Source organism: Haliotis rubra, unplaced genomic scaffold (genome assembly GCF_003918875.1).
Source record: "Haliotis rubra isolate DU_JTF1 unplaced genomic scaffold, ASM391887v1 Scf779, whole genome shotgun sequence".
Taxonomy (NCBI): Eukaryota; Metazoa; Mollusca; class Gastropoda; order Lepetellida; family Haliotidae; genus Haliotis; species Haliotis rubra.
The window spans coordinates 45,073-117,161 of NW_025767500.1; the positions used below are offsets into that span (position 1 = coordinate 45,073).

The 72,089-nt window shown below is 41.5% G+C and overlaps 1 protein-coding gene across 1 annotated transcript; it reads right to left on the reverse strand.

Moving 5' to 3' along the window:
* Positions 1 to 8,604: 8,604 nt before the first annotated feature.
* LOC124260830 (major facilitator superfamily domain-containing protein 4B-like) lies at positions 8,605 to 45,804 on the reverse strand. The gene is made up of 4 exons (XM_046695151.1): positions 45,729 to 45,804; positions 44,721 to 44,803; positions 10,333 to 10,618; positions 8,605 to 9,482 (listed from the first exon to the last, which is right to left on the reverse strand). Exons 2-4 carry the CDS (start codon positions 44,790 to 44,792, stop codon positions 8,605 to 8,607), a joined length of 1,236 nt encoding a protein of 411 aa, XP_046551107.1. The 5' UTR covers positions 44,793 to 44,803; positions 45,729 to 45,804.
* Between the last annotated feature and the right edge of the window lie 26,285 nt (positions 45,805 to 72,089).

Below are 72,089 nucleotides of genomic sequence, written 5' to 3' on the forward strand. Positions count from 1 at the left end.
TGTCACGCATTATTATACTACGTTTTGGTGGCTACACTATGAGTGTCACGCATTATTATACTGGAGACGTTTTGGTGGCTACACTATGAGTCACGTTATACTGGAGGAGGTTTTGGTGCTGCTACACTATGAGTGTCACGCATTATTATACTGGAGTGTCAGACGAGACGTTTTGGTGGCTACACTATGAGTGTCACGCATTATATATACTGGAGGAGACGTTTTGGTGGCTACACTATGAGCGTCACGCATTATTATACTTGAGGAGACGTTTGGAGAAGAGGCTACACTATGAGCGGCTAAACTATGAGTGTCACGCATTATTATACTGGAGGAGACGTTTGGTGGCTACACTATGAGTGTCACGCATTATTATACTGGAGGAGGCGTTTTGGTGGCTACACTATGAGCGTCACGCATTATTATACTGGAGGAGACGTTTTGGTGGCTACAGCATTATGAGTGTACACGCATTATTATACTGGAGGAGACGTTTTGGTGGCTACACTATGAGTGTCACGCGTTTTTATATGAGTGTAGGCTGGAGGAGAGGCGTTTTGGTGGCTACACTATGAGTGTCACGCATTATTATACTGGAGGAGGCGTTTTGGTGGCTACACTATGAGTGTCACGCATTATTATACTGGAGGAGGCGTTTTGGTGGCTACACTATATGAGCATTGTCACGCACTTTGATGTCACGCATACTGGAAGAGACGTTTTGGTGGCTACACTATGAGTGTCACGCATTATTATACTGGAGAAGAGGCGTTTTGACGCTACACTTTGAGTGTCACGCATTATTATACATTGGCGGCTACACTAAAGTCACGCATTATCATACTGGAAGGGACGTTTTGGTGGCTACACACTATGAGTGTCACGCATTATTATACTGGAGAAGAGGCGTTTTGGCGGCTACACTATGAGCGTCACGCATTATTATACTGGAGGAGGCGTTTTGGTTGCTACACTATGAGGCGTCACGCATGTATCATACTGGAGAAGGCGTTTTGGCTATACTATGATTGCTACACTACACTATGAGTGTCACGCATTTATTATACTGCAGAAGAGACGTTTTGCTGCTACACCATGAGTGTCAAGGCTACAGACGTTTATGGAGTGTCACGCATTATTATACTGGAGGAGACGTTTTGGCAGCTACACTATGAGTGTCACGCATTATCATACTGGAGGAGACGTTTTGGTGGCTACACTATGAGTGTCAGGCATTATTATACGGGAGGAGGCGTTTTGGTGTCTACACTATGAGTGTCACGCATTATTATACTGGAGGAGGCGTTTTGGTGGCTACACTATGAGTGTCACGCATTATCATACTGGAAAAGGCGTATTGTTGGCTACACTATGATTGTCACGCATTATTATACTGGAGAAGAGGCGTTTTGACGGCTACACTTTGAGTGTCACGCATTATTATACTGGAAGAGACGTTTTGGTGGCTACACTATGAGTGTCACGCATTATTATACTGGAGAAGAGGCGTTTTGACGGCTACACTTTGAGTGTCACGCATTATTATACTGGAAGAGACGTTTGGTGGCTACACTATGAGCGTCACGCATTATCAAACTGGAAAAGGCGTTTTGGTAACTACACTATGAGTGTCATGCATTATTATACTGGAGAAGAGGCGTTTTGGCTGCTACACTATGAGTGTCACGCATTATTATACTGGAGGAGGCGTTTTGGTTGCTACACTATGAGTGTCACGCATTATCATACTGGAAAAGGCGTATTTTTGGCTATACTATGATTGTCACGCATTATTATACTGGAGAAGAGGCGTTTTGGCGGCTACACTATGAGTGTCACGCATTATTATACTGGAAGAGACGTTTTGGTGGCTACACTATGAGTGTCACGCATTATTATACTGGAGAAGAGGCGTTTTGGTGGCTACACTTTGAGTGTCACGCATTATCATACTGGAAAAGGCGTTTTGGTGGCTACACTATGATTGTCACGCATTATTATACTGGAGGAGGCGTTTTGGTAACTACACTATGAGTGTCACGCATTATTATACTGGAGAAGAGGCGTTTTGGTGGCTACACTATGAGCGTCACGCATTATTATACTGGAAGAGGCGTTTTGGTGGCTACACTATGAGCGTCACGCCTTATTATACTGGAGGAGACGTTTTGGAGGCTACATTATGAATGTCACGCTTTATTATACTGGAGGAGACGTTTTGGAGGCTACATTATGAATGTCATTCTTTATTATACTGAAGGAGACGTTTTGGCTGCTACGCTATGATCGTCACGCATTATTATACCGGAGAATTCATTTTGATGGCTACACTATGAGCGTCACGCTTTATTGTACTGGAGGAGACGATTTGGCTGCTACCCTATGAGCGTCACGCTTTATTGTACTGGAGAAGTCGTTTTTGCTGCTACCCTATGAGCGTCACGCATTATCATACTGGAGCAGTCGTTTTGGTGGCTACCCTATGAGCGTCACGCATTATTACACTGGAGGAGATGTCATGGCTGCTACACTATGAGTGTAACGCATTATTATACTGGAGGAGGCGTTTTGGCTGCTACACTACGAGTGTCACGCATTATTATACTGGAGGAGACGTTTTGGCTGCTTCACTATAAGAGTCACGCATTATTATACTGGAGGAGACGTTTTGGCTGCTACACTATGAGTGTCACGCATTATTATACTGGAGGAGACGTTTTGGCTGCTACACTATGAGTGTCACTCATTATTATACTGGAGAAGACGTTTTGGTTGCTACGCTCTAAGTGTCACCCATTACTATACTGGAGGAGGCGTTTTGGTGGCTACACTATGAGTGTCACGCATTGTTATACTGGAAGAGCCGTTTTGGTGGCTACACTATGAGTGTCACGCATTATTATACTGGAGGAGGCGTTTTGGTGGCTACACTATGAGTGTCACCCATTATTAAACTGGAGAAGGCGTTTTGGTGGCTACACTATGAGTGTCACGCATTATTATACTGGAAAAGGCGTTTTGGCTACACTCTGGCTACACTATGAGTGTCACGCATTATTATACTGGAGGAGACGTTTTGGCTGCTACCCTCTAAGTGTCACCCATTATTATACTGGAAGAGGCGTTTTGGTGGCTACACTATGAGCGTCACGCCTTATTATACTGGAGGAGACGTTTTGGTGGTTACATTATGAATGTCACGCATTATTATACTGGAAGGGACGTTTTGGTGGCTACACTATGAGTGTCACGCATTGTTATACGGGAGGAGACGTTTTGGTGGCTACGCTATGAGCGTCACGCATTATTATACCGGAGAAGTCGTTTTGTTGGCTACACTATGAGTGTCACGCTTTATTATACTGGAGGAGACGTTTTGGCTGCTACACTATGAGCGTCACAAATTAATCTACTCTAGAAGTCGTTTTCGTGGCTACTCTATGAGCGTCACGCATTATTATACGGGAGGAGATGTCATGGCGGCTACACTATGAGTGTCACACATTATTATACTGGAGGAGGCGTTTTGGCTGCTACACTATGAGTGTCACGCATTATTATACTGGAGATGTCGTTTTGGCTGCTACCCTATGAGCGTCACGCCTTATTTTACTGGAGGAGATGTCATGGCTGCTACACTATGAGTGTCACGCCTTATTATACTGGAGGAGGCGTTTTGGTGGCTACACTATAAGTGTCACGCATTATTATGCTGGAGGAGTCGTTTTGGTGGCTACACTATGAGTGTCACGCATTATTATACTGGAGGAGACGTTTTGGCTGCTACGCTATAAGTGTCACGCAATTATTATACTGGAGGAGGCGTTTTGTTGGCTCACTATGAGTGTCACGCTTAAGTGTACTGGAGGAGACGTTTTGGTGGCTACGCTATGAGCCTCACGCATTATTATCCTGGAGAAGTCGTGTTGGTGGCTACACTATGAGTGTCACGCTTTATTATACTGGAGAAGTCGTTTTGGTGGCTACCCTTTGAGCGTCACGCATTATTATACTGGTGGAGATGACGCTCACGACATCTACGCAATATCATTCCATGTTGTGAGACGAGTCATCTGATGACACCCAGCTGTTGCGTTCCACTAAACCGGACTCACTTCCAGCCGATATGTCTATAATCGAAGACTGTATCCTCGACTCCAAAGCATGGATGATACAAAGGAAGCTGAGATTAAATAACAGTAAGACCGAGGTTTTGCTGTGTGGATCACCAGTAGCACTGCTAAGGTGGATGTGTCTTCGTTGGTAGTGGGTAATGAAAGCAGTGTCGTGAAAGACGCAAATTTATCCATGGAAACACATACTCTGGTAAGGAGAAATATTGATTCATTCTGATATTTGATGCTCACACCAAGACATCTACGCTACGATATGTCCAAGTCCAGAGGATTCATGCATTATTATCCTGGAGCTGAGACGTATTTCGCTTTCAAGTGCTACACTATGAGTGTCACGCATTTATTATACTAAAGAGGACATAGACGTTTTTACACAGGCTGCTTACACTCCGACAAGCCGCGTCCGTGGAATCTTTCCAGCGTCACAACTTATGAACTTTATCCTTTCTTCAAATACTCTACTGGAGAGAAAGACGTTTTTTGGCTGCTACGCTACGATATGAGTGTCAGTCACGCATTAATATACTGGAGAAGACGTTTTGGTGCTGCTACGCTATGAGCGTCACGCATTAATATACTGGAGGAAGCGGTGGTGCATAGAGCGGTGGTGCATAGAGGGTGCATCAACCCATGGGACCCGAGGGGCCAGTGAAAATCGCATTTATCTTACCGAACACCTCAATGTTAATTTTGAACTGTTTGAAGCACGGGTATCGGATCATAATAATGAGTACTAGAGTTAGGCAATTAGCCAATACTAGATTTTCAGATGGCATAGAATCTAACAGGTGGCAAGAAAACACATTTAGATTTATCTCCTTCCAGTGATTTGCATTTACAAAACATCGGTAATTTCCGTACATCATACGTGACTCAATTATTCGAGATGAAAAATAAATAACACGATGTACCAAATGAATTCCCGCAGTTCGGTATTCCCAGAGGGTAACATTAAAAATGTTACATAATAGAAGAGCGCTCCGCCAATTAGAAAACGACATTTAAGTGTGAGGTAAGACAATATGTAAATGCTGCACCTTAATGCGACCTGAGTGTAAAGACAGTTCAGTCACGTCGGCAAGGGCTGGCATAACTCTCCACCAGTACCATTAGGAGACTGCGGCCTGGAGGAATGGCGTCCCGTCAGATCTCCGTTTCTCGAGACGGTTACATGCAGGAACGTCTGGCATGGTGCCGGCTCCAGGAAAACCGCCATCTTAGGACATGGCGTTCGGTCCTTTGTTCTGTGATAGTTTCTATTATCTTCCACACGTTACGGCTGTTGTAGGTTATGGAGACGCCGTAAGGAGGCATATCACCAGGAGGCGACCCCTGCCTCTGAACCTTTTGGTACTGGTTCAGTGATAGTGTGGGTTTTGCGTGTGAGTGAGTGAATGAGTGAGTCTGGTTTTACGCCGCTTTTATATTCAAGCGCAGATGTTCAGTTGTTCGGGGAATAGGGTTTTTGCTTTGAACTTATCGTGTAGGTTAGTGGTGTACAAATTTGAAAATTCAAATGTTTTGCCGGAACAGTACATATACATTTCTGAAATGAGCAATATTTAAGCAGTCCTTTGCGAAGTATAGTATGAATTCGATTTGTCTCAAAAACTACCCGGGAAGGTCCGGGTTAGAATTGATCTTTGGTAACCCATGCTTGTCGTAAGAGGCGACTAACGGGATCGGGTGGTCGCTGACTGGGTTGACACATGTCATCGATTCTCAATTGCGCAGATCGATGCTCATGCTGTTGATAACTGGATTGTCTGGTCCAGACTCGATTATGTATAGACCGCCGCCATGTAGCTGGAATATTGCTGCGTGCTTCGTAAAACTAAACTCTCTCACTCACTCAAATACTCCCCTGCTATATCAGGTCTGTCCTGAACTGAATGTAGGATAAAGTTTGATCTTTGTGCACTTGGTGGTAGATTTCCTCCACCCATACCACTTTCTTTGTAAGGATTCTTATCCTGCTCAACACTGCAACGTTTGCAGAAGATTCAACAGGGCGTGACGACAAACTATGCAAATTTGAGTTGCAATTCATCAGAAGTAAATATGCTAAAAAGAATAGTAGCATTTTTGTACAACGACAAGATAAAAGAGTTTCAATTGTTTGCGATGTTGATTATTAGTTTTATAGGACTGATTCCGCTTTTTTCATTCGTGACTATAGTCCATTTGGCTCAAAAGGGGACAGATGAATTGCAATCTAACTCGAAAACTTATAAACATAAAATACTCAATGAAAAACTGATCATAATGAAAACGTCAGACCAACTCTGAGAGGTGTTTGCAGAATTTATGTCCTAAAAATAAAAAAGTTGTTTAACAAACTATCATTAAAATATTGACACAGTTCACTATTTGTTACGAGGGAGGAGTGCAGAGAAAGGGACAGCCGGGTGTGCGTGAAAGGATGGAGACGTGCACTTTGTCGGCACTCGTGCACGTGCTTCTCTAACACCTGGCTGTCCCTTTCTCTGCACTCCTCCCTCGTAACAAAAATTGAACAAGGTGACGTCACATTTTGTGGGCACATGAATGGGTGATGATTGCAAATGGCTTCCATAAACAAACGTTTCATTCATGCTGAATCAATGAATAAAATAATAAGGGCGTATACAAAATGAAATCATGCATTTAAAACATGAATTCCGCCGCACTTCCCTTATATCCACGAATCAAGGTTACGAGAGTGTGTATATGCATGGGACATATGACATATTGTAATAACACACTTTTAAACATAGGAAACAATGTTTCAAGACTTATTTCAACACGTGAAACAATAACATAATAATATTTGAACACATGATACACTGAACGTGGTTCCAGCACAATATTGTAACATTCAGTACAAATGTTCTAACACTATTTTATCACATGAAACACAACATTCTGGTTTAACATATGAAACGAGATATAACACCCCATTTTACCACATGAAACAATGTTATGATATACCAAAAGACGTTAAAATATGGTACTTGTTGGTCCCTGCCTGGCGCTCGGCATTAATGGGTACAACAAGGACTGGTCGGCTCGGAGTCAGTATAATGTGTCTGAGTGGGGTATTCCTGCTTCACTGCGGCATGGTATCTCAGTGGGCTAGCACTATAAAACCAGCTTAAGTCTGAGCTAGTACAAGCAGCCGCACATACACATACACACGCATGCACGTCGTCATATGAGCGAAATATTCTCGAGCACGACGTAAAACCCAAATTTCACCTCACCTCACCTTAATAGAAGCGAAGAAACCACAGGAAGGGGGCATATATACCAATGACCTATACAAGCCCTCCTCTAAATGAAATCCACTAAACAAGCATTTTAACAATCATTAACGTAAGGGAATTTCGTATACTAACTGCATGGTAAATTGTACATTCGTGAAGATCCGGGTTAGATTTGATCTCTTGTAACCCAAGCTTATCGTAAGAGGCTACTAACGGGATCGGGTTGACAGGCTCTCTGACTTGGTTGACATATGTCATCGTACACCATCGATGTGATCGATGCTCATGACGTTGATCACTGGATTGCCTGGTCCAGACTGGATTATTTACAGACCGCAGCCATATAGCTGGAATACTGCTTAGTGCGGCGTAAAACTAAACTCACTCGCGCACTCATGGTAACTCATGAATATATGGCTCCTAAAAATGATTAAAGGAAAAAGATGACAGTGGCCATTCCAATATTGGTCGAGGGTAACCAACAGCTAAAACACTTTCATTGCCTTCAATCCCACGTCTAATGTCCCTAACTATTACATTTTACGTTTGTCAACCTCTTATGTGGTGGTGAGTGGGCCTATGCATAGAGCGCAGGTCAATATCAGTTGAAGTTAAGCAACGTCGGGAGCGAACCTTGGATGGGTGACCGTGTTTAGCTTGACTCCTGAGAGTTTTTAGGACTTCAGTCCTGCCCACAAAGAAGCACATGTGATACATGTGGTCTCACCTTAGGCAAGTGAGTTTGTTCAAAATTGCCTCTGTTCACCCGGCAGAAAATGGGTACCCGGCAGGATAAGTCATGTGACTGTAACCTTCTAGCGCCTAACAGGCAGCTTGGGTTGTCGGGAGTAATACCGTGGTACAAGCGTCATGAGCATGCTTACGAGGGTGGATGTGCGCGCATTATAAATATGCACTATTATTATTTTTATTATTATTATTATTATATATACTTTCAGACCCTGGTAGTTTACTTTCCGATTGGGATTTGTGATGAAGCATGTGGGGAATCGAACCCGGGCTTTCGACGTGACGAGCGATCGCTTTAACCACTAGGCTACCCAACCGCCTCCTGTCCGGTGTCCGAATAACTGTATACTCAACTACCCCCATTGTGATCCAGAGGCTGGATCTTTAAAACGACGGTCATAGAATAAAACAATAATGCCATTGCTACGATTATACTGAATACTAAATACAAGAAACTCGTGGCACCAAACGCGTCACACAGAAGCCCCCCCGGCAAATGGTGACAACATAATCCCTGCTCCGGAAAACAGGAAACAAAGGGAGGTAACTTTCGAATGCATGGACAAAACATCTGTCACCCACGCAAGAACACCAGCAAAGAAGGGCCCAGAAAGGTAACCCGCGGAAATTGAACAAAGCCATACCACCAGAGTATACCTGTTTCCTAGACTGACGAAGACGATACCCACTATCACTAGACCCGACAGATGAGTTATAAGTACTTGGTAATTGGTGAACACTCGAGTAAGGAAAACACTGATAAATCTAGAGCTTAGTGACCCAATGAAGAATAATGCAGTTATTGTCGTCATAGTTCCCTTGGCAACGTGTAATGGCCCCGTAACACCGTAAATGGTCAAGAGAGAGGCAAAGGTTGCCGGGAGGGAGCTTAAAGAGAAGTACATTAAACAGAGGCTGATGTAGAAGACGACAGAAGCTGGTGTCAACTGTCCGAGGGGGTCCAGCTCCACGTACTCCGACGACTTTGTTTCCTGTTGTGCTTTCTCATCACGGTGAACAAACCAGTAGTAGAGTTGAGACAGGCCAGCGGTAAGCATACAGCAGCCAAGCACAAAGAAGGCCCATTGCACACTGGTGTCATCGGCTGTACACATGGTTTTCTGACTTCTAAGCTGAAGGGGGATAACAGCCTTAAGTACAGAGCCCATTCTGGTTGAGTTGAGTGGCAAGGCGTTGGTCAGGTTCACGTCCTTGAGAACTGTCTTATTCAAACAGAGGAATGGATTGGAAAGTAGTGGAGCTATGATGGCCCCTGTTGACATCCCACAAGCAACAAAGTGGAACGCCGGTCCTCTTCTTTCCCACATCTTTCCACATATAAGCATCACAACTGAAACAGACGGGTTAGATCAATGTTTTGAGGCAACCGTTCATCGTGTGTCTTGTAACATATGTTATATTTGGGATTACACTTTCTTAGTTAACATTCGGGTACTTTTGTTGGGCTGAGTCCCACCCGGGATTCGAACCCACACCCTCAGAGTCAGGAGCTAATCGCCAGCACACAAAGTCAGACGATTAACCCGCTCAGTCACCACAAAAGGTGAACAAATGAAAAGTATTAAAATCTGTACTGTACTAAGAAAGTGTAATCTCAATGTTACATGTTACATTTAACCATTTTCTATATATATTGCACAGTGTATTGATCAGGTGTTTTGCTCTTAATCCTTAAAGACTTACGGTCTTAGTAACGACTTATGACTTACGGACTTATGATGGGGTGAGTGAGTGAGTTTAGTTTTACGCCGCACTCAGCAATATTCCAGTTATATGGCGGCGGGCGGTCTGTAAATAATCGAGTCTGGACCAGACAATCCTGTGATCAACCGCATGAGCATCGATCTGCGCAGTTGGGAACCGATGACATGTGTCAACCAAGCCAGCGAGCCTGACCACCCGATCCTGTCAGTCGACAAGCATGGGTTACTGGAAATCAATATTCTAACCGGGACCTTCACGGGTTACTTATGATGGAAGACAAGAGTCAAGTTAATAGTTTCTAATTGTGAACATTAGGGAACATCAGTGAACACATTCACTAACAGAAAGGTGTTCCTTGTTCTAGCAACTCCTTTTCCATAGCTCTGTTTTATTTCAAGTGGAATTCTGTAAGTTGAAATGCCAACTGTAAGTACGTTCGTGGGGATAGAACAGAAACTCCTAGACTAATATCTCACAAGTGATCACCAGCCCACTGGTGGTGCCTAGTATGAAGACCATGATGTACATGTAGACGATATGATGAACCTGCGGGATGGCCGCCAGTGACACTGATCCGACCATCAGGCTTAGGAACAGCTGGAGACGAAGATTAAACCTCGAGGCCAGGAACCCAGCTGCCAAAGCTCCTAACATCGCGCCCAGACCATTGGCGAAGAACAGATAGGACAGAGCGCTGAGGTCCTTCTTGAGGAGCAGCTGCAGGTCCAGAATGGTAGGGCCAAGAATACTGTTTTGTATACCCTGAAACAGCAATATGTTTTAAAGGTATATTATTACAAATAATAAAGGCGTGTTATGGGTTATTTGTTCTACATGAATGAGAGTCTGAGTTGAGGGCAGTTTCCTCTGGGCATTATGCATGAGGTGAGGTGAGGTGAAATTGGGTTTAACGTCGTGCTTGAGAATATTTCGCTCATATGACGACGTGCATGCATGTGTATGTGCGGCTGCTTGTACTAGCCCAGACTTAAGCTGGTTTTATAGTGCTAGCCCACTGAGATACCATGCCGCAGTGAAGCATGAATACCCTACTCAGACACATTATACTGACTCCGAGCCGACCAGTCCTTGTTGAACCCATTAATGCCGAGCGCCAGGCAGGGACCAACAAGTACCATATTTTAACATCTTTTGGTATGACGTGGCCGGGGATTCATGTTTAGAAATAAATGAAGAGTGAGTGAGTGACTTTAGTTTTACGCCGCACTCAGCAATATTCCAGCTATATGGCGGCGGTCTGTAAATAATCGAGTCTGGACCAGACACTCCAGTTATCAATAGTATGAGCATCGATCTGCGGGAACCGATGACATGTGTCAACCAAGTCAGCGAGCCTGACCACCCGATCCCGTTAGTCGCATCTTACGACAAGCATGGGTTACTGAAGGCTCATTCTAACCCGGACCTTCACGGGTCAGAAATAAATGAAGAAAACGTACAGGAAAATGTATGGGGCAGTGGGGTAGCCTATTGACGCAGAAGTCTCCGGTTCCATTCCTCACATGGGTACAATGTGTATAGTCTCCCTGCCGTGGAATTTCTCGAATATTGTAAAAAGCAGCTAAAACCCTACCCAGGAACTAACTCCCCTAGCAAAACAAATGTGTACATGATATCTGCATTACATAATTCCCCATAACTTTTCAGAGAACTCAGAAGCCTTAAAATGATATACTATTAAAGTCGGGGATTTCCAATAAAAAGGTTTCACAAATATTGATATTGGATAATTGTAATGAGATAAATATTTTAGCAATGTAACACAGGCTTCTGGCTGAGAATTGCATTTGTCGTTGAGCGTCAGATGGCCAAATGTTTTGGCCGACGATTGGCCAAGCGCCCCACTGTCCTTCAAGTCATTTATATGAAAAGTCAAACTCGTTGCTACTTCTTGGACTATACATCCACCTCTTTTCTCAAGACAATCTTGTATTCGACGAGGCATACTCCTAATCAAACATCAATGTCAGCTTGGTTCATTTCATCCCAGTCCATTCCTCCTTCAGGGCAACGCCAAGTTCGTCGGGAGTGAGTGGTTGTTGGCGGTGACGTAAGCGCCGTTCAAATTATATCTAAGATATATTCGATGGGTGACAAGTCCGGACTGTTATGTGACAGTATTATTCATCTTGATCCAATAGACCCGGGAAGGCGTAAAACTAAACTCACTCATTCACTCACTCACTTGATACAATGCTCAAGAGTAACGGGGCGGTGGGGTAGCCTAATGGTTAAAGCGTCGGCTCGTCACGCTGACGATCCGGGTTCGAATCCCCACATGGGCACAATGTGTGAAGCCCATTTATGGTGTCCCCCGCCGTGATATTGCTGGAATATTGCTAAAAGCGGCGTAAAACCCAACTCACTCACTCGCTCACTCAAGAGTAACACATTGTACCTGTTGACATTCAGACAAAGGTGTCTTATATTAAGACTTGTACTAGATTTAGACAGAAAGATCTGGAAAGTGCTGCAAGGAGCTTATTCCAGAATCATCTGTCTTAGTGTAGAATTTTCTGGCATAATTTTCTCAGAATTCTCAGAATTGACATCTGCGTTAGTACAGATCTCAGGAAGACAATTGTGTGAATTGTTTGAAGTCATAGTGCATATATGGCTGCAATTCCATGGAAATATGTTATTTTGAACTTTGGCCACCCCTTGTTCCCTGCCCATTGTTTAATTACATAACCTTGAATGACTGTACTCAGACAGCAAGCTGTATGTGCTGAGTGGGCGCTTGTGTGAGACAATGCAGATTGGCTTGTCACTGTGTTGGTCAATCATGACTCTGCTTACATACTCATCTGAGGAGTGTAAGGCAATAGACAACACAAACGTTTACAAAATTCCCCTGGAAGTGTACAGGGATCTCAGAAGTAACGGGATATGTAGTGCAAGGAGGACAAAACGGGGTTCAAGAGGAAGAAAAGAAAAGTTGAATTTTCCCGTCTATCAGAATATATTCCATAATTTTCAGCCTCTAATGTTCGGTCTACTCAATGCCCGATCTGCTAAAGCGAGAAATGAACATTGTGATAAAGCTCAACAGATTTGCGATCTGATTAATGACAATGACTTGGACATCCTAGCGCTCACAGAAACCTGGTTTCGTGATGGGGATGTTGATCATATTGCAAAAACAAATTCGTCCCAGCCGGTTACAAGCTTGTTCACAAGTGCACACATAACAAACGTCCCAGCCGGTTACAAGCTTGTTCACAAGTGCAGACACAACAAACGTCCTAGCCGGTTACAAGCTTGTTCACAAGTGCAGACACAACAAACGTCCTAGCCGGTTACAAGCTTGTTCACAAGTGCACACACAACAAACGTTCCAGCCGGTTACAAGCTTGTTCACAAGTGCACACACAACAAACGTTCCAGCCGGTTACAAGCTTGTTCACAAGTGCACACACAACAAACGTTCTAGCCGGTTACAAGCTTGTTCACAAGTGCAGACACAACAAACGTTCCAGCCGGTTACAAGCTTGTTCACAAGTGCAGACACAACAAACGTCCCAGCCGGTTACAAGCTTGTTCACAAGTGCAGACACAACAAACATGGCGGCGGATGTGGATGTATACTTCGTGAAACAATAGACTGCAAGCAAGTTAACCTTGTGCAGCCTACATCCTTCAAATTACTCTCTCTTGCTCTGAATGTGTGCAATCAGCAAGTGCATCTTGAGGTTGTGTATAGACCGCCTACATCAAAGCAAATTGACATTTTCTTCTGTGAGTTTGAAGATTTATCAGACTCTTTGAATCACTCAAGTGGTAAACTATTAATCTGTGGTGACTTCAATATACATTTCAATGACAAAAATCACAAACAAATGCTCATCTGTTTGAATCAGTGTTACAATCAAAGAACTTTGTTCAGCACCTTCTGTTTCCAACTCACAGAAATGGTCACATGCTGGATTTAGTCATTTTAAGGTCGGATGAGTTACATCTGAACAAGTTTGGGTATGATCACTCTGTGTCCTCTGATCATTTCGGTATACTATTCTCCCTGAATATTCCCAAACCAGAGGTGTAGAAAGAGGAGGGACATTGATATGAAGGCATTCCGTCAAGATATTAAATCTGCATCTTCAACCATTGATGCTTGCACAGCTGACATCTCTGACAGTGTGAACCTATTTAACACATGATGTTCTTGAGAAACATGCTCTATCTAAGGTTGTTACTGTGACAGTACGACATCAGACTGCCTGGTATTGTGACGAGATTCGGGACGCTAAATAACATCGCCGCAACCTCGAGAGACAAATGATTAAGACTGGTCTGACAATACATCGGCAGTTGCATTCAGATCAACGTGACTGCGTCAATAAACTCATAAGTGAAGCAAAGACATCTCATTTCAAACAAGCCATCGGTGAAGCAAAATCGCAGAAGGACATGTACAGGGTCTGCAACACCTTGCTTTTCAAGAAGAAGAAGAATCATCTGCCTTCACACGATTCACCTGCAAAACTTGCAGAAAGTTTCAATGCATATTTTAGTGATAAAATTATCACCATCAGATCTTCACTTGACACTGCTGTTAATGATGCCCTTCACAGTGGTCCCAGCGTCAATGAATCTCAGATTGTGATACAACCTCTCACAACATTTAACCTAACAAGTGAGGTTGAAATATCCAAAGTTATTCTTAAGTTGCTCACAAAATCCTGTTCCTTGGTCCCACTTCCCACCTGGCTGCTGAAAACCTGTATGGCTCAGGTAGTGCCAGTTATTACCCGGATTGTGAATCAGTCTCTGTCAATGGGTGTCTTTCCTTCGGAATTGAAGCACGCTCTCATCACTCCTTTACTGAAAAAGCCAAACTTGGATCCAGACAATCTAAAACATTACCGCCCAGTGTCCAATCTGCCATTTTTGTCCGAGGTCATTGAAAGAGTTGTCGCATCAAGGCTCAGCGATCACATGGAACACAACACCTTGGTTGAAGCAATGCAATCTGCCTACAAGTGCAGACATAGCACTGAATCGGCGCTTTTACGAGCTCAGAATGACTTACTAAATGCTGTTGATTCACAGGGTGCTGCAATACTGGTTTTATTAGGTTAATCTGCTGATTTTGATACTATCGATCATTCCATTCTGCTTCTATTACTGGAATCAAGGATTGGAATCATCAGCACAGCTTTGGACTGGTTTGAATCCTTTCTCTCTGACCGCTACCAGTCAGTGACAATAGATGGATGCAAATCACAAAGGCATAAACTTACATACGGAGCTCCCTAAGGCTCGGTCCTGGGACCTGTCTTGTTTACTGTATATACACTGCCTGTAGGGGACATTGCTAGACAGCATAACCTATCGTTTCACCTTTATGCAGACGACACACAGTTGTACCTAGGCTTCAAGCCTCTGTAAACATCATCTGCTGAGTCAACATTTGCATTAATGAGTAAAGCTATCGACGACGTAAGATTTTGGATGTCTACCAACTAGCTGAGGTTGAACAATGACAAAACAGAACTTTTGATCCTGAGCCCAAGGTCTCTATCAGGGAAAATGTATTTGCCAACCTTAAAGATAGGAGACAGTACAATATCACCAAGTGATCAAGCTCGAAACCTCGGAGTTATCTTTGACTCCTCCCTGAGTATGGATCGGCATGCAGACACTGTCTGTAAATCCGCCTTTTTCCATCTGAGAAACATCAGCCACATCAAGCACTTCGTTGACAGATCAGCTATCCAGTCATTAGTCCAAGAACTGGTTATCCGGTTATGGACTATTCCAGCTCTCTGGTGTTTGGCATATAGCAGCAAACTATCAACAAACTCACCAGAGTACAAAATGCAGCAGCAAGAGTCATCACTGGTGCAGGCAAATATGAACACATAACGCCAACATTACGTACACTGCATTGGCTGCCAATCAGACAAAGAATTGTCTTCAAGGTGCTGGTGTTTGTGCACAAGGCCCTTCACAACCAAGCTCCAGAATACCTGACTGAACTAGTGTCATGGTATCAGCCATCGCGAACCCTGAGATCAGCCTCTTCAAAACAAACAGTAGTGCCCTCTACCGGCAGAGCGAGTTATGGCGATAGAGCTTTCGTCATAGCAGGTCCTCTGTTATGGAACCAACTACCTGAAAACTTGAAAAACTTGTCAGACATCATTCCATTCAAAAAAGAACTAAGAACAGTTCTTTTCAACAGAGCATTCGACCAAGCGCCTTAGAGCAAACCTTGGATTCAGGCGCTATACAAATTTTAACATTATTATTAATTTTCTTCAGTATATGAGGGGACTTAACTATTGAATCTCATCTCACGTTATTTCCCAAGCTAGGAGGAGACCAGGATTGTGTGTGATCACTCCATACCCTGAATACTCTGCCGTGACCTATTTTCAGAAGTTGGCTAGCTGCAGCTTAGGGATGAATACTGCCATCACTGCCTTATCGCTATAATCGCAGCTCTTGTAATTTGTGTATTAAATATGAATTGGATTGATACTACCAATCTATTTGTCTTGTTATAGTGATACCTTTGTAATGATTTGTAAAATTAGTCAATTTTGGAATACAATTGTTTACTACAGCACATTTCTCTGTTGTTTGGTGGTTTTACTCCTGGTTTGGTTTTGGACTAATTCACTTTTAGCTTTAGTTTCAACTTTGCAAAATCACGTGACAGTACTGATGCTGATCATTTCTTAATTTGGTGGTACTTAATTATTGTCCAGGTGGACTTGTGTATTGTCTGACATATGTGTTCGTTTCCCAGTTGTGTCCCTAGCAATAAAGGTAATACATAGATAGATATTCTTTTTTCCCTCAAGTATACATAGATAGATATTCTTTTTTCCCTCAAATATACATAGATAGATATTCATTTTCCCCTCAAATATACATAGATAGATATTCCTTATTTCCTCAAGTATACATAGATAGATATTCTTTTTTCCCTCAAATATACATAGATATATATTCATTTTCCCCTCAAATATACATAGATAGATATTCCTTATTTCATCAAGTATACATAGATAGATATTCTTTTATTTCCTCAAATATGCATTATAAGTTTTTCACTGGTCTCGAGGGGAACATGGGCTGATGTACCCTCGATGTTTGTTTATGTGGCTCAGGGAACATAAAGAAACATTGAGGGTACATCAACCCATGGGCCCCGAGGGACCAGTAAACAACGTATTTATCTTACCGAACACCTCAATGGTATTTTTGACAAGTAAAACAATTTAGAGTTATCTCCCTTCCATCGATTTGCATTCGCAAAACATCGGTAATTTCCGTACATCATACGTGTTTCAATGTAATTCGAAATAAAGAATTACTACCACGAAGTACCAAATGAGTTGCCATTGACAGCGGGGTACATTGAAATGTTACTCGCTTGTAAGCGGGATACATTGAAAATAATAGAAGAGCACCCAGCCAATCAGAAAGCGACATTTATGTGTGAGGTAAGATAAGATTAAATATATCACCACTTCATGTTAATCATGTGAAGTAACTATCTCTGCATCTTGTATCCTTAATTCGATTTGAGGAAATAATGAATATATATCTATGTATATTTGAGGGAAAGAAAGAATATCTATCTTTATCTTGCCTCACACATGTCGTTTTCTGATTGGCTGAGCGCTCTTCTGTTATTTTCAATGTAATGTTTTGCGAATGCAAATCGATGAAAAGGAGATAACTCTAAATCTGTTTTTCTTGTCAGCAAAACCTAGCGATGGCTACAAAAATATTTGTACCGTGCTTCAAACAATTCAAAATTAACATTAAGGTGTTCGGTAAGATAAATACGTTGTTCACTGGTCCCTCGGGGCCGATGGGTTGATGTACCCTCGATGTTTGTTTATGTTCCCCTCGTCCTTCGGGTCCAGGGAACATAAACAAACATCGAGGGTACATCAATCCATGCCCCCCTCGTGACCAGTGAACAACTTATAATTTTCATAAACATACAAGGTTTTTACAGAGGGTTTCGTCATTTCCTTATAAAAAGGTTTACATCAATGATTACTTCAGCGCACGCATCTCTTTATGGTTCCATAATAATAGAAGCAACAAAACCCTTTCCACATTCATAAGAAATATTCTTCCAGTCGATTGTACAATAGTAATTATATCATGAGCAGATAATGGCTTCACCAGTATTACTGCTGTATGATGTTGTTTGAAAACAAATCGGCTCTGAACCAGACACTCCAGTGATTGTCAAAAGTGATACGATGACAGAGCATGTGTTTATGAATCACTGTGAAATAGTCATGATACCACCGGTGGCACCCGTCATAAACATATGCTAAGTATTGTCATTTGTTCACCTGAAATAATTCGGGAACGTTTGGTATAAGTCAAAATAGGGAATTGCATCGGACATCATTTTTGTCACTGATGTATCAAATTTGGAAATTTCTCCACATGTCTACCATAAAACGTCTTGAAATCTTCACTGAGGCATTGAGTGTTGTAACCTTGATCAAACAACTTCTGGGCAAGAGTGGCATGACGCTCTTGGAAATCCTGATAAAAAGAGTACGCTCGATTGTACCTCAAAATTTCTGAAATGTGCACACCAAAGGCTGGAGCTCTTGGAATATAGCTTGGCATCAAAAGGAAGTTGACTATTGGAAAGTTGAAATCATCCCTTTTGTCATACAGTCTTGTGGTATACAATGTTGAAAAGTCATATGTTTTGACAGAACAGACCTCGGTCTGTTGTCTCTTAACAAAAATATTTACATCCAGAATATCACACTTCGTGTTAAAGACTACATTTCGGTTATTCATATCGATCGAACGAGACATAAACAAGAGCTTTACAATATCATGGGCAACAGTTTTACAACAACATTCTCCAGAAGCAATTTCAGCTGATCCACAGAATGCAAATTTGGCAAAATAAGTTTTAGGTTAACTGGTCATTTTCTACGGGGCTAGCCTCCAGAGATAGCGTTCATTACTTGATCTTATAATGACAAAGCATGACAGAAGTTTTGAATGAAGATGGACATAGAATCTCGAGGAGATTTAATAGCATCATTTACGGCCTTGGACCAGCATTTCTTATGAAAAAAACTGACAATTATTGACATAGTTAACGAGTGTATCGTTTAAGTATACTTCTGTACAAATTGCAGCATATTATATATCAGATACGTATTGTGATACGTTTGTAAACATATTGTCAGGTTCTCGTTACTGTTTGTGATTTGGACAATTGCTGAGAACTCGTTGCACAGAACCGAATTTATAACTGTCGCATTTACGAAATCTTTTGTAACAATACACGCACATAACAATCAGCGGTTTCCTTTCGACGTTTTTCTTCTTTGTGTCATTATTTGTATCAACGATTGGGTTTTATATATGTCGATGAGATCATTGTCGTGTAATTGGGACGAGCACCATCTGACATACACCAGATGTTACCTGCACGTATCATATTATTTGGGGTTCCCTTACCTGCGCTGTGTTACAATGTTATTTCTCCTTCAGTGAGGTGAGGTGAGGTGAGGTGAAATTGGGTTTAACATCGTGCTTGAGAATATTTCGCTCATATGACGACGTGCATGCGTGTGTACAGCTGCTTGTACTCTGGGACGACCAGAATCTGATATACACCAGATGTTACCTGCACGTATCATATTTGGGGTTCCCTTACCTGCACTGTGTTACAATGTTATTTGTCTTTTAGTGAGGTGAGGTGAGGTGAGGTGAAATTGGGTTTAACATCGTGCTTGAGAATATTTCGCACATATGACGACGTGCATGCGTGTGTATGTGTATGTGCGGCTGCTTGTACTAGCCCAGACTTAAGCTGGATTTATAGTGCTAGCCCACTGAGATACCATGCCGCAGTGAAGCATGAATACCCCACTCAGACACATTATACTGACTCCGAGCCGACCAGTCCTTGTTGTTCCCATTAATGCTGAGCGCCAGACAGGGACCAACAAGTACCATATTTTAACGTTATTGGTATGACGTGGTCGGGGATTGTCCTTTAGTAGCACATATAGTGCATAGTTCTACAAACATCACTGTTAGCTTTTTAAGGAAAGTAGCAGCAAGTGGATATCCCATTTCGCTGATTTACTTTCGGTAATGTCAAATTTCTTAAAGTAATTAAGAGGCACATTAAATAACAAATTTATACGAGTGAATAAGTATATAACTCTATATATAAGTATATAATTATATCGGCTCATGTACAAATGTGTGACAATAATATTACATACATGTATATTTATATCTATGTCGGGCAATTATGCTAGCTATGAAGGGCAGATCTACAAATCAGTGCTTCTTTAACGAACTTAAGGGCGGTGGGGTAGCCTAGTGGTTATGGCGTTCGCTCGTCACTCCGAAGACCAGGGTACGATTCCTCGGACGGGTACAATGTTAGAATCCCATTTCTGACAACCCATGAAGATCCGGGTTAGAATTGATCTTCAGTAACACATGCTTGTCGTAAAAGGCGACTAACGGGATCGGATGGTCAGGCTCGCTGACACATGTCATCGGTTCCCAGTTGTGCAGATCGATGCTCGTGCTGTTGATTACTGGATTGTCTGGTCCAGACTCGATTATTTACAGACCGCCGCCATACAGCAGGAATATTGCTAAGTGCGGCGTTAAACAACACACTAACAAACTAGTGGATGTTCATAAGCTAGCTTGAGATTAATGCCACGCCACGCCACGCCACGCCACGCCACGCCACGCCACGCCACGTCACGCCACGACACGCCACGACACGACACGACACGCCACGCCACGCCACGACACGCCACGCCACGCCACGACACGACACGCACCAACACCCACACCCAGAATGATGCGTCAAGCCACCCTGACACCTGCACGAATTTTGTCTCAGTACTGCCGCGTAATTCGTCGTGGCAATGCGTGTAATTCAGAAGGTACGCATGAAAGCGTGAAGCCTAGTTTGCGCACTGTTCGCGTCCTGTTTACGCATAAGTTAAGCACTTGGCACGCAACGCGTGACCGAAAATGGTGCTCATTACCACGCTATCGCACGACTTCTTTACGACTAGGTCAGGTGTTGTTGGCACTTTGTTTACGCCCGGTGTACGGCATGGTACGCACGACGCTCATCGTTCCAGCATGGGCATGCATTGCCACAACCACTTCGCGCATGCGTGAAGCAGTCGTGGTGTTATTTGGTCCCGCTTTGTCCCGCTTGACGCCACGCTATATAAATAGCAGGCATCACCCCCAGCTTCATGCATTGCTGTGGACCTACAAGATGTTGAACACCAGAGAAGAAGCTCTTTGTGCAGAAAAGGAAAGGTGTCTGTATCTCGCAGCGCTATTACTTCCAGTAAATGCAGACCGCCTCCGTGGTGTAGTGGTTAGAGCGTCCGCCCGGAGTGCGGAAGGTCGCGGGTTCGATCCCCGACCGCGTCATACCAAAAGATGTTAAAATATGGTACTTGTTGGTCCCTGCCTGGCGCTCGGCATTAATGGGTACTGGTCAGCTCGGTGTCGGCTCGGTGTCTGAGTGGGGTATTCATTCTTCACTGCGGCATGTTATCTCAGTGGGCTAGCACTATAAAACCAGCTTCAGTTTGGGCTAGTACAAGCAGCCGCACATACACATACACACGCATGCACGTCGTCATATGAGGGAAATATTCTCAAGCACGACCTTAAACCCAATTCCACCACCACCTCCAGCAAATGCAGCAAGAGCAGGCCAAAGAAGAAGACGTAACCCCAACTAGAAAAAGGAAATCAAGGACAGTGTGAGTGAGGGAATGGTTGACTAGAAGACATCATGTCGGACATTATGATCAGTTATTTACAGAACTCAACAAGGAAGATCCAAGAGGCTACAGAAATTATCTGAAAATTTGCCCCTGACGTGTTCCAAGTAGGGTTGTAACGATGCATCGAACTATCGATGGATTGCAATTGTTGAGTCTCCGATAGCAATTAATCGATGGCTGAAACGAAAATCTATCGATGCATCGATAGTATGTGTGACTATCGATGGTTTAGTAATTGACTTCCGTTGATAAATGCACAACGCAAAATACAGGATGTTTGGGTGCAGACTTGCAGCTTCATTGCGTTTATGTTTTAACTGTTTACTTGATCTGGGTTTCAAGCTACTTTGTCAGTTATTAAAAAGAGACTGAAACTACTTCAGCTTGTTTTTATTTCATATACACTATACATTCATTTGGGAAATGACTTCAAATGAGACAATAGTATTGCAATAGTTGGTCGCAATAGTATGTTCCAATAGACTATCGCTATCGCAATAGTATGCTCCAATAGACTATCGCTATCGCAATAGTATGCTCCAATAGACTATCGCTATCGCAATAGTATTCTCCAATAGACTATCGCTAGCGCAATAGTATGCTCCAATAGACTATCGCTATCGCAATAGTATGCTCCAATAGACTATCGCTATCGCAATAGTATGCTCCAATAGACTATCGCTATCGCAATAGTATGCTCCAATAGACTATCGCTATCGCAATAGTATGCTCCAATAGACTATCGCTATCGCAATAGTATGCTCCAATAGACTATCGCTATCGCAATAGTATGTTCCAATAGACTATCGCTATCGCAATAGTATGCTCCAATAGACTATCGCTATCGCAATAGTATGCTCCAATAGACTATCGCTATCGCAATAGTATGCTCCAATAGACTATCGCTATCGCAATAGTTGTTTTCCCTCAATAGTCACCCCTAGTTCAAGACATAGTGGAGAAGTTAACTACTCATCTTGAGAAGAAGACTACATTCATGACAGAACCGCTGGAGGTGGGACTCAAGCTGGCAACCACTCTTCGTTTCTTAGCCACTGGTAATTCCTATACAAGTCTACAGTGCAGCATCAGAGTTGAAGCCACAACAATTGGCAAGTTCAAACCAGAGCTTTGCAAAGCCATCATTGAGGTTTACAAGGACGAAGAACTCAGGTGCCCCAAAACTGAAGAGGAGTGGAAGGAGGTTGCTGAAGGTTCTAGTTCCAGATGGAACTACCACAACTGTCTGGGGGCTGTCGACGGCAAGCACGTTGCTATGAAGAAACCACCGAAAGCTTGATCATTCTACTGCAATGATAAGGGCTTCCCCAGCATTGTACTCATAGCCCATGTAGTTGTTTGATACAAGTTCTTGAATGATGATGTTGGGGCAGAGGATGGTGCTTCAGCTGGAGGAACATGGAAGAACTGTACTTTGCTTGAAGCTGTCCAGGACAACCGAGCCAGACTCCCTGGACCAGCTCCACTCCCTAATGATGGCAAGCATGTGCCATATCATTTCGTAGCCGATGACGCATTTGCACTCAGAACTTGGCTGATAAAACCATGAAACCCAGATGACCAAATTCGGCCAGATTCATGGTTCCCTCGTCCGTCCATTTGTAGTCCGGTATTCCTTTCTTGCTAACTCTGATCCTCTTTTTCTGCTGTGTTTGGGGCTCTTCTTGGGGCTCTCCTCTTCTTGGGGCTCTCTCTTGTTCCAGTCTTCTATCCACTGCAGGTCCTGCTCTTCCTCTGGTTGTCTTCTTCTTCTTGGCAGGCATCTTGTTGACTGTTCGCTGTCGAGTTGAGGAAAGTGGGGACTGGCGATGGGCACGCTTTTACGTACGCACTGCCGAGTGCGCGGTCGTCGCTGATTCGTGCGCCAACAATGCTTGAAGTAGGCGTGCCCAATGCGTATCAATTTCGTGACATGCGCAATCTTTTCGTGCCGTGCAAAAACTGTGCCGGAACTCGTCGTGCTATGACCACGTGAACAAGTCCCGCCCGCCCACTTCACGACAAGTTCGGATGCGTGGACTTTGCGCAATCTGTCGCGACCATGTCGCACACAGTTCGTGATCAAAGCGGGCCAGTGCGTGACCTTGCGTGTCAATGCACGCAGGGACGGTAATTGACACGCTTTGATACACACCGCCCGTAGTGTTTGCAAGTAGGTTGCGCAATGTTCGCGACTAGTTCACGCAAGTGGCACGAAGATTATGCGTACCAGAATTTTTGAACATTTCAAAATTTTCTTTGCGCCCTGGTACACAGCCCCGCACAGTTTATGCACACTTCACAACAGTTTACGCCGAGTTTACTCATTGGCACGCACAATAGCGTACCAGTGCGGGGACAAAATTCGTGCAAGTGTCAGGGTGGCTTCAATCATGTCATTATTATGCAAACATTTCTTTCATATCAGTTCGTGTCTATTTTTCTTCATAGCCCTAATGTCAACAATGCCAAAATCAGGGGAACACGTTTCGGGTCCACATCCACATGCTGAAGTACACAACAGGTTCAACCTCTTACAGTTACATATTCCTGTACATTGACTTTTACATGCACAGATATGAAGCTGTAGAAGGTCCACGGGACGATTTAGCAACTGTTTCACTGAGGAATACTTGATGAAAATTACGACAGAAACGTATTGCTTTAAATACAAAACACCATGTACATACTTTTATGGACAACTCAAAGATATTCCTAGATAATGCAAGAATTTATATAAACATTTTACTTCTACTATAACGTTCATAAAATATGCAGGCCTCAGTTTTAGTAATATCTAATGATATACGCAAAATAGTTACACATAACACGGTCATGACACTATGAGCATCGATCATCACAAGTGGGATACGATGGCATGCATCAAACATGTAAGTGAGAACGACCACCCAATCACATTAGTTCCATCTTACGACAACATGGGATGCTGAAGAGCAACAAGAGTGTTTTACGAGTCCAACATATTTTTGAAAAAATGAGAATGGTTAATGAATATATGCATAGTCAGTCTCATGATATGTATTGTAGGTCATTCCAAATGCTTTTATCGACAACAAAGTTTATAACAATACTAACTGGTCTCTACATAAGTCGTACCTCAATTGTCAAGTTATATTTAATCACTATCAGCTATTCACGCACAGAAGTTGGTATCGACGTTGGCAGACGAGTTAGATACTTCAGAATTAGATTTTGCGCGGAAAACCTTGAAACGTACATACATATTGACAGTAGTGCATGACCTCGCCTAGATGGATACTAAAAGACCAACTGTCGTTCATTTCAAGGTTTCTGTATGTCGCATGACTACGTTGTCCTCCAAGCATACAGTTAATGAACTGACAATAGTGAGCGGATCATGGAATTGATTCACGTGAATCACTATCTTCATCAGCTAATGAACGTCAACAACACAACGCCAGTACTGAAATAATTGACAGTAGTGGGTGACCTCGCCTGGATGGATACTAATAGATCACCTATCGTTCATTTCCAGATTTCAGTATGTCTCATGACTGCGTTGTTAGTCAAGCAGAGAGTTGATGAATTGACAATCGTTAGGGCATCATGGAACTGGCTCACCTGAATCACTATCTTCATCAACTGATGAACGTCGACAGTACAACGTCAGCTCTAACATATTGACGGACCTCACCTAGATGAACATTATCAAGTCGGCTGTAGTCAACTGCATTGTTTAAACAGATATTATGAAGTGGATATCCCATTTCGCTGATTTACTTTCGGTAATGCCAATTTTCATAAAGTAATTAAGAGGCAGATTAAATAACAAATTTATACGAATGAATAAGTATATAACTCTATATATAAGTATATAATTATATAGGCTCATGTACAAATGTGTGACAATAATATTACATACATGTATATCTATATCTATATCGGGCAATTATGCTAGCAATGAAGGGCAGATCTACAAATCAGTGCTTCTTTAACGAACTTAAGGGCGGTGGGGTAGCCTAGTGGTTATGGCGTTCGCTCGTCACTCCGAAGACCAGGGTACGATTCCTCACACGGGTACAATGTTAGAATCCCATTTCTGACAACCCATGAAGATCCGGGTTAGAATTGATCTTCAGTAACACATGCTTGTCGTAAAAGGCGACTAACGGGATCGGATGGTCAGGCTCGCTGACACATGTCATCGGTTCCCAGTTGTGCAGATCGATGCTCGTGCTGTTGATTACTGGATTGTCTGGCCCAGACTCGATTATTTACAGACCGCCGCCATACAGCAGGAATATTGCTGAGTGCGGCGTTAAACAACACACTAACAAACCAGTGGATGTTCATAAGCTAGCTTGAGATTAATGTCACGACACGACACGCACCAACACCCACACCCAGAATGATGCGTCAAGCCACCCTGACACCTGCAAGGATTTTGTCTCAGTACTGCCGCGCAATTCGTGGTGGCAATGCGTGTAATTCAGAAGGTACGCATGAAAGCGTGAAGCCTAGTTTGCGCACTGTTCGCGTCCTGTTTACGCATAAGTTAAGCACTTGGCACGCAACGCGTGACCGAAAATGGTGCTCATTACCACGCTATCGCACGACTTCTTTACGACTAGGTCAGGTGTTGTTGGCACTTTGTTTACGCCCGGTGTACGGCATGGTACGCACGACGCTCATCGTTCCAGCATGGGCATGCATTGCCACAACCACTTCGCGCATGCGTGAAGCAGTCGTGGTGTTATTTGGTCCCGCTTTGTCCCGCTTTGTCCCGCTTGACGCCACGCTATATAAATAGCAGGCATCACCCCCAGCTTCATGCATTGCTGTGGACCTACAAGATGTTGAACACCAGAGAAGAAGCTCTTTGTGCAGAAAAGGAAAGGTGTCTGTATCTCGCAGCGCTATTACTTCCAGTAAATGCAGACCGCCTCCGTGGTGTAGTGGTTAGAGCGTCCGCCCGGAGTGCGGAAGGTCGCGGGTTCGATCCCCGACCGCGTCATACCAAAAGATGTTAAAATATGGTACTTGTTGGTCCCTGCCTGGCGCTCGGCATTAATGGGTACTGGTCAGCTCGGTGTCGGCTCGGTGTCTGAGTGGGGTATTCATTCTTCACTGCGGCATGTTATCTCAGTGGGCTAGCACTATAAAACCAGCTTCAGTTTGGGCTAGTACAAGCAGCCGCACATACACATACACACGCATGCACGTCGTCATATGAGGGAAATATTCTCAAGCACGACCTTAAACCCAATTCCACCACCACCTCCAGCAAATGCAGCAAGAGCAGGCCAAAGAAGAAGACGTAACCCCAACTAGAAAAAGGAAATCAAGGACAGTGTGAGTGAGGGAATGGTTGACTAGAAGACATCATGTCGGACATTATGATCAGTTATTTACAGAACTCAACAAGGAAGATCCAAGAGGCTACAGAAATTATCTGAAAATTTGCCCCGACGTGTTCCAAGTAGGGTTGTAACGATGCATCGAACTATCGATGGATTGCAATTGTTGAGTCTCCGATAGCAATTAATCGATGGCTGAAACGAAAAACTATCGATGCATCGATAGTATGTGTGACTATCGATGGTTTAGTAATTGACTTCCGTTGATAAATGCACAACGCAAAATACAGGATGTTTGGGTGCAGACTTGCAGCTTCATTGCGTTTATGTTTTAACTGTTTACTTGATCTGGGTTTCAAGCTACTTGTCAGTTATTAAAAGAGACTGAAACTACTTCAGCTTGTTTTTATTTCATATACACTATACATTCATTTGGGAAATGACTTCAAATGAGACAATAGTATTGCAATAGTTGGTCGCAATAGTATGTTCCAATAGACTATCGCTATCGCAATAGTATGCTCCAATAGACTATCGCTATCGCAATAGTATGCTCCAATAGACTATCGCTATCGCAATAGTATGCTCCAATAGACTATCGCTATCGCAATAGTATGCTCCAATAGACTATCGCTATCGCAATAGTATGCTCCAATAGACTATCGCTATCGCAATAGTATGCTCCAATAGACTATCGCTATCGCAATAGTATGCTCCAATAGACTATCGCTATCGCAATAGTATGCTCCAATAGACTATCGCTATTGCAATAGTATGTTCCAATAGACTATCGCTATCGCAATAGTATGCTCCAATAGACTATCGCTATCGCAATAGTATGCTCCAATAGACTATCGCTATCGCAATAGTATGCTCCAATAGACTATCGCTATCGCAATAGTATGCTCCAATAGACTATCGCTATCGCAATAGTTGTTTTCCCTCAATAGTCACCCCTAGTTCAAGACATAGTGGAGAAGTTAACTACTCATCTTGAGAAGAAGACTACATTCATGACAGAACCGCTGGAGGTGGGACTCAAGCTGGCAACCACTCTTCGTTTCTTAGCCACTGGTAATTCCTATACAAGTCTACAGTGCAGCTTCAGAGTTGAAGCCACAACAATTGGCAAGTTCAAACCAGAGGTTTGCAAAGCCATCATTGAGGTTTACAAGGACGAAGAACTCAGGTGCCCCAAAACTGAAGAGGAGTGGAAGGAGGTTGCTGAAGGTTCTAGTTCCAGATGGAACTACCACAACTGTCTGGGGGCTGTCGACGGCAAGCACGTTGCTATGAAGAAACCACCGAAAGCTTGATCATTCTACTGCAATGATAAGGGCTTCCACAGCATTGTACTCATAGCCCATGTAGTTGTTTGATACAAGTTCTTGAATGATGATGTTGGGGCAGAGGATGGTGCTTCAGCTGGAGGAACATGGAAGAACTGTACTTTGCTTGAAGCTGTCCAGGACAACCGAGCCAGACTCCCTGGACCAGCTCCACTCCCTAATGATGGCAAGCATGTGCCATATCATTTCGTAGCCGATGACGCATTTGCACTCAGAACTTGGCTGATAAAACCATGAAACCCAGATGACCAAATTCGGCCAGATTCATGGTTCCCTCGTCCGTCCATTTGTAGTCCGGTATTCCTTTCTTGCTAACTCTGATCCTCTTTTTCTGCTGTGTTTGGGGCTCTTCTTGGGGCTCTCCTCTTCTTGGGGCTCTCTTGTCCCAGTCTTCTATCCACTGCAGGTCCTGCTCTTCCTCTGGTTGTCTTCTTCTTCTTGGCAGGCATCTTGTTGACTGTTCGCTGTCGAGTTGAGGAAAGTGGGGACTGGCGATGGGCACGCTTTTACGTACGCACTGCCGAGTGCGCGGTCGTCGCTGATTCGTGCGCCAACAATGCTTGAAGTAGGCGTGCCCAATGCGTATCAATTTCGTGACATGCGCAATCTTTTCGTGCCGTGCAAAACTGTGCGGAACTCGTCGTGCTATGACCACGTGAACAAGTCCCGCCCGCCCACTTCACGACAAGTTCGGATGCGTGGACTTTGCGCAATCTGTCGCGACCATGTCGCACACAGTTCGTGATCAAAGCGGGCCAGTGCGTGACCTTGCGTGTCAATGCACGCAGGGACGGTAATTGACACGCTTTGATACACACCGCCCGTAGTGTTTGCAAGTAGGTTGCGCAATGTTCGCGACTAGTTCACGCAAGTGGCACGAAGATTATGCGTACCAGAATTTTTGAACATTTCAAAATTTTCTTTGCGCCCTGGTACACAGCCCCGCACAGTTTATGCACACTTCACAACAGTTTACGCCGAGTTTACTCATTGGCACGCACAATAGCGTACCAGTGCGGGGACAAAATTCGTGCAAGTGTCAGGGTGGCTTCAATCATGTCATTATTATGCAAACATTTCTTTCATATCAGTTCGTGTCTATTTTTCTTCATAGCCCTAATGTCAACAATGCCAAGATCAGGGGAACACGTTTCGGGTCCACATCCACATGCTGAAGTACACAACAGGTTCAACCTCTTACAGTTACATATTCCTGTACATTGACTTTTACATGCACAGATATGAAGCTGTAGAAGGTCCACGGGGACGATTTAGCAACTGTTTCACTGAGGAAAACTTGATGAAAATTACGACAGAAACGTATTGCTTTAAATACAAAACACCATGTACATACTTTTATGGACAACTCAAAGATATTCCTAGATAATGCAAGCATTTATATAAACATTTTACTTCTACTATAACGTTCATAAAATATGCAGGCCTCAGTTTTAGTAATATCTAAATGATATACGCAAAATAGTTACACATAACACGGTCATGACACTATGAGCATCGATCATCACAAGTGGGATACGATGGCATGCATCAAACATGTAAGTGAGAACGACCACCCAATCACATTAGTTCCATCTTACGACAACATGGGATGCTGAAGAGCAACAAGAGTGTTTTACGAGTCCAACATATTTTAGAAAAAATGAGAATGGTTAATGAATATATGCATAGTCAGTCTCATGATATGTATTGTAGGTCATTCCAAATGCTTTTATCGACAACAAAGTTTATAACAATACTAACTGGTCTCTACATAAGTCGTACCTCAATTGTCAAGTTATATTTAATCACTATCAGCTATTCACGCACAGAAGTTGGTATCGACGTTGGCAGGCGAGTTAGATACTTCAGAATTAGATTTTGCGCGGAAAACCTTGAAACGTACATACATATTGACAGTAGTGCATGACCTCGCCTAGATGGATACTAAAAGGCCAACTGTCGTTCATTTCAAGGTTTCTGTATGTCGCATGACTACGTTGTCCTCAAGCATACAGTTAATGAACTGACAATAGTGAGCGGATCATGGAATTGATTCACGTGAATCACTATCTTCATCAGCTAATGAACGTCAACAACACAACGCCAGTACTGAAATAATTGACAGTAGTGGGTGACCTCGCCTGGATGGATACTAATAGATCACCTATCGTTCATTTCCAGATTTCAGTATGTCTCATGACTGCGTTGTTAGTCAAGCAGAGAGTTGATGAATTGACAATCGTTAGGGCATCATGGAACTGGCTCACCTGAATCACTATCTTCATCAACTGATGAACGTCGACAGTACAACGTCAGCTCTAACATATTGACGGACCTCACCTAGATGAACATTATCAAGTCGGCTGTAGTCAACTGCATTGTTCAAACAGATATTATGAAGTGGATATCCCATTTCGCTGATTTACTTTCGGTAATGCCAATTTTCATAAAGTAATTAAGAGGCAGATTAAATAACAAATTTATACGAATGAATAAGTATATAACTCTATATATAAGTATATAATTATATAGGCTCATGTACAAATGTGTGACAATAATATTACATGCATGTATATCTATATCTATATCGGGCAATTATGCTAGCTATGAAGGGCAGATCTACAAATCAGTGCTTCTTTAACGAACTTAAGGGCGGTGGGGTAGCCTAGTGGTTATGGCGTTCGCTCGTCACTCCGAAGACCAGGGTACGATTCCTCACACGGGTACAATGTTAGAATCCCATTTCTGACAACCCATGAAGATCCGGGTTAGAATTGATCTTCAGTAACACATGCTTGTCGTAAAAGGCGACTAACGGGATCGGATGGTCAGGCTCGCTGACACATGTCATCGGTTCCCAGTTGTGCAGATCGATGCTCGTGCTGTTGATTACTGGATTGTCTGGCCCAGACTCGATTATTTACAGACCGCCGCCACACAGCAGGAATATTGCTGAGTGCGGCGTTAAACAACACACTAACAAACCAGTGGATGTTCATAAGCTAGCTTGAGATTGATGCCACGCCACGCCACGCCACGCCACGCCACGCCACGCCACGCCACGCCACGCCACGCCACGACACGACACGACACGCCACGACACGACACGACACGACACGCACCAACACCCACACCCAGAATGATGCGTCAAGCCACCCTGACACCTGCACGAATTTTGTCTCAGTACTGCCGCGCAATTCGTGGTGGCAATCCGTGTAATTCAGAAGGTACGCATGAAAGCGTGAAGCCTAGTTTGCGCACTGTTCGCGTCCTGTTTACGCATAAGTTAAGCACTTGGCACGCAACGCGTGACCGAAAATGGTGCTCATTACCACGCTATCGCACGACTTCTTTACGACTAGGTCAGGTGTTGTTGGCACTTTGTTTACGCCCGGTGTACGGCATGGTACGCACGACGCTCATCGTTCCAGCATGGGCATGCATTGCCACAACCACTTCGCGCATGCGTGAAGCAGTCGTGGTGTTATTTGGTCCCGCTTTGTCCCGCTTGACGCGCCACGCTATATAAATAGCAGGCATCACCCCAGCTTCATGCATTGCTGTGGACCTACAAGATGTTGAACACCAGAGAAGAAGCTCTTTGTGCAGAAAAGGAAAGGTGTCTGTATCTCGCAGCGCTATTACTTCCAGTAAATGCAGACCGCCTCCGTGGTGTAGTGGTTAGAGCGTCCGCCCGGAGTGCGGAAGGTCGCGGGTTCGATCCCCGACCGCGTCATACCAAAAGATGTTAAAATATGGTACTTGTTGGTCCCTGCCTGGCGCTCGGCATTAATGGGTACTGGTCAGCTCGGTGTCGGCTCGGTGTCTGAGTGGGGTATTCATTCTTCACTGCGGCATGTTATCTCAGTGGGCTAGCACTATAAAACCAGCTTCAGTTTGGGCTAGTACAAGCAGCCGCACATACACATACACACGCATGCACGTCGTCATATGAGGGAAATATTCTCAAGCACGACCTTAAACCCAATTCCACCACCACCTCCAGCAAATGCAGCAAGAGCAGGCCAAAGAAGAAGACGTAACCCCAACTAGAAAAAGGAAATCAAGGACAGTGTGGTGAGGGAATGGTTGACTAGAAGACATCATGTCGGACATTATGATCAGTTATTTACAGAACTCAACAAGGAAGATCCAAGAGGCTACAGAAATTATCTGAAAATTTGCCCCGACGTGTTCCAAGTAGGGTTGTAACGATGCATCGAACTATCGATGGATTGCAATTGTTGAGTCTCCGATAGCAATTAATCGATGGCTGAAACGAAAAACTATCGATGCATCGATAGTATGTGTGACTATCGATGGTTTAGTAATTGACTTCCGTTGATAAATGCACAACGCAAAATACAGGATGTTTGGGTGCAGACTTGCAGCTTCATTGCGTTTATATTATATGTTTTAACTGTTTACTTGATCTGGGTTTCAAGCTACTTGTCAGTTATTAAAAGAGACTGAAACTACTTCAGCTTGTTTTTATTTCATATACACTATACATTCATTTGGGAAATGACTTCAAATGAGACAATAGTATTGCAATAGTTGGTCGCAATAGTATGTTCCAATAGACTATCGCTATCGCAATAGTATGCTCCAATAGACTATCGCTATCGCAATAGTATGCTCCACTAGACTATCGCTAGCGCAATAGTATGCTCCAATAGACTATCGCTATCGCAATAGTATGCTCCAATAGACTATCGCTATCGCAATAGTATGCTCCAATAGACTATCGCTATCGCAATAGTATGCTCCAATAGACTATCGCTATCGCAATAGTATGTTCCAATAGACTATCGCTATCGCAATAGTATGCTCCAATAGACTATCGCTATCGCAATAGTATGCTCCAATAGACTATCGCTATCGCAATAGTATGCTCCAATAGACTATCGCTATCGCAATAGTTGTTTTCCCTCAAAAGTCACCCCTAGTTCAAGACATAGTGGAGAAGTTAACTACTCATCTTGAGAAGAAGACTACGTTCATGACAGAACCGCTGGAGGTTGGACTCCACTGGCAACCACTCTTCGTTTCTTAGCCACTGGTAATTCCTATGCAAGTCTACAGTGCAGCTTCAGAGTTGAAGCCACAACAATTGGCAAGTTCTTACCAGAGGTTTGCAAAGCCATCATTGAGGTTTACAAGGACGAAGAACTCAGGTGCCCAAAAACTGAAGAGGAGTGGAAGGAGGTTGCTGAAGGTTCTAGTTCCAGATGGAACTACCACAACTGTCTGGGTGCTGTCGACGGCAAGCACGTTGCTATGAAGAAACCACCGAAAGCTTGATCATTCTACTGCAATGATAAGGGCTTCCACAGCATTGTACTCATAGCCCATGTAATTGTTTGATACAAGTTCTTGAATGTTGATGTTGGGGCAGAGGATGGTGCTTCAGATGGAGGAACATGGAAGAACTGTACTTTGCATGAAGCTGTCCAAGACAACCGAGCCAGACTCCCTGGACCAGCTCCACTCCCTAATGATGGCAAGCATGTGCCATATCATTTCGTATCCGATGACGTATTTGCACTCAGAACTTGGCTGATGAAACCATGAAACCCAGATGAACAAATTCGGCCAGATTCATGGTTCCCTCATCCGTCCATTTGTAGTCCGGTATTCCTTTCTTGCTAACTGTGATCCTCTTTTTCTGCTGTGTTTGTGGCTCTTCTTGGGGCTCTCCTTGCGGTGCAGAAACATCAGCAATTGAGTGGGATGGGGGAGAAGTATCCCTCTCATTCTCTTCAACCTCTGTCTCTATCTCTTTCTCAGTCTCTGTTTCTTGTCCGGTCTCTTGTTCCAGTCTTCTATCCACTGCAGGTCCTGCTCTTCCTCTGGTTGTCTTCTTCTTGTTGGCAGGCATCTTGTGACTGTTCGCTGTCAAGTTGAGGAATGTGGGGACTGGCGATGGGCACGCTATTATGTACGCACTGCCGAGTGCGCGGTCGTCGCTGATTCGTGCGCCAACAATGCTTGAAGTAGGCGTGCCCAATGCGTATCAATTTCGTGACATGCGCAATCTTTTCGTGCCGTCCGCAAACTGTGCGGGAACTCGTCGTGCCATGACCACGTGAACAAGTTGCGACAATACACAAGTTCCGCCCGCCCACTTCACGACAAGTTCGAATGCGTGGACTTTGCGCAATCTGTCGCGACCATGTCGCACACAGTTTGTGATCAAAGCGGGTCAATGCGTGACCTTGCGTGTCAATGCGCGCAGGGACGGTAATTGACACGCTTTGATACGCACCGCCCGTAGTGTTTGCAAGTAGGTTGCGAAATGTTCACGACTAGTTCACGCAAGTGGCACAAAGATTATGCGTACCAGAATTTTTGAACATTTCAAAATTTTCTTTGCGCCCTGGTACGCAGCCCCGCACAGTTTATGCACACTTCACAACAGTTTACGCCGAATTTACTCATTGGCACGCAAAATTGCGTACCAGTGCGGGGACAAAATTCGTGCATGTGTCAGGGTGGCTTCAATCATGTCATTATTATGCAAACATTTCCTTCATATCAGTTCGTGTCTATTGTTCTTTATACTCATAATGTCAACAATGCCAAAATCAGGGGAACACGTTTCGGGTCCACATCCACATGCTGAAGTACGCAACAGGTTCAACCGCTTACAGTTACATCTTTCTGTACATTGAATTTTACATGCACAGATATGAAGCTGTAGAAGGTCCACGGGGACGATTTAGTCTAAATTTATTTGCAACTTTTTCACAGAGGAATACTTGATGAAAATTACGACAGAAACGTATTGCTTTAAATACAAAACACCATGTACATACTTTTATGGACAACTCAAAGATATTCCTAGATAATGCAAGCATTTATATAAACATTTTACTTCTACTATAACGTTCATAAAATATGCAGGCCTCATTTTTGGTAATATCTAATGATATACACAAAATAGTTACACATAACATGGTCATGACACTATGAGCATCGATCATCACAAGTGGGGTACGATGGCATGCATCAAACAAGTAAATGAGAACGACCACCCAATCACATTAGTTTCATCTTACGACATGGGATGCTGAAGAGCAACAAGAGTGTTTTACGGGTCCAACATATTTGTGAACCTGTGAGAATGGTTAATGAATATATGCATAGTCAGTCTCATGATATGGATTGTAGGTCATTCCAAATGCTTTATTTTATTAATATGTCCAAAATAATCCCAACAAAGATCTGAATGTTTTTCAATACATCTGACTCAACCACCGACAATTGAAACCTTCATCCGATTGTTGTCATCAGACAATATACATATTTTAAAATAATTGAGTAAATATCTTTCACAAGTTCTCCATAGAAGGAATGATTATCTGTAAAACAAATCAATACTAAACTTTACTTAGCTTTACTCAGGATGTATTTACTTTTGCCAAATGTATGTATTATGGGCCTTGGGCCTAAATTACCGAATAAACCTGTCTGTCTGTCTGTCTGTCTGTCTGTCTGTCTGTCCAAATGCTTTTATAGACACCAAAGTTTATAACAATATCAACTGGTCTCTACATAAGTTGTACCTCAATTGTCAAGTTATATTTAATCCCTATCAGCTATTCAATACACGCACAGATGTTAGTGTAGACGTTGGCAGACGAGTTAGATACTTCAGAATTAGATTTTGCGCGGAAAACCTTGAAACGTACATACATACTGACAGTAGTGCATGACCTCGCCTAGATGGATACTAAAAGACCAACTATCGTTCATTTCAAGGTTTCTGTATGTCGCATGACTACGTTGTCCTCCAAGCATACAGTTAATGAACTGACAATACTAAGCGCATCATGGAATTGATTCACGTGAATCACTATCTTCATCAGCTGATGAACGTCAACAGCACAACGCCAGTACTGAAATAATTGACAATAGTAGGTGACCTCGCCTGGATGGATACTAAAAGATCACCTGTCGTTCATTTCCAGATTTCAGTATGTCTCATGACTGTGTTGTTAGTCAAGCAGAGAGTTAATGAACTGACAATCGTTAGGGCATAATGGAACTGGCTCACCCGAATCGCTATCTTCATCAGCTGATGAACGTCGACAGTACAACGTCAGCTCTAACATATTGACAGACCTCACCTAGATGAACATTATCAAGTCGGCTGTAGTCAACTGCATTGTTCCGACAGAAGCCACCAGCTGTGATCAGCAGAGCGTGTTTTAAATGACAGGAATCTTCTGCTTGCCCAGATCTATATATTTGTTTTCAAATATACGAATAGTAATATTACTGGGAGATTAGGTTTTTTCAATGCATTTTCCCCCTTGTAAGGGCGGGAGAGCTGGCTAAGGCGCCAGACTACTAATCCAGCGTGGTTGAGGTGTCGGGATCGAGCCCACCGGGTGTAAAAACCTTGGAGTCAACTTTGTGTGCAGACTCTTTCAGTGTTGTCACAATCCCTAGTGTAAAGTACACAACCCTGTGCACTTTTAAAAAAAAACACGAAATCGTTGGTATATGACCAGATGGTGGCCACATGAATACGAACAGAACTTTTTAAACCGTTCAATATTTGTTCACCAAACGTTGCACATAGATAGGTCTGGTGGTGAACTGGTGCCTTTTGGTAGTTTTGGATTTCTGATTATTATATTTTTTGCGTTTCCATGGCAACAAGTATGACTTTGACTGAAGTTGGTGTTGGTGCAATTTTCCGGAGCAGAACTTTAAACCGTTCAATATGTCTTCACCAAACTTGGCAGATCGTTAGGTCTGGTGGTGAACTGGTGCCTCTTTGTAGTTTTGAAATTCTGATTATAATATTTTTTGCATTTCCATGGCAATAAGTTTGACTTTGACTGAAACTGGTGTTGGTGCTCTGTTCTGGAGCAAAACTTTAAAACCGTGTAATATTTCTTCAACAAACTTGGCAGATTGTTAGGTCTGGTGGTGAACTGGTGCTTCTTTGTTGTTTTGAATTTCTGATTATAATATTGTTTTGCATTTCTATGCCAACAGGTTTGTCTTCAACTGAATGTTGTGGTGGTGCTCCTTTCTGGAGCAGAACTTTAAACCGTTCAATATTTCTTCACCAAACTTGGCAGATTGTTAGGTCTGATGGTGAACTGGTGTCTTTTGGTAGTTTTGAATTTCTGATTATAATATTTTTTGCATTTCCATGGCAACATGTTTGACTTTGACTGAAATTGGTGTTGGTGCTCTTTTCCGGAGCAGAACTTTAAAACCGTTTTATATTTCTTCACCAAACTTGGCACATAGATAGGTCGGTGGTGAAATGGTGCCTTTTGGTAGTTTTGGATTTCTGAATAAAACATTTTAAAACTTAAAAACCTTTCAATACTCTCCTTCCACTTTGCCATATACACACCACAATTTTTGACGTAACCATAACTAGTAGACATATTCATGAAGAGTATTTTGCCATTGCTGGGGATATTGATGACTTTGTCTTCTTGGGTTCTTTTTGTAGCGACACACCAGGTTTGACACATCAAAGGTTCAAATTATGCGTGGTAATATTATTTATAAACAATGTGGCGTTATATCTGTAAAGCAGGCCTCTACCTACACTAGCTCTACCTCTACCTACAGGAGTTTTTCAAGTATTGTGGCTCGTGGTAAGTTTGGTCGTTTTCACTTAGAGTGAGTAAGTGAGTGTTATTTTGCACCGCCTTTAACAATAATCAGCCAATACAACGGCGGGGTACACCAAAAATGGGCATTACACATTGTACCCAGGTGGGGAATCGAACCCGGGTCTTCGGCGTCACGAGCGAACGCTTCAACCAATAGGCCACCTTACCTCCCCTTAGATAAGAGGGAAAACAATTCCGAAACTCCCTCAACGATATTCCTTTAAAAATTCAAGCACAAAGTCTCCTTGTTTTTGGAGTGGTACAATGACACTCCAAGACCATTCAGGTAGAAAACTACCTGCTGGCAAAATTGCATTATATACAATTGATAAATCTAAAATAAATAAATCTCATTATGCTATGCGATCGAACACTTATTAAGACAGACAGAGCTTGTCGTAATGGTCTGGGTCACACATGTGAATGACTGCTCACAAACCCAAGGTGCAAGATGCGTATATCCTTGTTTTCTTTTAGCTCACTTTTTGTTTAACATCGTTGTTAAATTCAACTGAAAGCCTTCGCTTGTCAAATGCGTGAGTACCAGACAGTACCTAGGCACGGGATCTTGGATCGGAATGAACGTCTGAGCAGTATCTAGGCACGGGACATGGGAATGGAATGAACTTCTAGGCAGTATCTGGGCCTTGTTAGTAGCGATCTGTCTGCTAGATGGCAGTATCTAGCCACTGGACCTATGATTTGAATGAACTTCTTGGCAGTATCTATCCACTGGTTCTATGATTGGAATGAACCTCTTGGCAGTATCTAGGCACGGGACCTATGATTGGAATGAACCCCTTGGCAGTATCTTGGCACGGGACCTATGATTGGAATGAACTTCTTGGCATTATCTAGCCACTGGACCTATGATTGGAATGAACCTTTTGGCAGTATCTAGGCACGGGACCTATGATTGGAATGAACCTCTTGGCAGTATCTTGGCACGGGACCTATGATTGGAATGAACTTCTTGGCATTATCTAGCCACTGAACCTATGATTGGAATGAACCTTTTGGCAGTATCTAGCCACTGGACCTATGATTGGAATGAACCTCTTGGCAGTATCTAGGCACGGGACCTATGATTGGAATGAACTTCTTGGCAGTATCTTGGCACGGGACCTATGATTGGAATGAACCTCTTGGCAGTACCTGGGCACGGGACCTGGAAATGCAATGAACCTCTTGGCAGTATCTAGGCACGGGACCTATGATTGGAATGAACCTCTTGGCAGTATCTTGGCACGGGACCTATGATTGGAATGAACTTCGTGGCATTATCTAGCCACTGGACCTATGATCGGAATGAACCTCTTAGCAGTATCTAGGCACGGGACCTATGATTGGAATGAACCTCTTGGCAGTATCTAGGCACGGGACCTATGATTGGAATGAACCTCTTGGCAGTATCTAGGCACGGGACCTATGATTGGAATGAACCTCTTGGCAGTATCTAGGCACGGGACCTATGATTGGAATGAACCTCTTGGCAGTATCTAGGCACGGGACCTATGATTGGAATGAACTTCTTGGCACTATCTAGGCACGGGAACTATGATTGGAATGAACCTCTTGGCAGTACCTGGGCACGGGACCTTGACATGCAATGAACCTCTTGGCACTATCTAGGCACGGGACCTATGATTGGAATGAACTTCTTGACAGTATCTTGGCACGGGACCTATGATTGGAATGAACTTCTTGAAAGTATCTTGGCACGGGACCTATGATTGGAATGAACTTCTTGGCACTATCTAGGCACGGACCTATGATTGGAATGAACTTCGTGGCATTATCTATCCACTGGACCTATGATTGGAATGAACTTCTTGGCAGTATCTAGCCACTAGACCGAGGATTGGAATGAACTTCTTGTCACTATCTAGGCACGGGACCTATGATTGGAATGAACTTCTTGGCAGTACCTGGGCACGGGACCTGGACATGCAATGAACCTCTTGGCAGTATCTAGGCACGGGACCTTTGATTGGAATGAACTTCTAGGCAGTATGTAGCCACTGGACCTATGATTGGAATGAACTTCTTGGCAGTATCTTGGCACGGGACCGATGATTGGAATGAACTTCTTGGCACTATCTAGGCACGGGACCTATGATTGGAATGAACCTCTTGGCAGTACCTGGGCACGGGACCTGGACATGCAATGAACCTCTTGGCAGTATCTAGGCACGGGACCTATGATTGGAATGAACTTCTAGGCAGTATCTGGGGCTTGTTAGTAGCGATCTGTCTGCTAAATGGCAGTATCTAGCCACTGGACCTATGATTGGACTGAACCTCGTGGCAGTATCTAGCCACTGGACCTATGATTGGAATGAACCTCTTGAAAGTATCTTGGCACGGGACCTATGATTGGAATGAACTTCTTGGCACTATCTAGGCACGGACCTATGATTGGAATGAACTTCTTGGCATTATCTAGCCACTGGACCTATGATTGGAATGAACTTCTTGGCAGTATCTAGCCACTAGACCGATGATTGGAATGAACTTCTTGTCACTATCTAGGCACGGGACCTATGATTGGAATGAACTTCTTGGCAGTACCTGGGCACGGGACCTGGACATGCAATGAACCTCTTGGCAGTATCTAGGCACGGGACCTTTGATTGGAATGAACTTCTAGGCAGTATGTAGCCACTTGACCTATGATTGGAATGAACTTCTTGGCAGTATCTTGGCACGGGACCGATGATTGGAATGAACTTCTTGGCACTATCTAGGCACGGGACCTATGATTGGAATGAACCTCTTGGCAGTACCTGGGCACGGGACCTGGACATGCAATGAACCTCTTGGCAGTATCTAGGCACGGGACCTATGATTGGAATGAACTTCTAGGCAGTATCTGGGGCTTGTTAGTAGCGATCTGTCTGCTAAATGGCAGTGTCTAGCCACTGGACCTATGATTGGACTGAACCTCGTGGCAGTATCTAGCCACTGGACCTATGATTGGAATGAACCTTTTGGCAGTATCTAGGCACTGGACCTATGATTGGAATGAACTTCTTGGCAGTATCTTGGCACGGGACCTATGATTGGAATGAACCTCTTGGCATTATCTAGCCACTGGACCTATGATTGGAATGAACCTCTTGGCAGTATCTAGGCACGGGACCTATGATTGGAATTAACCTCTTGGCAGTATCTTGGCACGGGACCTATGATTGTAATGAACTTCTTGGCAGTATCTAGCCACTAGACCGATGATTGGAATGAACCTCTTGTCACTATCTAGGCACGGGACCTATGATTGGAATGAACCTCTTGGCAGTACCTGGGCACGGGACCTGGACATGCAATGAACCTCTTGGCAGTATCTAGGCACGGGACCGATGATTGGAATGAACTTCTTGGCACTATCTAGGCACGGGACCTATGATTGGAATGAACTTCTTGGCAGTACCTGGACGAGGGACCTGGACATGCAATGAACCTCTTGGCACTATCTAGGCTCGGGACCGATGATTGGAATGAACTTCTTGGCAGTATCTTGGCACGGGACCTATGATTGGAATGAACTTCTTGGCAGTACCTGGGCACGGGACCTGGACATGCAATGAACCTCTTGGTAGTATCTAGGCTCGGGACCTATGATTGAAATGAACTTCTTGACAGTATCTAGGCACGGGACCTATGATTGGAATGAACGTCTTTGCAGTATCTAGCCACTAGACCTATGATTGGAATGAACTTCTTGGCAGTACCTGGGCACGGGACCTGGACATGCAATGAACCTCTTGGCAGTATCTAGGCACGGGACCTATGATTGGAATGAACTTCTTGACACTATCTAGGCACGGGACCTATGATTGGAATGAACTTCTTGAAAGTATCTTGGCACGGGACCTATGATTGGAATGAACTTCTTGGCACTATCTAGGCACGGACCTATGATTGGAATGAACTTCGTGGCATTATCTATCCACTGGACCTATGATTGGAATGAACTTCTTGGCAGTATCTAGCCACTAGACCGATGATTGGAATGAACTTCTTGTCACTATCTAGGCACGGGACCTATGATTGGAATGAACTTCTTGGCAGTACCTGGGCACGGGACCTGGACATGCAATGAACCTCTTGGCAGTATCTAGGCACGGGACCTATGATTGGAATGAACTTCTAGGCAGTATGTAGCCACTGGACCTATGATTGGAATGAACTTCTTGGCAGTATCTTGGCACGGGACCGATGATTGGAATGAACTTCTTGTCACTATCTAGGCACGGGACCTATGATTGGAATGAACCTCTTGGCAGTACCTGGGCACGGGACCTGGACATGCAATGAACCTCTTGGCAGTATCTAGGCACGGGACCTATGATTGGAATGAACCTCTTGGCATTATCTAGCCACTGGACCTATGATTGGAATGAACCTCTTGGCAGTATCTAGGCACGGGACCTATGATTGGAATTAACCTCTTGGCAGTATCTTGGCACGGGACCTATGATTGTAATGAACTTCTTGGCAGTATCTAGCCACTAGACCGATGATTGGAATTAACCTCTTGTCACTATCTAGGCACGGGACCTATGATTGGAATGAACCTCTTGGCAGTACCTGGGCACGGGACCTGGACATGCAATGAACCTCTTGGCAGTATCTAGGCACGGGACCTATGATTGGAATGAACTTCTTGGCACTATCTAGGCACGGGACCTATGATTGGAATGAACTTCTTGGCAGTACCTGGACGAGGGACCTGGACATGCAATGAACCTCTTGGCACTATCTAGGCTCGGGACCGATGATTGGAATGAACTTCTTGGCAGTATCTTGGCACGGGACCTATGATTGGAATGAACTTCTTGGCAGTACCTGGGCACGGGACCTGGACATGCAATGAACCTCTTGGTAGTATCTAGGCTCGGGACCTATGATTGAAATGAACTTCTTGACAGTATCTAGGCACGGGACCTATGATTGGAATGAACGTCTTTGCAGTATCTAGCCACTAGACCTATGATTGGAATGAACTTCTTGGCAGTACCTGGGCACGGGACCTGGACATGCAATGAACCTCTTGGCAGTATCTAGGCACGGGACCTATGATTGGAATGAACTTCTTGACAGTATCTAGGCACGGGACCTATGATTGGAATGAACTTCTTGAAAGTATCTTGGCACGGGACCTATGATTGGAATGAACTTCTTGGCACTATCTAGGCACGGACCTATGATTGGAATGAACTTCGTGGCATTATCTATCCACTGGACCTATGATTGGAATGAACTTCTTGGCAGTATCTAGCCACTAGACCGATGATTGGAATGAACTTCTTGTCACTATCTAGGCACGGGACCTATGATTGGAATGAACTTCTTGGCAGTACCTGGGCACGGGACCTGGACATGCAATGAACCTCTTGGCAGTATCTAGGCACGGGACCTATGATTGGAATGAACTTCTTGGCAGTATCTTGGCACGGGACCGATGATTGGAATGAACTTCTTGTCACTATCTAGGCACGGGACCTATGATTGGAATGAACCTCTTGGCAGTACCTGGGCACGGGATCTGGACATGCAATGAACCTCTTGGCAGTATCTAGGCACGGGACCTATGATTGGAATGAACTTCTAGGCAGTATGTAGCCACTGAACCTATGATTGGAATGAACCTCTTGGCAGTATCTAGCCACTGGACCTATGATTGGAATGAACTTCTAGGCAGTATCTAGCCACTGGACCTATGATTGGAATGAACTTCTAGGCAGTATCTGGGCACGGGACCTGGACATGCAATGAACTTCTTGGCAGTATCTAGGCACGGGACCTATGATTGAACTGAACTTCTAGGCAGTATCTTGGCACGGGACCTGGGCATGGAATGGACTTTTATCTGTAATTCAGTGAGTACCTGGTGTTTACATTTCTTATGACTCTTGCTCAGAAGTTGTAGGATCAAGGTCAAAACATTCAAGGCCACAGTTAACCTTTCAAAACGTTTTACGGTAGACATATTCAGGACATTTTAAAAAATGACGCATCAGTGAAACAAGTCCTGGTGCGATTCCCTATTTTGTGCTTGTACCATTCGTGTATGTTGAAAGGATTTTGTCGCCTATGTATTTGGTGGCAGTAACTTAAGAAATGTCTAGTGTCCATACATAATCCTACTGAAATGGCTATTACTAAAATGGCTATTACTAAAATAGCTATTACTAAAATGGCTATTACTAAAATGGCTATTACTAAAATGGCTATTACTAAAATGGCTATTACTAAAATGGTTATTACTAAAATGGCTATTACTAAAAAGGCTATTACTAAAATGGCTATTACTAAAATGGCTATTACTAAAATAGCTATTACTAAAATGGCTATTACTAAAATGGCTATTACTAAAATGGCTATTACTAAAAAGGCTATTACTAAAATGGCTATTACTAAAAAGGCTATTACCAAAATGGCTATTACTAAAAAGGCTATTACTAAAATAGCTATTACTAAAATGGCTATTACTAAAATGGCTATTACTAAAATGGCTATTACTAAAATGGCTATTACTAAAATGGCTATTACTAAAATGGCTATTACTAAAAAGGCTATTACTAAAATGGCTATTACTAAAATGGCTATTACTAAAAAGGCTATTACTAAAATGGCTATTTCTAAAATCTGCGTTAAATGCATCTCACTCACTCCAGAAATGTTTAAGAAAATGTACTTACCCTATGGTTGAAGGCCCAGAACAGCCAGAATGTTTCGATAAGCTTGGACCGACGAGAGGTATCTTCTGCCATGGGGGGACAAACTTCAACAAAGGGAGAATAATGGGTCCATAATTCAGGTTCAAGACAATTAGTTAAGAATGAACACAACTGCCATCTGAAATTATCTGAGGAAACAATAAGTGAAAATACCGGACAGCCTTTCCATAACATTGATTTAAAATTAGGGATATGACACTAAACTGACCACAACTGTCCTCTGAAGAATACTGAGGAACAATGTGTGTAATACTGGACGTACGTTTCAGAACATGAATATAAAATCTAGGATAATACATTTTGTCCAAAAGTAGTTATCCAAGTGTCACCAGCTGTGGTTCTCTTTCTCTGGATCTGTTTCTTGGGGCATGTGATGAGCAACCTGTTGCTGTTATTGAGTCAAAACAATGCAGTCTATCCAACTTAATCTTCAGATATATTGATTTGATATCTTTCAAAGACGACCCAAAACCAGTTTTCTTCAACTGATATTCCCTTCAGGATTAAGTAAAATAGAGTCCACATCGCCTCGTCTGTTTCATATTAGATATATGTATAAATTAAATGTTCGGAAGAAACAGCAACTCCCAAGAGTGTTTGGCAAGAAGGATTACTTCGACTTCCCAACAGTGATCTACCTCAATATTCCAACAGCTCCAACGTTTGGTGTGTACACTTTAGAATTCTTCAATTCCAACTGAACATGTTTCTTTCTAAGAAGATTTCAAAGAGCGTATTACGACGTTTGCATAAGAGTTGTTTGGTCAATATGATGTCGAAGTCTAAAATGCTTGTAGCAGCGAATTCTTCAGAATATGGAAAGTATTTGCTTGTCATGTACACTGACAAATGAAATGGAATGAAAAACAGATACCACCATACCACTGTTCGAAAACAAAGGAAGATCAATATATAGATAAAGCTTTGTTTTTCAAAATGAACAAATCGATATTGATGCACAAACAATACCTTATTCTGAGTCAGCAGCGTGTCAGCTTCAACATCCAGCTTCAAGTCATCGAGGTGTTATGACATTGCTTGCCAGGCATGCTCTATAGAAATATTGTAATTATTCCAATCATAAATCCATGCCATTGAATACCAGGTGGCCTATCTTACTTTATTAATATTTGTAGTAAGCTTGCTTCATAGGTAACGCGTGTGCAGTAGTGTGAGACTGATGCAGAAGGGTTTTGGTTAAAGACTGACTGACTGACTGAGTTTGGTTTTACGCCGCTTTTAGCAATATTCCAGCAACATCACTGCGGGGTACACCAGAAATCGGCTTCACACATTGTACCCATGTGGGGATTCGAACCCGGGTCTTCGGCGTGACGAGCCAACGCTTTAACCACTAGGCTACCCCACCGCCCCTTGGTTAAAGAATGTCAGATACATATGTCATGCCGCCAGTATGTCCACTGCATATCAGGATCGGTGCAGCTCCGTTAACGAGAGACAGATGTTTATTTCTGTAAGAGGGCCACCGGTCCCACAAGTTCGATAGAGGCTTATATGGACGTAGAGCCCCAAGGCTGTTACATGTTAGGTTTTTAGAAATCGAACACGCTTTTTATGCCAAGAAATACAAATCGTGCAAGACTGTTAATGGCATCGACTTTTGTAGAGGATAATAAGTGAATAAACTTATCAAATGATGGATAGGTAGTGTAATATACTGGTAAAATGGATTTTCTCAGAATATCATGAAATGGACAAACCATACAAAAGTGGTATTCGGATTCTACACAAGGAATGATGCATAATGGACATAATCTTTCGTGACGAGGAATGTTAAACGTTTGTCCTTCTTCAAGTAGTAAACTGTGGTTAGAACAGCGAAATTTACATAGTGCTATACGATATGAGGGTACCTTTAGTGAACAAGGGATAAGTATTCTTCATATTTAAAACATAGTTTGATGCAAGAATATAATTCCAATCTGTTCCATCTCTGTTTGTTGATCAATGGCTTTGCATCTTTCTTTGAACAGAGATATAAATTGCTGGATTTACGTAACGGCTCCGTTAACGTTCATAAGCTTAGACGTTCAGAAGTATCAGACTGAACTTCCGGGTATCAACTCATTTTGTTTCTTTGCCTGTTAACATCTATGTATTTTTGCATACATGATTATAACCTATAAACAATGTTTCATGGCAATAATTCAGTCAGTAGTTCTACAAATATGGACATCCTTCAATATGTTTATTGTCAAAAGCAAACGTTTTGAGCATTTTAAAAGTTTATTTGTATTTGTAAACATATTTATGTAAGGAAATGCACAAAATAATAACACAACACGAATTTCCCTCCTAAGCGTTTCACCTTTATCTTCAGGTACTCCCTGGAGATAAAGTTGAAACTCGTAGAAGGGAAATACGGTTTGTGTTATTATTTTGTGGATTTCCTTACATAAATATGTTTACAAATACATATAAACTTTATATACAAGATGTATATACATATAACGGATAACAGATTTATTTCATTCCAGACTCCTAAGCCTCCAAATAATGGCTTCCTATATTTTATCTGTGCAGGCTGTACTTTATTGTTATTTGTATATTGTATTATTTTTGTTGCATTTTTACAGCAGCACATACACATTACAATTCATGATAACTAACAAAAAAAAGTAAATGGCAAGTTGACCATTACATATAAAACATAACGATATTTGAATTTATGGAAGCTGAATATCTAGTTAACGCGTAATTGTCAGTTAGCTCCCTTTGTATTTCTTTGAAGTCATTTCTCTTGTGATTCTCTGGTGAATATAAGCCACATAAAGAAACTGTGCATTGTCAAAATATTATCCCAGTTGATAAGTACGATAACAATGTCAAAGGTACATATAAACTTTAATGGAGGGATCATGAGACCATAACAAATCGGGAGAATTTCAATTGAAAAGTCAATCACAATGACGTCACGAGTCCACAAGCGGGACAGGGGTCAAACGACCATGTCACAAGCTCAATAACGGGTATGTCCACCATCGGCATTGAGAACAGCAGTGCATCGACGACGCAAAGAGCCTATCAAACGTGCAAGGAAGCATTGTGGGATGTCACGCCAGATTCTCTCAAGTTCTGTTGCAAGGTCAAGGACCATATCTGGCGGATGAAGAAGACGGCGTAGACGTCGATCCATTTCGTCCCAAACATGCTCTATCGGGGAAAGATCCGGTGAATTTGCAGGCGAAGGCAGTAAGTCAACGTTGTGGTGTTGCAAGAAATCCATAGCAACCCTTGCCGTATAAGGGCGGAATTGCCACAGGTCGAAGAATCTGATCCCTGTAGCCCACACCAGTTAAGTTGCCCTGAACAATCACCAAAGGAGTTCTCTGGCGTGCTGTTATTCCACCCCAAATCATCACGGAACCACCACCAAAGTGATTCCTCTCCAAGACACAGGCCTATGCATAACGTTCTCCCACGCGTCTATAGGCACGTTGACGTCCATCACTATGGGAAATGTTAAACTTGCACTCATCTGTAAAAACACCATTTCTCCACCAAAACAAGGGTCTGCGGACATGATTTCGGCACCACATTCGGCGAGCTTGTCGATGACGTTGTGTCAGGATAGGCCGTATGGCGGGACGTCGTGGTCTGATCCCGTGATGACGTAAACGTTGTCGAACTGTGTTGGGGTGGATACGGCGAAGTCATCGGATGGTTCGGGCAGTCATCACTGCAGTCTGAAACCTGTGGCGAAGATGGGTCACCCTTATCCATCTGTCCTGTCTTGGCGTTGATCGATGACGTCATGTGTGTTCTGGTAGCGTCTCAACAGTGCAGAAATGGTGTTCCGCTGGCAGTGGACATGTGCAGCCACTTGTCGTTGAGAGATTCCCCCACGGACCATCCCAATGGCCTCATGACGTTGTGCAGACGTAAGCCTTGGCATGCTATGCGTTTCAATAGCCGTATAATTTTTGAATGATCGCAAGGGCAGGGGTTGAGCTTTCCAAAGTGACAGTATTGTGTGGCATTCATTTGCTCTGTTTCTCTTTCCCGGAATGCACGTGCAACAACGTATTGCACGTCTCAAGGACGAACCCACTGACGTCACGGAACGTGGCACGTGCATGCATGTTGGATACATGTCACTAATCTCTGAGTTTGAATCCTTATGTGTCTACACAGGTTTGATCAATTTACATTTTAAATTTTTGTATGCACAGTTTCTTTATGTGCCTAGTATATAATGTTTCGTTATTAATGTGATAATGTTGAGTGGGTTATTATTTCTTTCGGTATAGCTTAGAAAACCATTTCTTTTTGATATTTGATATCTATATTGCTCTGAGCTTCCGATAACAGCCATTTTTTCAAATCATTCCAAACGGAGCGTATATAATAACATTCCCAGAACTAATGGAATATAGATTCCTTTTCTGTAGAACAAAAGCTGCATAAATCACTTACTTTGTGTTCATCACTACCATGTATAAAAAGTTGAACTTATTTTCTGGAAAGGTATTAACACAGACCAGATTTTGTCAGAAATAAAAACATGTTCAAACCGTATACTCAAAGAATAGTTAATCAACGTCACGTGCGCCGTGGAAAGACGACGAATAGCCGTCATGGATCTATCACAAAATATGAATAATTTGGGTGTTTGGGTAATCTTCTCCAAGAGACTGTAATGCTTGGTCAGTTCATATCACATGTTTTACATTCCAAGGTTTTCCCTACAGGTATGGACACAGCATGGCAACGAGTAAAAAGTAAGAGAAAATTCCAGATCTGGGATAAAAAAAATAATTTCTTCTCGAAAATAAGAAAAGCCAAAACATATTTACCCTTACGATAAAAATATGTTTTCATAACTGATTATCAGCGATCGCTATATATTTTGGCCCATATCTCTGTCCTGGACAATGAGAACTGAATTTTCAATGTCCGGGGAAAAAGGAGAAGGTCTGTCTGGTAGTAATGGAAAAACGTTGGCGAATCCCCAAATGGTATAAGATGCAGTTTTGACTCTTGCCAAATGTTCTCATGCTTTTTCAGGTAAAAACAAATTGACAGGCCTTTGTCAGTTTGTGGTACCGGCGATGGGACGAGCCACGGTCACGTTTTCGCGAAAACCTGGTATCATCACTATTTGATAGTGTTCCTTGAATACATGCTCATGATAACGCCCAAATCGAACAGTCGACTCTGCTTTAGGCAGAGATAGCTATGACTGTGGCAAGGGCCTCGTCAATTTTATTTACAGGTTCGAGCCAGCTGTTATAGCAACTAACTCATTTAAGTAAATATGTCACAATTTTGTAATCATTTTTAGATTGTCACATATTTAGCAACATATATTTTCAATTCATATTAATAAATAAATTGTCTGCCTTGTTTGATATCATCTCACCTTGATGTGTTAAGTAGTAAAATATAGAATACTTGTTGGCACTGTCAAAAAGGGACACAAACGTTTCTCTATAACAGATTTTAGATCTTTATATGTAATACTAATTTTATAACTTTAAGTACATATCTATATTTACATGTAGTTATTAAGTAAATGTTTCCATTTAGTAACAATAGCAGGTGTTCACACACACCGCATAATATCGACCACATCTTCATCTATTAACCCCTTTCGATATGATTAGACATATTTGTATTAACAGTTTTGATCATAGATAATCGTCTATTTATTAACTGCATGTGTGTACTGAAAATACATCTCTATAGGTAATTCGGTTGACACTTGCAATCACTCTTCATCAATCAGGCTATACGGTAATATTTCTAATACTAGACTGTTATAAGTAGGTAGTTAGGGTGTAGAGGCGTGACACTTGTTTCAGAGCGTGGCAAGAATTCTTATTTTGGGCGAAATCCTTTTTCTCATGATATTACAGAAGTAGCAGTAGTGGTAGTAGAAGTAGTATTAGTAGTAGCATTAGTAGTAGAAGTAGTAGTAGTAGTAGTAGTAGTAGAAGAAGTAGTAGAAGTAGTAGTAGTAGTAGTAGTAGTAGTAGTAGTAGTAGTAGTAGTAGTAGTAGTAGTGAAGTAGTAGTAGTAGCAGGAGCAGGAGGAACAGCAGCAGCAGCAGTGGCTCCTGTAGTAGTAGAAGTGGCATTAGCATGCTAGTATAATTAGTAGTAACAGTAACATGTAGTAGAAAAGTAGTAGAAGTAGAGTAGTAGTAGTAGTAGTAAGTAGAGTAGTAGTAGTAGTAACATGGTAGTGGTAGTAGTAGTCAGTAGTAGCAAGTGAAGTGACACAGCAGTAGTAACATTAGTAGTAGTAGTAGTAGTGAGTAGTAGTAGTAGTAGTAGTAGTAGAGTAGTAGTAGTGGTAGTAGTAGTAGTGAGTAGTAGTGAGTAGTAGTAGTAATAGTAGTGAGTAGTAGTAGTAGTAATAGGAGTGAGTGAGTAAAGCAGCAGCGGTGGCTCTTGAGTAGTAGTAGTATGTTATTATAGTAGTAGTAGTAATTGAAGTGAGTGAGTATTAGTAGTAGTAAGTAGTAGTGGTAGTTAAGTAGTAGTAGTAGAGTGTAAGTGATGGTAGTAAGTAAGTAGTAAGTAGTAAAAAAGTAGTAGTATGTAAGTAGAGTAGTAAGTGGTAGTGGTAGTAAAGTGAAAGTAGTAGTAGTAGTAGCAGTGAGTAGTAATAGTAAGTAGTGAAGTAGTAGTGGTGAAATGGTAGAAGTAGTAGTAGAAAGTGGTAATAGTAGTAGTAGTAGTAGTAGTGAAGTAGTAGTAAAATAAGTAGTGAAGTAGAGTGAGTAGTGGTAGTAGAGAGTAGTAAGTAATGAGTCGAGGTAGTAGTAGTAAAGAAAGTAGTAGTAAGTAGTAGTGGTAGCTGTTGGTAATAAAGTAAGAGTGAAGTAGTAGTGAAGTAAAGTAGTAGTAGTAGTAGTAAAAGTAGTAATTAGAGTGAAGTAGTAGTAGTGGTAGTAGTAGTAGAGTAGTGGTAAGTAGTGAGTAGAAGTAGTGAGTAAGTAGTAATTAGTGGTGGTAGTAGTAGTGAGTAGTAGAAGTAAGTAGTAGTATCATTGAGTAGTGGTAGTAGTGTAATAAAGTAGTAGTAGTAAGTAGAAGTGGATTAGTAGTGAGTGGTGGCAGCAGTGGCAGTAGTAGTAGTAAGTAGTAGTAGTGGTAGTAGTAGTAGTAGAGTAGAATTAGTAGTGAAGTAGCATTAGTAGTAGAAATTAGTAGAAGTGAGTAGTGAGTAGTAGTGAGTAGTGGTAAGTGGAAGTCGTAGAGTGAGTAGTAGTGAGTGTAGTAGAAGGAGTAGTAGTTAGAAGTAAATAGTCAAGTAGAAAGTAGTAGTAGTGGTAGATGTAATATAAAGTAGTAGTAGTAGTAGAAGTCGTAGTAGTAGTAGATGTAATATAAGTGAGTAGTAGTAGTAGTAGTAGTAAAGTAGTAGTGAGTAGTAGAGTAGTGAGTAGTAGGGTGGTAGTAGTGGAAGAGTAGTAAGTGAAAGTGGTAGTGGTAAGTAGTGAAGTAGTAAATAGTAGTAGTAGTAGCAATTAGGAAGTAAGTAAGTGTAGAGTAGTAGTAGTAGTGAGTAGTGAAGTAGTAGTGGGAATTAGTAAGTGAGTAGTAGTAGGTAAAGTGGCAGTAGTAGCAGTGGTTAGTAGTGGGAAAGTAGTAACAGTAGTAGTAAGTAGGAGTATTAAGTGAAGTGGTAGTTAGTGGGAGAAGTAGTAGTGAGTAGTAGTAGTAAAAAGTGTGAGTAGAGTAGAAAGTGAGTGAGTGGTGGTAGCAGTGGTAATTAGAGTAGTGAGTGAGTAGTAGAGTGAGTAGTGGGGGTAGTAATAGTGGTAGTGGTAGTGAGTGAGTAGTGGTGTGGTGTAATAGTGGTAGAAGGAGTGGTGGTAGTGAGTAGAAAGTAGCAGTGGATTGTGTGGTGGTAGTAGTAGTAGTGAGTGAGTAGAGAGTAGTAGTGAGGTGAGTGGTGGTGAGTAGTGGTAGTAGAGTGGTAGTAGTGAGTGAGTGGAAATTAGAAGTGGGGAGTAGTGAGTGGCATAAGAAGTAGTAAAGTGAGTGGAAGAAAGTAGTAGTGTAGTAGTAGTGGGGAGTCGTAGTAGTAGTGAGTAGGGAAGGAGTAGTGGGAAGAGTAAAAAAGAGTAGAAAGTGAGTGGTAGTAGTAGATGTGGTGAGTAGAGGTGAGTGAAGTAGAGAGTAATAGTAGAAAGAAGTAGTGGTAGAAATAGAAGTAGGAAGTAGTGAGTGAAGTAGAGTGAAAGTAGTAGTGAGTAGAGTAGTAGTGGTGAGTAAGTAGTGGTTGAGTGTAGTAGTGGTATCATTAGTAGTAGTAGTAAGTAGAAAGGAGTAGTAGTAAAGTAAAAGTTGTAGAAGTAGTAGTAGTAGTAGGGTGAGTAAGTAGAAGAGTAATGAGTAGTGAAAGAAGTATATGAGTAGTGAGTAGAGTAAGTAGTAAGTAAGTAGTAGTTAAGTAGTAGAAGTGAGTAGTGAGTAGTGGTGGTGGTAGTAGTGGTTAAAGTAGTAGTAGTATCATTAGTAGTAGTAGTAAGTAGTAAAGTAAGTAGTATTTGAAGTAGAAGTAAAGTAGTAATGCTGTTGTAGCAGCTTATTAGTAGTAGTAGTAGTAGTAGTAGTAAGTAAAGTAGTAGTAGAAGTAGTAGTAGTAGAAGTAGTAGTAGTAGTAAGTAAGTAGAAGTAGTAGTAGTAAGTAGTAGTAGTAGTGAGTAGTAGTAGAAGTGAGTAGTAAGTAGTAGTGGGGTAGTAGTAGTAGTAGTAAGTAGTAGTAGTAATTAGTAGTGGTAGTGAAGTAATTAGTAGCAGTAGTAGAAGTAAAGTAGTAGAAGATGTAGTAGTAGTAGTAGAAGTGAGTAGTAGTAGAAGTAGTAGTGAGAGAGTAGAATTAGAAGTAGTAAGTAGTAGTAGTAGTAGTAGTAGTAGTAGTAGTAGTAGTAGTAGTAGTAGTAGAAGTAGTAGTAGTAGTAGAAGTAGAAGTAGTAGTAGTAGTAGTAGTAGTAGTAGTAGTAGTAGTAGTAGTAGTAGTAGTAGTAGTAGTAGTAGTAGTAGTAGTAGTAGTAGTAGAAGTAGAAGTAAAAGCAGTAGTAGTAGTAGCAAATTTCTTTTCAAATACAACGACAAAGATTTGATAGTTTTTTGTGTCAGTGGATGTTAGCAGTTGATACATTTTTTAAGCAGACGGATTCTTATAATGATATTCAGGTAAAAACTGTTGTCTGCTTATCTTATATTTAGGACAAATAAGTAAAGAGTGAAATTCGTCTTCAATACAGCCCAGGAGACATTTGGTACACAGTAACGCATTTGGATTTTCATAACATTTAAATCTATCTAACTAAACTTTCAATTTATGAGATGCACAGCGAAACTTACAATATGCTCTTTTAACAGATTTTTTCGGGAAACAATTCAAGAATATACTTTTCAACACCCAAAACAGATTTAAAACCACTGTAATGTTTTAGAAATGGTATGCCTCCATAGCTTTGTGAAAACAAATCCATGAAAACGTTAATACTACCGCAATCTTGAGTGAACCATACGTTCGAAAAGCCAGTTTTAAACAATAATATTCGAATGCGAGAAACCCAACATGCTTTATCCTGTTCATCAAAATGTTTCATCATTTCATAACTAGCCCTGGGATACCTTGATCTATCCATTCGAATAAGTCTGCACCAGTATCTAATACAACGACTATAATAATTAACACACAAATAACTTCTGCCTGTATCACCAAGAATTGCACTGCTTGATGTTCTTCTGGAGACCCCAAGACACTTCTTTAAAAAATCAGTTTGAACCTTTTCTGTTGACTGCCTAAAGGTATGGCCCCATATCTCTGAGCCGTACAAGAGGATTGGAGAAAATTTAGAATCAAATAATTTAGTTACAGAATGAAATGGTATCGAGGGGAGATATGTCATTAATCTGTAAACAGGAAACAGCGCCTTCTTGGCCTGAATAGCCACGCCCTGGACCAAATCAATCTTGAAAAAATATGAGTCCTAAATATTTATAATACGAAACACACTTAAATTCTGTACCAGCATAAGACCACCGCTCTGTCCTTTTTAAAGGGCCACCATTTCTAAAGGTTACTACATTTGACTTATCCAAATTTACTTCAAAGCCCCATTTAATACAAGCTTTCTCAAGAAAGTCAAATTTCCTTTGTAATCCTAAAATTGTATCATTGACCAAAGCAAGATCATCGGTAAATAAAAGTAACAAATTTCCTTCAAGTTTTCTTGGACAAATATCCCCCTCAACTCGCTCTGTTCAAATTCTGCCACTAGCTCGTTAATAAAGAGGATAAAGAGAACTGGGCTTAACATGCATCCCTGTCGAACACCAGCAGAAGTACTAAACATATCTGTTCTACCTTATTTCGCCTTGACACAAGCATTGACCTTTGAAAACATATCGTGAAGAACATTAAATAATGTACAACCTGTACCCTTTTCATTAAAGAAAATACATAAGCTTTTGTCGATTTACTAAATTTAGTAGTAGTAGTAGTAGTAGTAGTAGTAGTAGTAGTAGTAGTAGTAGTAGTAGTAGTAGTAGTAGTAGTAGCTTTATTGTGGCTGTCTGTAAATAATCGAGTCTGGACCAGACAATCCAGTGATCAACAGCATGAGCATCGATCTGCGCAATTGGGAACCGATGACATGTGTCAACCAAGTCAGCGAAACTGACCACCCGATCCCGTTAGTCGCCTCTTACGACAAGCATAGTCGCCTTTTATGGCAAGCACATGGGTTGCTGAAGACCTATTCTACCCCGGATCTTCACGGGTTAGTAGTAGTAGTAGTAGTAGTAGTAGTAGTAGTAGTAGTAGTAGTAGGTAGTAGTAGTAGTAGTAGTAGCAGGAGGAGGAGGAGCAGCAGCAGCAGCAGTGGCTACTGCAATGTTTTCCAGTATGGACAAAGTAACAAGAAATGATATTCGATTTCGGTTTTAGAACAACAATTACATTTTGTTCATTTAAACTAAACTCTTGGATATCCCTTCCACGGGCATAAAAGAGGAAAAAACAGTTTGTTTTATCACAATAACAATATCCTTGAACCTTTGTTTGAACAAATACATGAAACAGTGTATGTTGCTACCTAAACAGTATCGAAATAATTAATGCTTACCGAAAAACATGTATTTGCATATTTTCCATTATGTAAGAGATAAAAGTACGTACTTAGTAATGTCAAATAATAGGAACAACAAAGGTCTTTACACATCTGAAAGAACTATCTGCTAAAAACATAACCGATTATACAGTTCCGACTATATCAGCATGTATTTATAATTCAGAAAGGTAAAATATGTGACTGACCCGGTCATTAACCCTAACTTCAATCCTAACCACTAACCACGTTACCCTAAGGATAGTAAAAGGATGTCTACCAGTAAAGACGTATCAGTTCCATAAGGATAGTAAAAGGATGTCTACTAGTAAAGACGTTTCAGTTCCATAAGGATAGTAAAAGGATGTCTACTAGTAAAGACGTATCAGCCCCATAGGGATAGTAAAAGGATGTCTGCTAGTAAAAACGTATCAGCCCCATAGGGATAGTAAAAGGATGTCTGCTAGTAAAGACGTATCAGCCCCATAGGGATAGTAAAAGGATGTCTACTAGTAAGACGTATCAACACCATAGGGATAGTAAAAGGATGTCTACTAGTAAAGACGTATCAGCCCCATAGGGATAGTAAAAGGATGTCTGCTAGTAAAGACGTATCAGCCCTATAGGGATAGTAAAAGGATGTCCACTAGTAAGACGTATCAACACCATAGGGATAGTAAAAGGATGTCTACTAGTAAAGACGTATCAGCCCCATAGGGATAGTAAAAGGATGTCTACTAGTAAACACGTACAATGTATCAGCCCCATAGGGATAGTAAAAGGATGTCTACTAGTAAAGACGTACAATGTATCAGCCCCATAGGGATAGTAAAAGGATGTCTGCTAGTAAAGACGTATCAGTTCCATAAGGATAGTAAAAGGATGTCTGCTAGTAAAGACGTATCAGCCCCATAGGGATAGTAAAAGGATGTCTACTAGTAAAGACGTATCAGCCCCATAGGGATAGTAAAAGGATGTCTGCTAGTAAAGACGTATCAGCCCCATAGGGATAGTAAAAGGATGTCTGCTAGTAAAGACGTATCAGCCCTATAGGGATAGTAAAAGGATGTCTGCTAGTAAAGACGTATCAGCCCCATAGGGATAGTAAAAGGATGTCTGATAGTAAAACGTTTCAGCCCCATAGGGATAGTAAAAGGATGACTGCTAGTAAATACGTATCAGCCCCATAGGGATCGTAAAAGGATGTCTACTATTAAACACGTACAATGTATCAGCCCCATAGGGATAGTAAAAGGATGTCTGCTAGTAAATACGTATCAGTTCCATAAGGATAGTAAAAGGATGTCTGCTAGTAAAGACGTATCAGCCCAAAAAGGGATGTAAAACGTTGTCTACTAGTAAAGACTATCAGCTCCATAGGGATAGTAAAAGGATGTCTACTAGTAAAGACGTATCAGCCCCATAGGGATAGTAAAAGGATGTCTGCTAGTAAAGACGTATCAGCCCCATAGGGATAGTAAAAGGATGTCTGCTAGTAAAGACGTATCAGCCCCATAGGGATAGTAAAAGGATGTCTACTAGTAAAAACGTATCAGCACCATAGGGATAGTAAAAGGATGTCTACTAGTAAAGACGTATCAGCCCCATAGGGATAGTAAAAGGATGTCTGCTAGTAAAAACGTATCAGCCCCATAGGGATAGTAAAAGGATGTCTGCTAGTAAAGACGTATCAGCCCCATAGGTATAGTAAAAGGATGTCTGCTAGTAAACACGTACAATGTATCAGCCCCATAGGGATTGTAAAAGGATGTCTACTAGGAAAGACGTATCAGCCCCATAGGTATAGTAAAAGGATGTCTACTAGTAAACACGTACAATGTATCAGCCCCATAGGGATAGTAAAAGGATGTCTACTATTAAACACGTACAATGTATCAGCCCCATAGGGATAGTAAAAGGATGTCTGCTAGTAAATACGTATCAGTTCTATAAGGATAGTAAAAGGATGTCTGCTAGTAAAGACTAATCAGCCCAAAAAGGGATGTAAAACGTTGTCTACTAGTAAAGACTATCAGCTCCATAGGGATGGTAAAAGGTTGTCTGCTAGTAAAGACGTATCAGCACCATAGGGATAGTAAAAGGATGTCTGCTAGTAAAGACGTATCAGCCCAATAAGGGAAAGTAAAAGGGTGTCTACTAGTAAATACGTATCAGCCCCATAGGGATAGTAAAAGGATGTCTACTAGTAAATACGTATCAGCCCCATAGGGATAGTAAAAGGATGTCTACTAGTAAACACGTACAATGTATCAGCTCCATAGGGATAGTAAAAGGATGTCTGCTAGTAAAGACGTATCAGCCCTATAGGGATAGTAAAAGGATGTCTACTAGTAAAGACGTATCAGCCCCATAGGGATAGTAAAAGGATGTCTAGTAGTAAACACGTACAATGTATCAGCCCCATAGGGATCGTAAAAGGATGTCTACTAGTAAAGACGTATCAGCCCTAAAGGGATAGTAAAAGGATGTCTGCTAGTAAAGACGTATCAGCCCTATAGGGATAGTAAAAGGATGTCTACTAGTAAACACGTACAATGTATCAGCCCCATAGGGATAGTAAAAGGATGTCTGCTAGTAAAGACGTATCAGCCCTATAGGGATAGTAAAAGGATGTATGCTAGTAAAGACGTATCAGCCCCATAGGGATAGTAAAAGGATGTCTACTTGTAAACACGTACAATGTATCAGCCCCATAGGGATAGTAAAAGGATGTCTGCTAGTAAAGACGTATCAGCCCTATAGGGATAGTAAAAGGATGTCTGCTAGTAAAGACTATCAGTTACATAAGGATACTAGTAAAGCTGTGTCTGCCAGTAAAGACGTATCAGCTCCTTTAGACCAAGGCTATCGATACAGCGAGATAACAATCCGATGGGACTCGGTAAAATCCAATCAAGCCAATCACAATCAAATAGTGACGATACCAGGTTTTCGCGAAAAGGTGAGTGTACCCCCACCGGCTGTGCCCATCATAAACACATGCAAAGTCTAGTCAACTGTTCACCTGAACTAATTCGGGCAAGTACGGTATGGACAAAATACATCGGACATAATTATTGTCACTAATGCATTAAATGTTGAAATGTCCAGACCTCCATATGTCTACCATAAAACGTTCGACAACTTTTCTGAAGCCTTGAGTGAGAAGATGCGTATGGTCAGCAAATATCAAATATTCAAAATCGCTACAGGTCTATTCCACATTTGGATCATGAACATTATACCAGAAATATCTAAAAGAACCATTCAGTCTATATATTTAAGATGTTTAACGCAGTTTAGATGTGGTACGCATACCGTTAATACACAGACATTCTAACGGGAATGATTTTTAACATCCATGCGCCTTAATACAAATATTGCCAAAAAGTTAATATCACACTAATGAATTATTAATATGTCCTGTTAATGAAGATGTGCCTACGTCACTATCCAATACAAAGAAAATAACTGTAGAGCAAATATACCCGCATTCTTCTCAGAGTTAGAACTTGTCTCAACAAGATATTTAAGTGAGTGAGTTTAGTTTTACGCCGCTTTAAGCAATAGTCCAGCGGGCGGGGGACACCAGAAATGGGCTTCACACATTGTACCCATGTGGAGAGTCAAACCTGGGTCTTCAGCGTGACGAGGGGACGCCTTAACCATTAGGCTACCCCACCGCCTCAGATATTTAAGGGAAGAGGAAACTATAAAACTCAATGTAAATACATGTATGTGTTCAACACTGCATATCCCTGTAATAAAATGGCATTCTACTATTGGCCTCATGCTATATATACGACATAGATATGTCTGCCAACCATTTATCAACACTGGCGCCAAAAGCCAGAAGAGTTTATATCTACAGAAGGCTTTATATCTACAGAAGACTTTATATCTTCAGAAGAATTTATATCTTCAGTAAAATTTATATCTACAGAAGAATTTAAATCTACAGCCATCAAGGTCTTGGTGTATAGGTAACGCCATGGTGAGAAATTTTATCATTCTCTAAAGGCAGTCAAGGTTACACTTACATGCATATGCGGTACAACTCCAGAACAGCTACTCTGGCAGGGTCTCCAGGACAACAGTTAATGTATGTACACTGATCCCGATCCTGGTAATTTAAATGGTCCTCGGATGTAAAACAGCCATGACAGTCAAACATTACAACGTAATATATTTTAATTTCGAGATAGATTACATTTTTTCCTATATATATCATCATGCTTTTCTGTCATTATTAAATATCTATGACAACACTTTGAAGGGAGCTAATTATACGCATGGTTAATTATGAGTTGTGAAGCATTATATTCAGTACTTTGTGGACTGGCTGTTGCCAGTCAAACGTTGAGTAGTAAACATCTGTAGCAGGCCGTTATCGGAAAGCTTCACAGGCGCTACACGGGTTTATAGCACCAGTGGACGAGTAGGTATTGTTCACATTCTAAAGCATAAAGAAATATTTAATAATAACAGTACACATTACTATATGCATGATACTCTGCGGACAAAAAGGTTGTTTATTTCCAGCAAAAGAATTAGTATGAGACCATAGTGCATGGACCCGTGAAGAGAAAATTTAGAATTGGTCTTCAGCAACCCATGCTTGTCGTGAGAGGCGACTAACGGGATTTCGTGGTCCGGGACCCGTTTCACAAAGCTATCTTAGCGCTACGACTTACGACAGTCGTAGCGCTGCGATAGCTTTGTGAGACGGGGCCCAGTTTCGCTGACTTGGTTGACACATGTTATTGTATCCAAACTGCGTAGATCGATGTTCATGCTGTTGATGACTGGATGGTCTGGTTCAGACTCGATTATATACAGACCCCCGCCATATAGCTGTAATATTGCTGAATGATTCGTTAAAACAAACAAACAAACAGACTGTGCTGCATAAATTCCATGAATGGAACGTCGTGTACTTATGGTAAACAACAGAACTTGGTGCGTTTCTTCAATCCAAGAAACACAAAGTTTGCAAAACAATTTATTGTTGATCGATCCTGTGATGTAAGGAGTTTTTTTTAAATCAGTGAAACGTACTTGATACAATGAAACATTGTGATAGAATGGGGTTTTCTGAGGTCACGTGAGTGAGTGAGTGAGTGAGTGAGTGAGTGAGTGGGCGAATATTTAACGTCACACTAGCAATGCTTCAGCCATATCGTGACGAGAACAAATTTGACATTGATAAAGAATATGTATATTTTATAAAACCTGTCGTCAAAGGACAGTAAAACAACTAGATTATCACAGCTAAAAGTAAAACTAGCATGTAAAGTTAAAAAATAATAGCACTATTTAGACAAAATATGATATAAAAACAGGCTATAGATCGCCAACAACTGAAGGTAGATCACCATACTAGGGTCCATGGGGACTTACGGTGCCTTTACTCTGAGGTCACTATAAAAATCAGGCCAAAATTAAAGTATGACTTTACACATGGAATTGCAAAATTGATATAATCTTTCATTTCAATAGATAGAAGCGACAAAACCTTTCCACATCCATAAGAAATTTTAAAAAAGCAGAGTCGATTGTACAATTGTGACTATATCATGAGTATGTATTTGTTTCAGCAGTATTACGGCAGAACGACGTTGTTTATAAACAAATCGGGTCTTGACCAACAATCCAGTGATTGTCACCATGCGATACGATGACAGAGCATGTGTTTATGAATCACTACGAAATGGTGATGTTACCAGTTGTTCGCGAAAAGGTGAGCGTATCCTGCCCCACCGGTGGCACCCGTCATAAATAAAGGCCAGAAATGCTTGGGAAATGCTTTTTGACTTCAATATCAATATGATGAATTTGACACAAGATAAAAGCACATATATGATACATGTACGACTCTACCTAGTTGGATATTAAATCTCAGATGAAAAAATGCACTTGAGGGGTGACTTTACAGGAGGAAATTTTGACGTTTTAACAACATTCGTAAATATTCTTAGTACAAACTGTAGTTTTGAAATATAGACTATAATTATTCATATAGCCTCAACTAATTAAATTACATAAATGATTGTAAAGAGTTTTGTGGGTTTTATTTAACATCTATATGTGAAAAAGATGGAACTCTTGTAGTAGTTATATTCAAAATAATAACGTAAAAAAGTCGTAATTCAAATCGCATAGATAATCTTGTTCACCCATAGTATGAGCATGCGACTTGATATCTCTGCAGAACAATTAATTTCAAATTTATACCAGTATTTTATACCGGAGAAACAAATGGGGAAACCTCTCGTCGGCTATGACAGGGTTTACCATAGAATGTGTAAAACCCTGAATTTAACATATAGTCAGGTTTATAAAGTTGTAAACAAATCAGTTACCTCAGGGGTCGTGTCAAAGTCAAAACCAGGTAGGAAACACAAACTGGATAGCTTTGATAATGGTGTCATACGCCGTGCAGTTTATAAACTGTATGAACGCAAAATCCCACCGACCTGTGCTAAAATACAAGATGAGATCAAAGATACAATAAATGTCTTGAAAACAACACTTATTGTAGCTCTGGTAGAAATGGGGTTCAGGTAGACCAAAAGGGGAGATGACAGAGCTGTGTTTAGAGAAAAGTACTCAATCCTGTCCATGCGATCAGCTTATCTCAGAACAGTTGAAGAATACCGTAATTTGGGTTTTCAAATTATGTACCTTGATGAAACCTGGTGTAATAAAAGTCACTCAACCGATCGGATGTGGCTTCCTTCAGATTACTAGTATTCTAAGGCACCAGTGTTACCATCAGGCAAAGGTAGACGCCTGATCATCATGCATGCTGGTACCCGTAGCAAGGGACTGATTGAGGATTGTGAATTTGCTTTTGGGGCCAAGAAATCTGATGGTGATTACGATAGCGAAATGAATGGGAAGGTATTTTTGGATTGGGTCGAACATCAGCTTTTACCGCAGCTGGACGAACCAAGCGTTATCATTTTGGATAACGCCAGTTACCATAACCTGCGTGTCCCTGGTACCATCACACCCACCATGAGCAATCTCAAGGCTCAGTTGCAGGATTTTCTCACTTCCTGTAACGTGCCTTACAGGCAATCAGAAACAAAGCCCCAGCTCATGGAAAAAATCAGGCAGCACAGAAAGCCAATCCAGTACATCAGTGGCGAACTAGCTGCAAAACAAGGCCACATAGTTCTGCGTACACCAGTACAGCACTGTAAGCTCTATTCCCATCTATCTGATCTGGGGAAGCTGTAAGAATTTTATTGCTCGCAATAATACCACATTCAAGCTTTCAGACGTTAAAGAGCTTGTGTATGCTTCTTTTGCGAGAATTACCCCAGAAGTGTGGCAAAAGGCTGAAGACCGTGTTCTCAAAATCGAGGACGAATACCGTCTGCGGGACGGCGTTAACGTCAGCCGAGTTGCACCTGTTGTAATTCCGCTAGAGTCCTCGACCAGCAGTGATACTGACACTTGATATTTTGAGACGGTCCCTGACATGTACTGCCCGTGCGTTACATAACGCTGTCACCCTGTCTGCCTGCCAGGTGGGTCACAGTATAGTTTGTTTCTTTGAAGTGTTTCTACCATGGATTTTTTTTCTAAGTTTTTCGATATTTTACGATCAATCATTATGATTAGGGAATGGTACATCGTGATTACTCATATGCCATATCAGGTCGAGGTGGTATGAATGATTATATATGAGTTTTGAATCTGAAATATCAACCATTATCAAATAATTGCCAAAAAGCATTTTCCAAGCATTTCTGGCCTTACTTTAGTCAATTGTTCAAAATAGGGAATTGCACCGGACATCATTTTTGTCACAGATGCATCAAATTTGGAATATTCCTCAAAATGTCGACCATAAAATTTATTGAAAGCTTTACTGAGGCCTTGAATATTGTAGCCTTGATCAAACAACATCTGAGCTAGAGTGGCATGACGCTCTTTGAAATCTTGATAAAAAGACTGACTGACTGAGTTTACGCTTTTAGCAATATTCCAGCAACATCACGGCGGGGGACACCAAAAAATGGGCTTCCCACATTTTACCCATGTGGGGATTCGAACCCGGGTCTTCGGCGTGACGAGCGAACGCTTTAACCACTAGGCTACCCCACTGCCCCTTCTTGATAAAGAGAGCACGCTCGACTGTACCTCAAAAGTTGTAAAATGTAAACACCAAAGGCTGGAGATGTTGGAATATTGCTCGACATGAAAGGGAAGCTGACGATAGGAAAGTTGAAATCATCCCTTTTGTCATACAGCCTTATGGACAGTTTTGCGTCACTCTATATCTCTCTGTATAGATCTAACTATGAAACACACGAAGCGGTCTCACTTGTCACAAGCAATGTTAATTTTCCATTCTATCATGAGATTATGATAAGAGCTGAGATTGTGATTTCAACTTTGTTATCCTATATACTGATGTTTTAATGGTAATTACTTCTCTACAAATCTAAAAGCCTCATTCACATGGACAAAATACACTTGTCACTTATGTAAGTAAATTTACTCATGGAGTATATCTGAGTGAGTGAGTAAGTTGGGTTTTACGCCGCTTTTAGCAATATTCCAGCAATATCACAGCGGGGGCACCAGAAATCGGCTTCACACATTGTACCCATGTGGGGAATCGAACCCAGGTCTTCGGCGTGGCGAGCGAACGCTTTAACCACCAGGCTACCTAACCGCCCCCATGGAGTTTATATACTAGTACTCACGTCATCAAAAGTACATTTACATTGTGTTCACACGATGTTCATGTCAGGCCGAAGCAAAGTTCACTTTGAAATAAAATTCAAGCATATTTGAGATATGTGGTTGAGCGGGCTTAGACATTCAATACTTTAAGTGCATGTGTGGGATTAATCATTGGATTACGAAAGATGTATAGAGGCAACAGAATATCTTTGGCACTGGTGGAACGAAATTGTCAAAATGTATTTTACATGCGAAGAACTATGTTTTCATGTGATTAGTTATTTAATAAGTGCTAATCTATAGTCTGTGGAAGCATGATGTTGTGTATTTAGAATTGCTTTAGTGATTTTTGAGTATCATGCTTACATAAGCAAATATAAAATCTATTCACATGACCAAAATACTCCAGGAGCATTTATGCTTTTCAGTAAATATAATTTTACTAGACCCCCTTACTTATGTAGGTTATTCCAGGAGCACTCGCCGTATAGCTGGAATATTGCTAAGGCGGCCTAAAACTAAACTCGATCAAAACTCCACGTGCATATTTACCCTGTAAGCAATTGCGTTTGCAAATTGAGTTATGTAAGTAGAAATACACAAAGTAAAAGCTTCCATGTGGATGGGGCTTAAATTAATTTTGGAAACTGGGCAACGTTAGGTTGTCAAAGATAATTCATCTCTCCTCGAACAGATGTAAAATTCGTCACGGTATGGCTGAAATATTGCCGATGTGACGTTAAATATTAACTCACTCACTCATCTACCTCATCAGTTGCCCACACATATCAAAATCTATATCTAAATGATAAACATTATACGTTGTATGCTCACACAATATTTTCATATTGATATTTTTCCAAACACTAGTAATTTTCCTGATTTTATAGCCTCAATCAATATTTTTTTGTTTTAATCAATTACTTTACTCTATGTTAAAGCGACCAAACTTACCTCGAGCCACAATACTTGATGAACTCCTGTGTAGGTAGAGGTCTGCTTTACAGATATAACGCCATAATGTTTAATATGTTTAGACATGCATATTAAGCATGATTTGACCCTTTGATGTGCCTAAACCCGTTGTGTCGCTACAACGAAAACATCCCGCATAATAATAAACACTACATCTCCATTCGATCCTCAAACATGGTATTAATTGGCAATTCTATTTACTTTGTACAACCCACATACAAATAGATCAGTAATATATGGAGAAAGAAATATTTCCATACGGCTGTTCGTTTATCTTCAAAACAGTAAATCATTGTGTCTCTCTTAGCGTGTAGGTCATGCACATAGGAGATAATGTTTTTGTGTGTGTTCATCTTTCAATATAATTTCTTTCCTGACAATATAGCATCACGGAGAGACAAGCTAATTAACGACAGGCACAAGAACAAGCATGTATCCACGGCTGGCAACTGGGCTACAAAAATAATGAGATCTGAGGACCACTTGCAGCAGGTACAGTACAACCAGAAATTATTGAGAATTTAAAGAACGTAATTTTTATTTTCACTCATTACTCACGTATTAAATGTGAATATTAGCAGAATATAACTCCAGATTCAAAGACAATTTGAACAATTTTTATTTTGTCAAGTCACCATGGGCAGCAATGCAGGCTTCAATGCGGTGGGGCATACTACTGATCAAAGAAGTTAGAAAGTCGTGGTCCATGCTGTCCCAATATCGGACCACCTCTTCTTTCATTTCAGCAATATTTGTCAGATTTTTCTAATTGACACTTTCCTTCATAAGTCCCCAAACATTTTCTATTGGATTTAGGTCAGGGCTATAGCTTGGCCAATTTAATAATGTTATATTTTGGGTCCGAAACCAGGCCTGTGAATGCTTTGAACGATGTTTTGGGTCGTTGTCCTGCTGGACAATCCACAATTTTCCATATAATCACGTGAGCAGATGGAAGTAAATGTCCCTCGAGAATATCTGTGTACCGCTCAATGTTCATATTCCCTTCAAATACACAGAGGGGCGTTGCCCCTCACACAGATATGCCACCCCACACGTTAAATTTCGGACTGTACTTTGGGCGCTGATACGAAGGTTTTTCAGTTTGTTTGGTCCAGAATTTCAGTGTATTAGGAAACAGCCACACAGGACTTTCATCTGAGAAAATCACATTGTCCCAGTTAAAATTAATAGTATGCTGGAAGCACCAGTTGAACCTTCGCTCCTTTTGTTCAGGTTTCATGATCGGTGATGGAATTCCTCGATTTTCTGCCAACCCATTGCATGCAGCTCAGTTCTAATTGTCTCCTTACAGACAGCCACAGTTCCTCTATCAATCATATCCAGCCTTAAGTTTTCTAAACTCCTTCGTTTCTTTTTAGAAACAAGAATACCAAGCCGCCTCCTGTCACCGACAGTCAATTTTCTGGGCCTACCTGCGCCTCCCTGGTGCTCAATGCCATATCCATTTGCAATAGTTTTCAAAACACGATAAACAGTGGACAAAGGGATGCCTGTTTTTCTTGAAATCACTTTAGCTGATCTGATGTCCTTGTTATAATACTCTAAAATCAACTTCCTCTTCTCTAAATCATCCATACTCAGGATCACTGAAAATGTCGTCTGCTAGCAAGTAAACAAAGGGGGGATAACTCTTCACAAACTAATGAAAAAAGGATTAACGAAGTTGTCTCTCTTGAATGAAACCAAGCACTTGATAGCTGGTCAAGGTTGTTTATACTAGAAATCCAATTGAACATATTCCTAAAATTCTCAATAATTTCTGGTCATACTATAAAGATGGGTATCGACGTTGTGTTATGATGCCTTTGGGTTAGCACTACAAAGAGAAGCATATGCCCTGACAGGTACAGCCAGCCACACAGACAAGTTCATTGACGTTGCTGTAGAAGTGCAGTATCTTGAACATGACGTTAATCCCAGTTCCACCTCACATCACTTTATCTGTGCATAGATTCATGGATTGTGATCATGTGTGTTTATTTGTCAGGTTCTGTAAGCAGTGTGATGAAAACAAAGGGCAGAAGGTGGCACTTATACTTGACAAGCTCATCACTGAGACTGGTCCTACTATATGTTCAGAGACACTACAGGGGCAAGAGTATATGCACCATAACAGTATACTTTATTGGGATATTTATAACCTCACCCAATACTTTATTGGGATATTTATAACCTAACCCAATACTTTATTGGGATATTTATAACCTCACCCAATGCTTTATTGGGATATTTATAATCTAACCCAATACTTTATTGGGATATTGATAACCTCACCCAATACTTTATTGGGGTATTTATAACCTCACCCAATACTTTATTGCGATATTTATAACCTCACCCAATACTTTATTGGGATATCAAAATTGACATAAAAAAATGCTTTTAACGTTGATTTCTTTGAAATATGGAAAAAGGTTTAGTCACACATATTTTCAGGAAACAACGGTACCACGTTCAACAGTCAATAGAGATCATTAAGACTTTAAATATTAGTCATGAACGTCTTTCTACGATTTCATTATGTATGCAAATAATTCGTCAGGAAATGTTACGTTGTGGTCAAATGAATGTTCGTGAACGTGTATTTCCACTGAGTAGCGCGTATTTGTCTCTCTTTATGTGCCTAGTATATATATATATATATATATATATATATATATATATGTGTGTGTATGTATGTATGTATGTATGTATGTATGTATGTATGTATGTATGTATGTATGTATGTATGTATGTATGTATGTATGTATGTATGTATGTATGTATGTATGTATGTATGTATGTATGTATGTATGTATGTATGTATATTCCATTGTCCTCAGGCCAATTAGTTTTCACTGAATATATATATTCATGAATCTTATAGCAGACGTTCCACCATTTGCTAGTTTGCAAATGTCCTCCAAATGTCAAGCATAAACAACCTTTTTTAAAGTTTTTCGTGTTTAAAACCGGGCTCGAACTACGCTATTGGCATACGATGACATGCGTCAACCAAGTCAGCGATCCAGACCACCCGATCGCGTCAGTCACCTCTTACGACAAGCATGGGTTACTGAAGACCAATTCTAACTCGGATCTTCACGGGTCTGCTGAATAAGCATCCTGGGATCTGGCAGTGATGCGGACAGTGCGATGACAACATGAGTGCGCAAAATATTTCTGACAAGGGTTCCAATAATAAGTAGCATATATACACATGAATGTCCTGCTAGTATTTGTTTTGTCACTGCTGCCCTTACAAATAGTACAGTCCTTTATACTGCAACCTTACTGCCGAGCTAACATAAGGGATTTCATGAATTGAACAAAACCATCATTGTACGTTACGTTCTGGATAGTAGTACCCGATGAACAAGAACAAACTGTATGACATCCCCTTAGCATCTCTGGACGTGGATCTAGATGTCATCCATGGGACCGGGTGCAGCTTCTATAGCAGAGATGCAAGAGTTGGTACAGATTGTGAAGTGTCGTCACATAAGTGTCTGAAGCTGTCAATATTTGGCAGCACCGGCTACTAAAAAGGTTTATGGGTCTTAGGGGACTGACTCTGCCTATAGGTATGCTAGAGTCTGTTAAACGACAAAATGCAGGAATTTTCCATAATAATACTTAATAGTCTCCCACAACCATAATTGGCTAAAACCAGCCAACATGTTAATGCAACCCTTTTTTAAACATGCTTCAGCCAGTATGTTCTCGTTTTGATAAATATTCATCGAGATATCCGACGTTCGATACAAACACAAAATGATGATTAGTAACGAATACGCAGAGATCATCTTTTACTTCGAGACAAAACTCAGTTCAACACATTTAATTATATAAGTTCGACAAGACAGTGTTTGACTGTATATGTACAGGTATGTGTCCGAATGACTGTTGACACGCTGTTTAAAATCCTCGAGCAAAACCAACTGTCTTAAACTATTAAAATCACTGTTGACCAAACTTGAAGAACACAATCTATCAAACAAAGTCTCTCAATTTCTTCAGCAATTCCAATTCATAGGTTTTCAAAAGTACACCCTTTGAGACAGGGCCATATAACTGCAGTCAAACACTGTTTCGGTTGACTCGAACCACTGATAACTCGAAGTATTAACGTAAGTCCCTTCAGGTTCGACACAACAGGGTTTGACTATTTAACTAACCGCTACCCTCTAATGAAACTGAAAAGAATCAAAGTAATACAAAACTGGTTTACAATGAATAACACTTCCACATAACATCATGTTATGTTGCAATTTTCCTAACAACCATTTTATCTTGGGAATCAGCCCATACGGAATACGTATCACAGGTTAGTGTTTCAGAAAATGGTATATCCATTCCCTAAACATTTCCCTTTCAACGACAATACCTGCATTCCTGAATACTACCCATTTCTTCTTATAAAGTAAACTGTTAATTGTCCTTATTCATTCTGATACATATTTTCTTTGTTGCAGACCAAAGACTGTGTCATTTATAAAAGACATCATGATTACCAACGATTACAAAAACATTTTAATCATCTCTTAAAGAAACTGGATACCAGGTTGTCATTTACATTAAATTTCCTGTGCTATTGTATACACATAGAAAATAGGACTGGGCTTAGGACACAACCGGGACGCACGCCTAAGTAACATTCAAACATATCCAAATACATACATATGAATTATTACACATGAACGTACTCGATTGTAAATAAATCCGTTTAACTCTTTTTGGCGACACATCGTTCGCTCGTTAGCCTAAGAACCGAGTTCGATTCCCAAAGGGTACATTGTGTGAAGCCCAATTATGGTGTCGCCAGCCGTGATCTTGCTGGAATGTTGTTAAAAGCGTCGTAAAACGCAACTCACTCACCCACTTCACGGCTAACATAAGCATTAGTCCAAAGTTTTTAAAATTCTAACAAAGAATATTTAAATTCTTCGAGAGGCATTTTAGAATTTGTAAAGATGAAGGAAAACCAAGTTTCTATGGATAGTCAACTTCTTTATTGCAATGAGTGCGACGTTTCGGTATAGGTACTAACATGATATGAGTCAATCAAGTCAGCGAACCTGACCGCCTAATCCCGTCAGTCCTCTCTTACAACGCAGCACGGGTTGCTGAAGATCAGTTCAAACCCGGATCTTCACGAGTACAAGACGTTTCAAGGATGTAATCCTTTAACAAGGAATTATAATATTATATATTTTAAATTTGTGATGTGGCTGCTAGTATATAAAGATTAATGGGGTTTGTATGGCACCGACTACGAAATGCATTTCTTTATTGTCACATGCACATGCGTTGAGCAGTGAATTATAGTAAGCATATATTATAAATCTGTGATAAGACTGCTAGTTTATCAAGATTAATGGGATTCGCATTGCACCAACCAAGAAATGCATTTCGTTGTTGTGAATATGCACATGTGATTAGATCTTTGAGAAAAATTGTTTAATTTATCCCAGACATTCTAATGAAACTGATTCTGTGCTCCATCACTGTTCATATATGAATGCATAAACAAAACTAAAGGGGCAACCTGTCTCACTGCGATTCATATGATTGAACAACAGATGTACCAGATAGCTTTATTATCAGATCAAATGGCACCCTTGAAGAGCCACCTCCTCATGGTGGGTGCTGGGTAACGCTAAGCGCTCTTAAACCCCCCGTTGTGGACCCGGGGGTATATTTGGTCCACCAACCCGTTTGCCGTGGGTTGCGCCCCTGTGTCGGTGGAGGACAGGAGTCTGGTGGTTGAGGGCACAGGAACCAGGACCAGGTGTTCCTGTTGTCCAACACACCACTTTGCCCCTAACTTCATCTAGACGGGTGGTAGAATGGGCCCGGTTCTACCAATCGGCGTGAGTGTTATTGCACAAATTTGATATATTATTTGGTCTTTGCTTTTTGAAATTACAGTTATTCATGATAGTGTATTGCCTAGAGTCCTATGCCAGAAGGCGGTGGCTCATGGACAAATCTGGTGATGTGGGCCTCTTAATTCTGAGTTTCTTAAAGCTAATGCCATGGGCCGAACCAGCCTGACAGTTCGTTTAGATTTCTTAGCTATATATGTTCTTATTTCTGGAGTATAACATCCCTGTTGCCCTGGTGTTGCAGTCTGGTTTCCACGGCAGCACCGTCCTTGTTGACACTCGATGACGGGTGGGGAGCAGGGATGCTGAACTATATTCTTCTACCATGGCTAAAAACACTCAATCTGGTTCTTCAAAGACACATAAGCGGAGACATCTTTCTTCTTCGTCTGATGAATGTATCTTCTTTCGTGAATGATTCTTGGCCAAGGTTTTTGGTTATATAATCTGATGATGGGAATGCATTAAATATTAATCCTTTTGCTGTCTCCAAGGGCATCCAAGGTGTCTGCGGAGAGGTGAAGAATGTTACCCGTCTCCGAAACGGTTCACTTATGGTAGAATGTGTACGGAGGCAGCAATCTGTCAATCTGCTTGGATTACAGCAGTTTGTGAATAAACAGGTTGTTGTCTTAGTGCATAAGACATTGAACACTTGCAGAG

What these genes read in the sequence shown, in the direction of transcription:
- LOC124260830 (XM_046695151.1), bottom strand. Translation starts at nt 44,792, where the DNA reads ATGGCAGAAGATACCTCTCGTCGGTCCAAGCTTATCGAAACATTCTGG. An exon ending in TCTGGGCCTTCAACCATAGG is followed by an intron (nt 10,619 to 44,720) that starts GTAAGTACATTT and finishes TTGCTGTTTCAG; the next exon opens with GGTATACAAAACAGTATTCT. An exon ending in CAGTGGGCTGGTGATCACTT is followed by an intron (nt 9,483 to 10,332) that starts GTGAGATATTAG and finishes CGTCTGTTTCAG; the next exon opens with TTGTGATGCTTATATGTGGA.